At 41.0% G+C, this 72,089-nt stretch overlaps 2 protein-coding genes, 1 long non-coding RNA gene and 1 pseudogene across 4 annotated transcripts; 3 read left to right on the forward strand and 1 right to left on the reverse strand.

Moving 5' to 3' along the window:
* Positions 1 to 18,330: 18,330 nt before the first annotated feature.
* LOC147850038 (protein VASCULAR ASSOCIATED DEATH 1, chloroplastic-like) lies at positions 18,331 to 38,471 on the forward strand. Of its 2 annotated transcripts, none has more exons than XM_087336936.1 (17): positions 18,331 to 18,555; positions 19,121 to 19,186; positions 20,398 to 20,448; positions 20,525 to 20,590; positions 32,644 to 32,739; positions 33,644 to 33,745; positions 33,878 to 33,930; positions 34,016 to 34,233; positions 34,832 to 34,872; positions 34,958 to 35,045; positions 36,097 to 36,186; positions 36,254 to 36,308; positions 36,400 to 36,466; positions 36,546 to 36,645; positions 36,855 to 36,916; positions 37,151 to 37,232; positions 37,363 to 38,471. In XM_087336936.1, the coding sequence occupies exons 1-17, from the start codon at positions 18,346 to 18,348 to the stop codon at positions 37,890 to 37,892; spliced, it is 1,977 nt and encodes a 658-aa protein (XP_087193062.1). In that variant the 5' UTR covers positions 18,331 to 18,345; the 3' UTR covers positions 37,893 to 38,471. The 2 variants fall into 2 exon arrangements, with proteins under 2 accessions (XP_087193062.1, XP_087193063.1); XM_087336937.1 differs by having other exon boundaries at positions 37,169 to 37,232.
* A 25,383-nt stretch (positions 38,472 to 63,854) lies between these two features.
* LOC147850039 (uncharacterized) lies at positions 63,855 to 65,477 on the forward strand. Its single transcript, XR_015531732.1, has 3 exons — positions 63,855 to 64,287; positions 64,481 to 64,893; positions 65,359 to 65,477. It is a non-coding gene; the product is annotated as an uncharacterized LOC147850039 (long non-coding RNA).
* A 1,516-nt stretch (positions 65,478 to 66,993) lies between these two features.
* LOC147850040 (uncharacterized) lies at positions 66,994 to 67,868 on the reverse strand (annotated as a pseudogene).
* Positions 67,869 to 69,089: 1,221 nt separating this feature from the next.
* Positions 69,090 to 71,135, forward strand: LOC147850041 (linoleate 10R-lipoxygenase COP4-like). Its single transcript, XM_087337156.1, is given in 1 exon segment — positions 69,090 to 71,135. A coding segment is annotated over 1 exon segment (1,011 nt). The 5' UTR covers positions 69,090 to 69,623; the 3' UTR covers positions 70,635 to 71,135.
* The last annotated feature ends 954 nt before the right edge of the window (positions 71,136 to 72,089 follow it).

The raw sequence follows: 72,089 nt of genomic DNA on the forward strand, positions 1-72,089 counted from the left end.
ATGTATCACGATGAATCGTGACATCAACTGGGGCACGTGGCTGAAAACCATACATCAACATAAAAGGACTATATCCAGTGGATGTATGTTTAGAGCTATTATAGGCAAATTCTAAGATAGGAAGGTATTGCTCCCACTTAGAAGGGGTTTTTGCTACATAAGCTCGAAGCATGTCCTCAATAATTTGATTAACTCGTTCAGTTTGTCCATCAGACTGAGGATGATCTGCGGAACTCATGCTCAACGTAGTTTCTAGTTTCTTAAAGACCTGAGTCCAAAAGTCACTAGTAAACTTGGAATCTCGATCACTAACAATATCCATCGGTAATCCATAAAAACGAAATAACTCATCAACAAATTGATAAGCCAACTGTTGAGCGGTTACCGTGGTTTTTGTAGGAATAAATCTAGCTAATTTTGTTAGCCTGTCAACGACAACCCATATGGCATCATGACCCCTCTGTGTACGAGGTAAACTAACAATAAAATCCATCGAGATACTTTCCCATTTATTGTTGGGAATATCTAAGGGATGTAAAAGACCAGCAGCTTTAAGTCGTTCCGACTTATTAATCTGACATTGTAAGCATTGAGTTACGTATTTATGCACGTCAGAGCGCATCTTACGCCAGAAAAAAGTACACGAGATGAGAACGAGTGTGCGTTGTATTCCAGGATGACCAGCAGATGGTGCATCATGACATTCATGAAAAAATTTCTGTTTAACATTTGGTAAATCTGGAATACAGACCTTTCCACTACGGTAGAGCAAACCGTTTGTAATGTGAAAGGTCGCCTTCGAGGGTAGGGTGCTAGTATCGGCATCTAAACCAGATTCGGCTTTCGTCCAGTATTTTGAGAAATAACTGTCACCAAGGTATTTCCCTCGAAGGTGATCTAAAAGATCAGATTTTATTTCCGTGAAGCTAAGCATGTTAACTTCTTTAATGCGACTAAGAGCATCAGCAACGGTCTTCATAGAACCCTTGCGATATCGTATGGAAAAATCAAAATCTTGCATAAGGTCAGCCCAACGGCCTTTACGACCAACAAGATCGAGCTGGTCACAAAAATACTTTAATGATTGATGGTCTGTTGTAACCACAAATTTATTTCCATAGAGATAGTGCCTCCATGTTTTAAGTGCGTGTATCACCGCAAACAACTCTTTCTCTTGAACCGAATACCGAGATTGAGCAGCATCAAGCTTCTTACTTTCAAAAGCAATAGGGTGACCACCTTGATAAAGAACGGCACCAATAGCATAATCACTAGCATCGGTTTCAATTGAGAAAGGCTTAGAAGGGTCTGGTAATAGAAGAGTGGGAGCCTGACACACATGCTCCTTGAGTGTCTCAAATGATTTGTCAAGTTGTTCATTCCATGAAATTGGTTTGACAGACTTACGTGGATGACCTTTTAAAAGGTCAGTTAATGGCGTAGTCAATTTGGAATAGTTACGAATTGATTTTCGTAAAAATCCAACAAACCCTAAGAATGATCTAAGTTCACGAATATTACGAGGAATGGGCCAAAGTTTAACCTTTTCAATACGAGAAGGTTCAATTTCAACGCCATTTTCTGTAATTAAATGACCTAGGTACACAATAGATTTTTGGAAGAAGTCACATTTTGAATGTTTTGCATAGAAAGAGTTGTCACGCAACTTTCGCAAAACAAATCGAACATGTTGAACATGATCTTGCAAGGTACGGCTATATATCAAAATATCATCCAAGAAGACGACAACAAAATCACCGAGTTGATCTCGGAAAACATCATTCATCGCTTGTTGGAATGTGGCTGGAGCATTAGTCAACCCAAACGGCATGACTAAAAACTCATAATGGCCATAGCGCGTACGAAAAGCGGTTTTAGGAATATCATCCTCGGCGATGCGAATCTGATGATAACCAGTTCGTAAGTCAATTTTCGTAAAATATCGAGCCCCGTGCAAACGATCAATCAAATCATCGGCACGAGGTAATGGATATGCATTCTTAATTGTCATTTTATTCAAACGGCGATAATTGATACACATTCGCCACGAACCTTCCTTCTTCTTGACTAATAGAACTGGCGCACCCCAAGGTGATTTACTATACCTAATGTGGCCCATACTCAAGTATTCCTTAAGTTGTTTAGCGATCTCATCCTCTTCTAATCGACTAAGTCGGTAAGGTGGAATGCTCACAGGAGCAGCCCCAGGGATGAGTTCAATTTGATGGTCCACATTACGTTTAGGTGGTAAAGTAAGCGGTAATTCAGTAGGAAACGCATCTTGAAAATCCTCTAAAATAGAGTCGAGTAATCGTTGCTCAAAATGTGGTAATTGTGTGGCGTCAATATTAAAATAATAAAATTGAACCGCAGGATCAATTACACACGAATAAATTAATGAACTAGAATACTCACTTAAAGATTTAGAAGACACAAGTGAATGAGAAGGAAGTTTGGAACATTGAATAAAATGTTTACAATTATTAAGTTCAAATGTGATTGAGTGATTAACCCAATCAATGGACAAAGAAGGGTTTTTATTAAAAAACCAAGGATATCCTAAAATGACATCTGCGGATTGTAATTTCATAACATGAAAGTCAAGCTTCTCCAAATAAGTATCTATTTGAATTGGCAGTTGACAAACAATGCCACTGATGTATTGAACGTTTCCATTTGCCATGTGAACTTGATAGATATGATCACTTGCGTTTATGTGGAGCTCCATTTGCTGCACAAAGTGATCATTAAGAAAATTGTGAGAACTACCGGAATCAAACAAGAAATGTGCTTGTGTTCCATTGATATATCCGACTGCTCGGAGTAAATCATTAGGTCCAAGTAAATGTGAAGGAAAAGTGCATTCACATAAACTTAAGTGATTGGTATGAACTTCAACAATATCAAAAGACTCACCTGTGTGACTCGTAGATTTGTCTTGAGGAGGGGTGTTCATTGACTTCCTCTCAAGACGACGACAGGTATCCTTTGTGTGGCCCCGCTTCTTGCAATATGCACAGAAGAGGTTCGGTTTCTTTGAGTCGCGGTCAAGAGTGTCACTGGATTGCTTACGTTTCCCAATGAACTTGACATTCGGAGTTTTGGCGAACTCAGGTTTATTGTGGTCTTTCTTGGAAGTCCTATGGTATCGCAGCACAATGTTGACGGCTTCCTCGAAAGTTGTGGGGTCCTTGTCATGGACAATCCAATGATAATCCCCATTGGGAATACCATTCAAAAAACAAGCGACAAACCATTTCTCACCCGTAAGTCCCGATTTTTGGATCTGGGTCCGTGCGTGATGCACATAATCCTCGAGAGAGGTAAATGGCTTACTAGACAATGTGAGCAAGTGTTGCGCTTGTTCGGTTTGAGAAGGTGGCTGCAAGAATTGTTTCTTAAAAACATCAACGAAACCTTCCCAAGTTGTGGGTAAGTTTTTTGCGGTCCTTAGGCCACGCCACCAAGCAGCAGCTCAGCCACCTAACTCACGACCGACATAACCAATTTTTACTGCATCGGGCTTGGGATGAAGCTCAAAGTGAGACTCCCAACGACCAAGCCAAGTGCTAATGGCCTCCTCGGTTCTTTCTTTCTTATCTCCCTTGAAAGGCGTGACTACGAAGGAAGGTTCACCTTCTTTCTTGGACTCAATAGTTAATTCTTGGAATTTCTTTTCCAATGCCATATTGGCCTGTCTCATTTCGGCCAATTGATTCAAGGTAGTAGTGAGCAATTGCTCAATAGTGATCTCAGCTTGTGTGCGAGATGCGGATTGGGGTTGAGAGGTCTCATTTGGAGAGATCGTTCCAACTGCGTTGAAAACTTGTTCCATGATGCACGCTGTGGGTATGCAATAAAATAAGGAGGTTAAGAAAATACACAAGCAAAATGAATGCTTGAAATTTTGATTGAAAGAACTTTATCCAAGAAAGTATCTCATGTCTTTACCCCTCTAGACATATGAGATGTGATTCGAGATCCGATAACTATGGTAACACTATGGTGTTTTAAAAACCATGGGGGAAACATAGCTAAGATGTATTTCTCGGATCTCTATCTTGAGTAATCATGGCGGCTCCCTGAGGCTCAACCATGGTTCTTACATCAATGAAATTTCCTAGATAGCCTTATATTAATGCCAACCCATCATGTATTATATGGTCGAGAAAGTGTATTACGTGAAAAAACAAGTGCACTCACAAGTAATATTCTAGTCTTGCGAGCAATAAGCAAACGTGATGATAAAATGATAAAATAAGGCACTACTCATAAGAGTTAAGTAGTGACGAAAACAAGGGTAACAAAAAAAAAAAGAACCCATGTGTTACCTACGAAAAAAACAATGTCACAAATAAATGGGAAGTGCAAGGTATGCACATATACATCCCAATATGATTGTTATAACTTGCACAATTGTGACATAAGCCACAAATTGATACAAGTGATGACGGTGTTGTGCGCAAAGATGTAATACTCAAATCCATGAGTAAAACATCAATAAGGGAACTCATGTGGTTTTACTCGTTTTCTAAGGCTTGATGATAAGAGTTAAACCTAGATGACCCGTTGAAAAAAATCGTTCAACAAGCCACTCCATACGAAAAAATAGTCTACACGTAAAGGTTACATTAAAATAAACGATGTAAATACTTTATACATGAAAAGGAAGTGGAAAAAGGAGAGTTAATTGTGGGCGGGTAAATAATAATTACTAGAAAATCATATAAGTGAAACACTACTTATGAAATTAAAATTTAATTAGAATAATCAACAATTAGGTGTATGGAATCAAACATGCCCTAAGATACGAAACCCTAGGGTAGTTGACATGCACCTCCTCAAGACCACCACATATCCCTAGAATCGGCCAAGTAATGGCTAATTAAAGAGGAAAGTGGCATAGGTAAGTGACATATACCTCGTCAAGGCCACATCATCCCTTAGAATCGGCCAAGTGATGGCTCAATAGAGGGGAAGAGTGGTATACTCAACATCATATGCAAAACGGCCATGAGATAAGCGTGTGCGATTAGAGCAAACACGCTCGACCCAATGCACAAGAATAATTATTATCGTAAGAGTTCAAGAGAGGAGAGAGTGGGATATATATCGCAATATGCAAAAGGCCATGAGTTGAGCGTGTGCGATTAGTGCAAACACGCTCGGCCCGATGCATAACAATAAGTAAAATCGTAGCGTAGTAGGAGGTAGAAAGAAAGAGAATAAAACGTAATACCAATTTGATTCGACCATAAAGAACGCATAATAGAAAAAGAGAAGAGATCAAAAAAGAAGAATACCGGGTTTAGAGTGTTGTTTTGATCCTGAGAAGAGCATGACGAGCCTTGTTAGATCCCCCTCGCTCACACGCAAAAAACATCAAAACAACAAAAAAATTGTTAGTAATCGCTCTGATACCACTGTTAAGAGTCTATTACTAATCAATAGACCAAATCAAGTAATAAGGAAGAAAATAGATTGGATAGAAGAACCCGTTCCACCCGACCACCCCCGAGCTATGATCTAGACATAGCCAACCTACCACCGACGTCCCATACCGCCGGATATTAGGATGACTAATACCTTGGAAGAGATAAACACGATCGTCGAGACGAAAGCCTAGCCCGCACCACCGGTGTCTACGACAGCAGCCTTCCGACGTGATTCCCTATGAGGGTAGCTAAGCCTCATATTTATACCTTTTCCTAGGCCCCTTGAATAGATGTGCCTTTCTAAAAGGCTCTCTATTCATTGGTTGTCTAAATCATGATAGTGCATGCACATATCATTCATTCTATCCAATCATTAGTCCCCTTTTTAATAATAGTGAACATACCCTTCACTAATGTAAATATTAGTGACCTACCCTCACCAACGTTATGTGTACATAACAGGAAGGTCAAGAGTAAATCCTTGACATCGTTATGTAGACCATAATGAAATTGCTCTATTAGTGCTTGGTCATCCCAGGGGATATCGGAGGCAAGTGGCGGAAATCTACAGCGTATGCGGAGGTTGGATGATCACCTTGACCTAATCGTCAGATTTTGTTGATTGTTGTCCTTATGCTGTCAATATCTCCAAAACAGGCTTTAAACTCACTTAAAAACTCTTCAAAATTATTTAGTAAAGGAGATTCATTTTCTAAAAATCGAGTGAACCATGCCAAAGTTGAGCCACTTAACAACATGCCTACTAAACCCAGTTGTGATGCATCGGTGGGATATCGGGAAGGATGCATTTGAATGACTAATCGCACCTGATTAAGGAATCCTCTAAATTGCGATCGCATTCCATCGAATTTCATGGGAAGGCCGATCTTGGGTTCTTTATGAATCCCTTGCGTACTAGGTCCTTGTTGTTGCATCGCTACTATGGTTGCTTCAAGCTATTGCACGCGTAACACTAGTTCCCCATGTTGTTGTTGCGTTTGCTGCTTCTCTAAGGAGATTTGTTGAAGCTCCCCCAACAGTCATTGATTTTCTTGTTCCAATGCGAGAAACTTCTCTTTCAACCATTGCAACTCCGAAAAAACGGATCGATATTCTTGAGCGTTAACAGTGGCCATAGTATGAGAGAAAAGAGGAATAAATTTTTTTGATTGGCATGAAGGGAGGGAGAAGGAAGAAGATAAAGGAAGAGAAGGAAGGAGACAAAAATCGGTTCAAACTGTCAGGAACAATACTAACATAGAGAAGTATTGTCAGGAACAGTACTAAGACAGAGAAGGAATTAGTACTAAAAGATGAGGATTAGTACTAAGGGAGGTGTAGAACTCTCGAGGGAAGGAAAGAGTGAGTGAGTGAGTGAGAGAGAGAGAGAGAATGATGATAACAAAAGATATATATTATGTTAAGAGAATATACAATAGTAGCTAGGAGGCTTAAGACTGGCGTTGAATCGATTTGGTTCAAAATAATGCCTTGTGCCTCCTTTTATAGTGTTCTCAAGAGTACTCCTAAAGTTTCTGGAATGTTCCAGAGAAATCTGGAATATACATCAATTTTCCATAGTAAAACTTAAATGAAAATAATATTTTTTATATTACAAAATATAGTCTAATGGTTAAGAGTTCAACCCATGTAACATAAGGTCATAGGTTCGAGTCTTGCTATATCATGACACTAGTTCGTCTATTACTTATATAGTCAAGTTACATGGCGAACATTATTGTAACTGCTCTCTTACTATTCTTGGCCTGATTCGGCTCGACTTGGGACATAGTAGGGTCTTTGGTTTGGTCTTACAACACATCATACACAACATTATATTTATCAATATTATTATTTATTATTTCGGTGTATTTTATTTATTTGTTATTATTATTATTATTTTAATAACTATTATCTTTATTATTATTATCTTGTTTTTGTAACCAATTAACTACCATTATTATTGTTATTGTTAGTCTTTTTTTTTCCTTGAAAGATTTTCTTCAATAGTATTAAAAATATCGAAAAATACAAGTAAAAGTTATTTTCCTGTAGGCTTACAGCGTAATGTATCTACACCTAAACCTGTACATACAAAAACAACTTATACAGGGCTTTTGAACCTTAAACAGTACATTAGCATGTTGGTTTTGTATCAAGAAAGGGTCCATGGAATATGATGATTCCATTGAGGTCTTTGATTTGTCACTACAAAGAGAGGCACCTTCCTCCATAAGTGAATAATCTTCATCCTTCTTTTATAATGAATATTTTTTGGAGAACCGCACATGTTATCATATTGCCCACGAACTATTGTCAACAATGTTTCCCATATCTCAAGCAATACCTCTGGAAGACCAAGCTTTGCGGCATCGTAAAGTTGATTGCATCTACATTTCCATAATACCCATAATGTTATCGTAGTCACAATTTTCCAAATCTGGACAGATCGCACCTGCTTTCAAGGTTGTTGAAACGGACTAACTGATATCAATCTTCTGTTATGTACCATCATGGCCTCTTGTATATCATCTGCCTCATACAACATCAAGCTGGAGTGTAAAATTCCCCACACCATTGCTCCCCATGAGAACAAGCAACCAACATTGACTGTTAGGAATAAAGAAAGAACTTTATTCCATAATTGTTGAGCCAAGGGACAAGACCAAAGGGCATGCTTAGTAGTCTCTGGCGTTGCATAGCAAAATCCACATTGCCTGAGATTATGTGCTACATTCCCTTTTAATGTCTAGCCAATTGGTAATGTTGCATGCACTAGTAGCCATCTAAAAAGAATAAATTTAGTTGAAAGACCAGATCCATCTCCAATATGTTTTCAACTACAACGTTGAAACACCCCAGTTAGTCCAATGTTTTTGTGTTGCTGGCGCCATTACATTCATAGACCTTAGTAATGACCTTCCTAGCTTTATTGAATACTGAAAGAAGGGAACCTTTATGATCTGTTCCCCCAAGGAATATGTCAAAAACCAACCCCCCGGATCCCATAGTAGTCTTGCAACAGATTCTTTTGCATACAACCACATCATATCACACATATCAGTGATAAAAGGATAAGGGTCAAGCATCCACTTCTTTCCCATTTTTGCAAGCACTTTGACTGGTGCATTCTGCACGTGTTGAAAATAGCTGCAGTCAAAGGCATGAGGTTGCATTCTATTGTTATCAAGAACCTCAAAATAAGAGATGCACCCATTAGGTGAGATACCCTTGACAACCAACAATATATCATTTATGAAGCATCCAAACAAAAAATGCTCTTGTATGGGTTTGAAGGTCATCGCTAATGAGGAATATGACGTTGAAATGACAGTCGTCATTATCTTGGCTCCATGAAGAGCTTGTAAATGCGCAAGTCGATCTGCTTGTGGCATCTGTTGGAATTGAATCCAAGTGCTTACAGATGTAGCTAGCCCATTATCCAGTTTACGCCAGACAAGGTGAGTTCTTAGACCCAATGTCGAGACTCGTGGGTAGGAGATAGAGTGAGAGCGAGAGCGATAGCGAACGAGAGAGGGTGTGTGTGTGTGCATGAGAGAGAGTGTGTGAGAGAGAGTGAGAGTGAGAGAGATAAGACTTGAAATAGAAATGAGATTATATTATGATGAAATAAGATTACAATGAGTAGGCTAAGGGCTAAAGACTGGTGTTGAACCGAATGAGTTGAAATGAATGTATGGACAGTTATTTATAGATCCTTATGGAGTATTCTAGAATGTTCTAGAATATTTTAGATTTTTATGATAAGAAATATAATCATGAAATATTAAAGGATGTTCTAGAATATTCTAATATCTCGTAATAACTAAAAATATAATGATTATAATCACACAACATATATATTATTTCAATGGTTAAGGATTCAACACATAGACTAAGAAGTCGTGGGTTCGATTCTTGATAAGCCAAAAATGTTGTCTTGACATTATCCCCCCTTTCGATGAAGAGTTCGACGAGTCGGAAGACAAGAGTTCGGACTTGGTTTATGGGGATATTTGTCGTGAAATGCAACAACCACGTCAGAGGCATTAGCAAGATGCTCTGCAGGCTCCCATGTTCGACCATTAGGTGTATAATCTAACCAATCAACCAAATAATATAGTTTGTTGCGGATGATCTTGGAGTCGAGAATGGCAGCAACCTCATATTCAGAGCCATTAGAAACTTCGATTGGAGGTGGGGGAGGTGTAAGACGACCCGGAATAGAGCTTGTTGTGTAGGGAGGTGAAACATGGAAGACCGGGTGAAGACGCATATGAGGAGGGAGATCAAGACGAAATGTCACATCATTGATCTTACCAGAGATTACATATGGGCCGAAACGTTGATAATCCCATTTGTAGCAAGGTCGGGTGGTTTTAATGCTACCTTGTAAGAGCCATACACGATCTCCTACTTGAAACATAGTCGATGAATCACGTTGATGACGATCAACAATCTTCTTTTGAGTGTTTTGGGCATCACATAAATGATGCAAAAGTATATCCTGAACTTCTTGGAGTTGAGTGAGTTGATCTTCAGCAGCCAGGTTTTGCGGGAGTTCGGGATGTTCAAGCATCGTCCAACGAGGATGGTATCCAATGTTAGCAAAAAATGGGGAATATCCAGTAGAAGAATGTTCTGAGTTGTTGTAAGCAAATTCCGCCAAATGTAAATCCACCCAATCATCTTGTTGATAGTTGACAAAACAACGTAGATATTGTTTGACTGTTTGGTTGGTGCACTCACTCTGCCCATTAGTCTCTGGATGGTAGCCGAAAGAGAGTTTACATGAAGTATGTAAGAATTCTAGAATAATCTAGAATGTTTTAGAATATTCTAATATCTCGTAATAACTAAAAATATAATTATTATAATCACACAACATATATGTTATTTCAATGGTTAAGGGTTCAACACATAGATCAAGAAGTCATGGGTTCGATTCTTGATAAGCCAAAAATGTTATTTTCATGACACCCAACACTTTTCCTGCATTATCCCAAAATAGAGAATTTCCAAGAAGAGGTTGATTAAGCAATGCATCCCAAGTAGAAGGCTTCTCCTTAATTAGAAATGGCTTGATCCCATCCCATGCCCTTATGATTCCTAACAAAAATAAGTTAGAAGCTAGATCCTGCCTTGACGTTTGTACATCATTCAAGAACAACCATTTTAGAGAGGGAGACCAAACTCCCCCCATCCTAGGACTTAACTTCATTAGCTGGTTTAGAAACATTCCTTTCCAGGCTTTTGACCCTGGCAACAATCCTCGAATCACAAACTTAACCAAGAGGGCTCTTGACTGCATCAAAGGATCTATCAAACCCAACCCTCCATGGATTTTAGGTTGAATCAGCACCTTCCAAGCAACTTTGGCTATTCTTTGAGATCCATTTTTTCCTCCCTAGAGGAAATTACGAATCAAGCTTTGTACTTTCATTATTGTTGACCTAGAAAATAACCAAACAGAAGCTATAAACCACATGGAGGCCAAAAGTACTGAATTTGCTACTACAACCCGACCTGCAAAGGACAATTGTTGGGCATCCCAATATAGAAGTTTATGCTTTATTGATAATATCAGCGGGGATAACATAACTTCTGATTTTAACTCTATACCAACTAGGCATCCCAAATACCGAACAGGTTCACCTTGGTTAAGCTAGCGGAAAGTAGAAACTGGATACCAAGCGGGATGAGGCTCTCCACCCACCCATAACCCTACCGACTTATTCCAATTAAGAGAGGCACATGTAGCTTCCGAGAAATTCTGCAAAGCATTCTGTACCTGCCCAAGATTACCAATCTCCCCATCAACATGGAGGGTCGTATCATCTGCAAACTCAACATCCAATATAGTAGATTGTGCAATAGGTAATGATATACCTTTTATACCAGTTGAAGAAGATCTTAAGTATGAGGCTAGAGCTTCCCCATACAAGATAAAAAGAGAAGGGGCAAGAGGACATCCTTGCCTAACCGACCTGGAAATTGGAAATATTGGCCCATAACCTCCAGCGAACAAAATTGAGCTAGAGGCTTGCCTATATAAGGCCGAAACACCATTTATCCATGCATTAGGAAAACCTAATCTTGACAACACTGCCTCAAGAAAGTCCCAATCTACTTTGTCATAGGTTTTTTCAAAGTCCAATAGTAAAATTGCCATTTGTTGTTTATTTTGTTGAGCTAGTGCAACCATTTCCCGGAACAAAAAGATATTATAAAAAATGCTTTTGTCTTGTATAAAACCAGACTACGTATCATGAATAATAGATGGCAACAAAGATCATAATCTAATGGCAATTGTTTTTACCACAATCTTATAAATATCATTGCGCAGTGTTATTGGCTGCCACTTAGAAACTTCATCACATTGCACATTGGACTTAGGAATCATATATATTATTCCTTCCTTCCATTCCGCTGGAATAGTTCCCGTTGAAAAAATTAGATTAGTCGCTCTAGTGAGGATAGGGCCAAGAAAATCCCAATAATGTAAGTAGAAGCCAATTCCTATTCCGTCTTTTCCGGGACAGACATCCTTACCCAAGGATTTAGTTGCAAATAACACATCTTGAAACGTAAATGGTTGTATCAAATGAGATGCCATTTCATTTGTGATATTCTGCTAAATAGTTGCAAGTATATCTTGTTTCTCATAAAGACTATTTGTTGTAAAAGTTGTAGCAGACAACAATTGATGATAGTAATCTAAGATTATACCTCGCATTTCGGAGTCATCTGATGTATATGATTCGTCATGCCATTTCAAGGAGGTAATAGAGACAGGTTTATATTTTCGTTTGAACTGATTAAAGAATTCCTTATTAACTCAATCTTGCTTTTGTGACCAGCGAGCAGTATTACGATAAAAGAAGAACGTCGAATGTGCTTGTTGCTTTTCTTTTAAACTTCTTTTTACCTGTTGCAAATAAGAAAGTAGCATGGATGAAGTTGGATACCTTTCCAATAGTTTTTGTAATGGTACAAGAACACGATGCAAATTGGCAATTTCTGAATTGCAACGATACACCAAAGCAGAGACTATATTCATGAAGAAATTATTTGTATCAAGTATGGCATCAACCATCTTGCGAAGAATCAAACAATCATCCGTGAAGTTGTATTTTGACCATATCTGAACAATTGACATCCGATGGCTATTATCAGATAGTAAGGAAGGAGGAATACCCCACTGCTTAGAGTATCTCTTCTTATAAAATGTAACATTTAGCTTCAGAGGGTCATGGTCAGATATCATTGATCCGGGAATAATGCCAAGGGATCCGCTGGCATCCCAAAAGAAACTGTTGGCATAAAATCTATCCAACGGAGACAAAGTTGCACTAACCACACTCCCATCTGATCTAGAAAAATGTAGGGGCCCTTTGTATATGTGAGAAAGACTGCACCTTCCATAAATCCAAAAGAAAAAGAAAAGGAATCCCAACACTTAGCTTCCCAACCTGAAATTGTAGTAGTTGTACATCCTATTCTATCATAAGCATCTTCAATCATATTAAAATCGCCTCCCACTAACCAACAATATGCTAACCCCGCATATTCCACAAGAGAGCCAAAAACCCGCCCTCGCTGACGTTGAGTTAGGAACATAGATATTCATTAGGCCAACCTTCTGAGACCCTATTTTTATGATAAGAAATTGTGCCCGTTTATTCATAACAGTACCTGCTGATAAGATAATAGATTGCAAGTGTTGTCTAAGAGCTATACATAATCCGGCCTGACAACTATTTGGACCAAAGGTAGGAACCCAAAAATGAGTTCACCATCCTGGTAAAATGGATCCATACTTTTGAATCCTATCCCTGCACAGGTGATGCTCTTGCAAAAAGAGGATATCGATAGTGCCAATATTCTAAGAAGTACCTAAATTTGAACATACGAGTCCTTTAAATCTACGAAAAGCCTGACCACCCAGACCTTGCACATTCCAGGAAAGAAATGTAGGGCATCCATATTACATAGGGTTTAGAGACGTCCTTTTCTCAAGAAGAGCATCCTGGCGTCCTTTCTTGGCACCCTCTTGAGCTCTCATTTTTCTTTTCAAGAACAAATCCTTCCTAGCATACTTATGCATCCTATGTTCCTTGACCAACTTTTTAGAATTTTGGATTATCAAAGGGTTTTGTGTAACTGTAAATTGAAATCCAGCATGAATGTGCTCTTTGTTCATTTCCATATTCCTTGGTTATCCTTTAGACTTGTCTGAATCCACTTGTAGATTAGAGGCAACTTTTTCTTTAAACTTATTGGATAAATCCGAATTAGTAGACATAACCAAAGTTTGTTGTTGATTCTCAGTTATTTTTAATGGTGGTTGTCCTACCACCAACTTTGGAAAGGATGTATCAAACTGAATAGAGTTTTGAACTATCTTCTGTGACGAAGAATCTGACTTGAGTTTTTGAGGAGGGTGGAATGATGAGTGACCCCCATTATTCAACTCTTGTGAACTTTCCTCTTCCATTTGGAGGGCATTATATGTATTCCGCAAGGGAGGGAATTCTTGCATATTGTTGATTAACACTTGTGTAGGTTTATTTAGAGATACACATGGAGGTGTCTTCTTATGCTCCACTGTGGTCCAACCCTCGGTCCTATTCTTATATGGAACTATGGTTGTGTTAGGTGTATGTTTGTTAATCTCTTCCTTAAATTTCGGGCAATATTTTGCCAAATGACCAAACCCAAAACAACGGATACATTGGTTCGGCAAACCCCTATACAAGATTTTCTAAGAATAAGGAGCCTGTAGAGGGTCAAGTATATTGGGCAACAAAATGTTTGAGGGCAAACTTGTAGACTTAGAAATCAAAAGCTTAGCAAATGCAGCCCCTAGATACTTATCTTTAATCTGGCGTGGTCTTTCATAAATTTCTAGAACCGTACCAATAGTGGTAGCAATCACATGCATAGAAGGCAACCATTCTTTTCGTAAGTTAGGAAAAAAAACCACACATGTTTGATATGAATCAAAATCATGATGCACCTGTTTTGCGGAAAATTTGTGACTCCACTTGTGAAAAGAGATCCAACCTCCCTTGACTGCTACTGCTTTCTTCTCCAACAAAATTGGTGAGATGTACGTTCCGACTCGAACACTAATTGGTAGTAATTTCTGCCAAGTATTTGTACATCTATAATGTTGTCAAGATCCTGTTTCAAAGCAGCTTGAAGCAACAAACGGAGATCATCTCGTGTAGGACGAAGACCCAAGACATGCGCAATGATAGTCTTCTTCTCCAAACGTTGAATCTCTTGTACAATCCGTGTTCGATCTTGTTCCGACAACTTGAGCTCTATTGCACTGTCCGAAATGGGTGGAATATCCAGGTTAGTTGCACGGGAGCCCCGGTCAAATTGTTCGCAATGGCGTGGCAATCGCTCCTGATTGGCGGATGTGGCGATGAAGGTTGAAGAGGATTTAGAGGGACTGGCCATAGATGATGCCTTGATTTCAACAACCACTGATCTGTTTTCGGCTATTGTGCCAGGCACAACAACAGAGACTGGACAGCCGAGAGATATGTGGCCAACAATCGAGCCATATCCAATGGGAGATGATCCGGTTGCGGCGGCAATTTGGGCGGTAGAAGATGTGGTTGTAGGTTGCGCGACTGTGTTCATCGCCTTCTTCCTATGTAATGTACTTTGTACTTCCAGATCAAGGAGGTATTCATTGTTATTGTTAGTCTTGGATATTTTTATTTTTGTTATATATAAAAACTGGTTATTATTATTATTATACTTACTTCATTAACTAATTAGTTAAGTTAATATTGTTGTTTTTAATCTTTATTTATTATTTTATTAAATTACTATTACTTAACTATTATTAATTCGTATATCTAGCTAGTTATTATTTATGCTTCTTTTTTTTTTAGATTCTTATATATATATATATATATATATATAGTTTGTCGGTGGAGTGTTGGGTGACGTCGATGATGACATTAATGAAGGTGCCAAATCGGTGGTGGCCATGAAGGGTGAGTGGCGGTTGGTGGTGGTAGCAACATCAGGCGGGCCTGGAGAAGGAGGAGGAGCTAGCAACATACAGGCCTTTGACCCTGAGGATCATATTCGAAAGGTCGAATGTCTAAATTTACGTAACTTTGTGTCCCAAGCTCGAAATTTTGATGTGATCCTTGTGGTGAAGTCTTTGTATCAAATACTCAAACAAGAATATTTTATTATAATTTTTTAAGCAATAGTATGTTTAAAAGAGTATGAAAGTACAACGAGAAAATTCTCGACACCATTAACATGGAGTGAACAAGAGATAGAAGAAGGATAGGAAGAATATAGGGGTAAATAGAGAGGGTAAGATCACGAGTAGAGCTCCAGGGGGAAATCTTCGAGCATTAGTACGACGTCTCAACTAACAACGGCCACGTAGCCTTTTGTCATCATTGATCTTGCATGCCCTCTTGATTCAGTGGCGCTTCCACCTTGTCTCTAACTCCCCGCTTGCTATTTTATAAATATTCTACTATGAACTAGCCCACTAGCTGAAACTTCCAAATGTGATACCATCAAATGTGCTTTAAAGGCTACCTTATGGTTTGAAATCATCCTTGAAAACAATTACACCAAACACAATTTTATTAAGACCAATGGAACCCATCTTGTACTTTATATATGTATTTCATCAACCGGGATTTGTGGTATATTTGAAAACATAAGGAAATCAAAAGGTTAAGTTTTGTGATTCTTTATCTTGAAGAGTAGAAGCTATATATTTTTCTAATGTCATGCATTTCTTGTTGCCATGTTTGTGTAGGCAATTGTACCTTATTCATTAGGAATGCCTTTTTCTAAATTCATGAACTTGTTCGGGAACTATTTCATTCCACACTACTATTCAATATTAGTTCACTCTAAGTTTTCTATGTTCAATTCTCTTCACACATTACATGCGCGATTACTTAAAGGGTTGGTTCACACTTGATTCCCACATGTAATGAATCCTCCCATGCAATACACTTCAGTGTTCACACGTGACAAGGTCAATAATTATTGACATTTAAAAGCGGATGCCCACATGGATTTCTCTTCACGCATGGCACAATCAATTATTTAAAGGTGGATGTATGCTGACATACTCAATGGCCACATGGATTGCTCTTCACACACATGGCACAATCAATATCCAAAGATAGGTGGCCACATGGATTGGTCTCCATACATGGCACAAATTAGTTATTTAATGGTTAGTTCACGCTTGATGGCCACCTGAAATGCGCTTCACATATGCCATGCTTGATGGATGTTTCTTAAGAGAAAACAAACTCATTCATTACATTCACGACCCCAACAAAATATCAAGATTTATGCTAAGTAATATCTACTTATGTGAAGTAGATTACATATATTCACTGTAGGGTAAAAACAGGTAGAGTGAATAGTGAAAGACGAGGTTAATGTTATAAATCCAACAATGAATATTTTGTAAGGGTACATGTTGTCGAGCAAGAAGATTAGGGGTATTGATTGTTTGATGTTGGATTGCATAGCAAACAAGGGGTATTTTTGTGAAGAACATGTGAACTCTTCTAAGCAAAGAGACTTCAAGGTTGGGGCATAAGAGAGTTTCTTTCACTTATGCCTTCTTGAAGGGAAGCAACCAAAGGATACAAAAGACAAATTACAACGTGAGCTAAGACGACGAGCATCATGTACTATGTTTAACTCTTTATGTAACCTCATGTGTTATAGAATGGTCTCTAATAATTTGTAATCTATTGCCTATCGATATGGTGATTGGTTTAGCATGATGTCTCCACGCTACTAATTACCCATCCTCCTCACCATGTACTAGTGACACCAATTTTAGGGCAACCGGTCCATTGAATTAGAAAAAGTTCCAATTAGGGGCCTTCGTTTAAACCGAATCTTGAAGCAAGTGAAGGTCAAAGCTACTCGAGCTTTCAAAGGTTCACGACAGTAGACATAGACACACAAAGAGACTAGGAGTCGGCAATGGCTCGGCTCAAGCCTAAACCATGTACTAGTGACACCAATTGGAGGACAACCGGTCCATCAGATTAGAAGAAGTTCCGATCAGGGGCCTTCGTTTAACCCGAATCTCAAAGCAAGTGAAGATCAAAACTACTCAAGCTTTCAAAGGTTCACGGGAGCAAACGGAGACACACAAAGAGACTAGGAGTCGGCAACGACTTGGCTCAAGCCTAAACTGAGTAGTTAAAACCGTTTCTAAATGGGTTGACAGTTCGGTTTGGTTCCATTCAGGTGTGAGGTTCCCAAATTGGTTCGAGCTCGGTTTGGCAAGGCTCAAACTAAACCGAACTGTTTTGGGGTTGAATTGCCTTGCCAAACCGAGCTCGAACCGTTTTGGGGTTGAATCGATTTAGCCTAACCGGTTTCTAAATTGGTTTGGCCAAACTGGCTAAGCCTAACCGGTTTAAGAACCGGTTCGACTTAAGTTTGAAACCTTCCAAACCCATTGTGTGTGTGTGTGTGTGTGTGTGTGTGTGTGAGAGAGAGAGAGAGAGAGAGAGAGAGAGAGAGAGAGAGAGTTAAAACAAGATGTACTCTTTCTCTTCTCTTACTAATTATTTATGTTGAAATTACAAAACTGTCCCAACAGAAACCAGGTGGTTTTCAGCTGACTTACTATTTCCCTGCACAAAACCAGGAAAATGGTGGCACCACAAAACCAGGTGGTTTTGACAGACAGACAGACCAGGCAGGCATGGTGATGGAACCTTCACAGTTTAGAAGAACAGTTAGAAGATCATCATCATCATCATCATCCTGTCATTCCTCTGTCGTGAAGCTCTCCATCCATGGCTGATTAGAGCTACACCATCACCACCACCACAGAAGAAGAAGAAGAATCGAGAAAGATCCCAAGCTTATGGAAACCGCTGCTGCTGCTGCGTGCATCCCTCCTCTCCTTCAGATTTCTCCTCCCCCTCAGTCTCTCCTTTCTCCACCTCCAGATCAGAAGCAGCAGCAGATCCAGTCCTCCATTCCACCTGTTTTAGATGCGATCTTGGATGATGACGATGATTTTGAACTCACATTCAGCCTTGATATGAAGCAAAGAGCAGCAGCAGAAGCTCTGGTAAGTCTATTCCCTCCTTCCTCCTTCCTTCTTTCTTCTTCTTCTTCTTCTTCTTTCTTCTTATTTAATCTCTGATCATTTTAGCTTGTGCATGGAGCTTCAAGCCATTTTTTCTTCTATCTTCATCTTGTTCTTTGGTCCCTTGTATTTACACCTTCTGTTGGGTTTATGAACGTTTGTTCCTTAGTTTCCATATTTGATCTGTCGCATTAATTCCATTTTATCTCATTCTTTGCTTTCTGACATCACCTTCTGGCATCATTGAATTGTTTCATTTGATCTATGCTACCTTACCTTTTGCTAGCCTTGCAACTGCTTTCGTTCTGTAATCGTTATTACCTTATGTGTGCCTCACTACTGTTTCCCTATTACTTTTCGTTCTTATCGCCTTCTTTGATCACTGATATTACTTCTATAATTTTTAAAGTGTCTCATCATTTTATCTTCTTTGATCTCTGCATTTTACATTCTCTAAGCTTTACATGTATTCATGAGAGTTTTTTCTGGAAGCTTTAAAACAGTTTTTTTCCTAGATCTCACGAACTTTTATTCCTTTTTTTTGTAGGAGAAAACTCGCCATGCTCTTCGGAGTGAAGAATACCGACAACTTTTCCATTTGCCACCAGAAGAGGTAGAACTAATTTTGTGCTTTTATGATGCACTTTTCATTTTTCTTAACTTCAAATTTTTCTTTTGGCTCTGCATTACCTCTTTCATTTCTTGTGCCTCTTGCAAGATGCACATAATCCTGCCGTGTTTTCTCATTATTTGATGATAGAATGAAGGTTGAACTTAATGTATTTACTATTGAAGTGATAGCATGGGAGAGCTTGGAAAAACTTTTTAAACCTGTTATATTACCAAGGTAGAGTTTTTGTGTATTTGAACGAGAGGGATCAGAAAAGTTTGTGAATGCGTTAAAATATCAAGGTACACAAAATATCAAGGTACACAATGTGAATTTGAAAACGTCTGGACAGTAATTTGCTAAACCTTTTAAACGTGTTAAAATATCAATGTAGACCAAAATGGATTTGAATGAATTGATCAGAAATTTTCTTGAAGCATTTAAGCTTGCTGAAAAACCTGAGATACAGCCAGATTTTGTGCTATTGGTCAGGATTGCTGTTGATTTGAGGCTCTCTTAACTGTGTGTAGTATCCCAAACTCCTCTTTGCATTGGCGGTGTTTTCTAATCATGTCATGCACTTGACATCTGTATATGTAGCATCTTTTAAAGAATTATCATCATATATTGCTTCAGTTTCTGTACTTTGTAAAGGTTTTCCTCATTCTATGCCTCCGATGTTGTGTTCAATATTCTTCTTTACAATTAGGAGTTTTTATGATATAGAGCACACATCACAATTGAATGTTTTTATCTTGAATCACTCTCTCTCAGGCCCCAAAGGAGTTCAGGTGAAACATTTGGCCAAAATGTTCATATATACAAACCTATTACATACCATTGTTACATCACACCTGCTTCTGCCTTTTGAGACACTGAGATTTTTTTTTGCGCGATTTGTCTGCATTTTCAGGCATTGTCCTGGCCAAAGGCTCTCTATTTTCTCTGGAAATACAAAATAAAGACAACAAACCAACAAAAAAAATCTGTTTAAGGTCGTCTTTTTCATGGGGTTTTGTAGGTGCTGCTTAATGATTCAGGTGTATTATTACACAGTAATCCCTCATTAGATTCCTATAAGTTATGACAGCAGAAGAGGTTCACTGTATGAGTGTTCATTGCATGCATTAATAGTAGGTCTAAGAGTGGGAAATATTAGAAAGACTTTGATAAATTATAATACCAATACAAAAGGGTGTATCTTGGTGATGCAGGTGCTTATTCAAGATTTTAATTGTGCACTTCAGAAAAAAATTCTTCTTCAGGTGTGCAAAAGCCAAATCTTTTGTATTTGTTGAGAAGTTTCAGTCAATTGACTTGGGAAATGGTTTGAATATGCAGGGCCATATGTACTTATTTGAGCATTATGTCTGCTTCTACTCAAATATTTTTGGATATGAAAAGAAAGTAAGTGTCAGCATTTCTTGAACACCAAATAATGTATACATGTTTTTGATGTTCGTCATTAATATCTAACACACTCAAAATTCTTGGAAAATGGGAAATGATCACATGACATACTGTAAACTGTTCTTGAAATCATCCATTTTCTTTTGTTTTCCCATCTTTCTCTTATTGCACCTTCAATCTCTTTAGGGTTATTTTTTGTAACTTGTTTATTCTTGTTTTAGTACTTTCAGAAAGATCCTTTGCTTTCCACATTGCCAAAGTATCTATATAACAATTCCCGAGGTTCTTATCTTTTGATTGTGGCTTATGGTGCATCAATTCCTTAAGTTTGGAACAATGGCTTATCAAAGTAGGTTCAATGAATTATAAATTGATCTTCTGGAATTCCTTTTTTCATTATTTTGGCATGTAGTATCCCGCCTCTCTTCCCTCATCGTAGACAGTTCTTCAATGTCCATGTGCTCTTGAGGACATTAGAGCCAAGCTTGGAAAAGAGAGAAAGCCTCCTTACCACATGAAAGAAGGCTTGCTTCCATGATTGCACTACTGAAGGAATTCCAAGAAAGTCACCAGGTGTGCTTAGACTGTTATTTTGATGATGATTTTCTCACATGCTCTGTGAGAAAAGCTGTTAATAGCAGCAGCGGAAGACTTAAAACAAAATAGGCACAGCCAAGCTGTGAGAAGGCTGTTAGACAGCAGTAGAAAAAATGGTTGCAAAGAGTAGAGACACAGCCAAGGAATAGAGCTTGTTTTAAGTAGCAAAAAAGAAAATGAAAACTTATACAAAAGAGGCTGGTATAGCCTATTTATACAAAATTGGGGAATGTGGGTGAAATGGCTGTTTGGTAGTTAAGTGACTCTTGTACTACCAAACAGGTACAAAAAACTAGGAATATCTTGGAAAAGGTAGAAGAGAGAAAAGGCATTTAAAGAGTTGCAGATTCTAGAGAGAGAAAAATCTGAGAAAAGAGAGAATGTAGTACAGAGATAATAAATATGAAAGAGAGTGCAGGTCTGGAGCTGCCACCCTCCAACACCTCTCTCAGCTCCAGAACGGCCATCAAACATTGAGTCGACCGAGGAGCTGATTAATGGCATGCCTTGGAAGCGGGAAATATATATATATATATAGAGAGAGAGAGATTGTTGTCAACTTAACAGTTCTGAAACCCAAGAGAGAGAAAGAAGCTATCAATTTTGTCATGCCAAGCTTTGGGAGCTTGCTTTAAGCCATACAAGGCTTTGTGTAACCTGTAGACCATGTTTTTCTGCTCTAAAATCTCGAAACCTGGAGGCTGTTCAACATAAACCTCCTCTTTCAAGTCACCGTTAAGGAAGGCTGACTTGACATCCATTTGAAAAATGGCCCATTTGTTGTGAGCGGCAAGTGCAAGCGCACATCGGATAGATGTGTACCTTGCTGTTGGAGCAAAAGTTTCCTCATAATCCACTCCTTCAACTTGTGAGTAGCCTTTTGCCACTAAACGTGCCTTGTGCTTATCCAAAGTACCATCAGCATGGTATTTGGTCTTGAAAATCCATTTCAATCCAATGACTTGTCGATGTGGAGGTCGTGGGACCAGTTCCCATGTATGATTCCACTCAATGGAATCAAGTTCAACTTCCATTGCTGCTTTCCACTTTGGAAGAACAAGGGCCTCTTTTGCTGTTGTGGGTTCTTTTGATTGCACAACAGTGCACAATAAGGCAAAGTTGCATGAGTGAAGAGGCCGTTGTGACTTACGTGTTCGAGAACCAGATGTATACTCATGAAGTTCAGCATCGGAGAGATGAGAATCACGAATGGTGGCTTGAAGCCACTTGGGAAGTGGTGGAAGCTGGTTTGTAGAGGGAGTGGAAACAAGTGGAGTTGAGGGAGAGGTTTGAATTGTTGGCGAAGTTAGAGATTGAGTAGGAGGAGATGGGGGGCTTGAAGATGAGACATCTTCGTCTAAAATAGGAGATTCCGGAGGAGCTTGGATTTCAACCATGAACTCAGGTAAAATCCTAGAGTCATCTGGCTGAGACTCCACAAAATGAACATCCCTAGATATTGTTGAAATTCCGTGCTCGGCCACAACCGAGGAACAGGATCGATTCGCAGAAAACGGGAAATACAAGAATGCACGAAGAACAACAGAGAGAAGAGCACACAGGATGTTTACGTGGAAAACCCTAAATGGGAAAAAACCACGGGAGTCCTCTAACTCCAACTATCACTATACACAGAGATGTACAATGGTGAGGCTACAAGGCAACAACCTTGAGCTCGCTGTCCTCGCCACAGGCGGCGGTATTACACAGAGGCGTCGACCTCTTCCTTCCTCTTTCTCTCTCTCACTCTCGCTCGGCTGCTCTCACTTCGCTCCCTCTTCTTGGAAAACAGAAAATGAGCAACAACAACAAACTGTTTGCCCTAAGTCATATTTATACACATATGACTTTTGGGCTATTTACAAATATAGCCTCAAGGGCTCTTGGCAAACATATTCACAAATATGTCCCCGCATCCGGATCTCTCTCCGGGTACATTCGTCATCCGGCTCCGTAACCGGGGTCTTCAGCATCCGGCTCCGTAACCGGGGTCTTCATCATCCGGCTCCGTAACCGGGGTCTTCATCATCCGGCTCCGTATCCGGGTACTCTTTATCCTGCTTCATGCCGGGTACTCTTCATCATCCGGTTCCGTAACCGCAACCGGGCTTGCCGTCATTCATCTCCGGACATCCCATCCGGAGGGACCGAAATCCCAACAAACTCCCCCTTCACTTCGGCATGGGATGTCTCTCCAATCCGACTCTCTTCCGGCACGCTCCCAGCTTGTCGGGTGTGAGCACTTTGGTCAGCATATCCGACCCGTTCTCGTCCGTGTGGACCTTCGTCAGCACGAACTCCTTGTCTTCTATCCTTTCCCGGATCCAGTGATATCTTCGCTGGATGTGCTTCGTCCGGGAGTGATAGGCCGCGTTCTTCGCAAGGTGGATGGCACTCTGACTGTCGCAGTAGAGTCGGTACTCCTCCTGCTGGATACCGAGCTCTCTAATGAAGTCCTTCATCCATATTATTTCTTTGCCGGCTTCAACAGCCGCCATGTACTCCGCCTCCGTGGTTGACAACGCAACCGTCTTCTGCAGCCTCGACTGCCACGAAACAGCTCCCCCTGCATACGTCATCACATACCCTGATGTGGACCGGCTGGTATCTGCATCAGCCGACATATCCGAATCGGTGAAACCGTCGAGTTCGGGTTTACCGGAGCCGAATCGGAGGCACACATTCGCTGTGCCCTTCAGGTATCGGAGTATCCACTTGACCGCGTTCCAGTGCTCTTTGCCGGGATTGCTCATGTACCGGCTCACCACTCCGACTGCATATCCGATGTCCGGTCTCGTACATACCATGGCGTACATCAAGCTCCCGACGGCTGAGGCATATGGTACTTTCATCATATCCTCCTTTTCAGCCTTTGTCTTGGGGCTTTGCTTGCTGGACAGCTTGCAGTTTGCCGGGAGGGTCGATCCGACCGGTCTTGCCTCCGACATGTTGAACCGGTGAAGCACCTTCGTCACGTACTTCTCCTGTGACAGCCACAACTGCTTCTTCTTCCGGTCCCGGATGATGTGCATCCCTAGTATTTGCCTCGCCGGACCCAAATCCTTCATTGAGAAGGTTCGGTGAAGAGCCTTCTTCAGCATCCGTATCTTGACCTGGTCCCGTCCGACGATCAACATGTCGTCCACGTACAGGAGGAGTATTAGGAAGTCTCCTCCTTCAAACTTCTTCACAAACACGCAGTGGTCGGACTGCGTTTTGAGGTACCCTTCGTCGGTCATGAAGGAGTCGAACTTCCGGTACCATTGCCGGGGAGCCTGCTTCAGTCCGTAAAGGCTCTTCTTCAACCGGCATACCAGGTGCTCCTTCCCTTTCTTCTCGAATCCTTCCGGTTGCTGCATGTAGATTTCTTCTTCGAGGTCACCGTGAAGGAATGCTGTCTTCACGTCCATCTGTTCTACCTCGAGGTCCATGCTTGCCGCTATGCTCAGCACCGTCCGGATGGAGGTCATCTTCACTACCGGGGCAAATATCTCGTCGAAGTCGACGCCCTTCTTTTGCTGGAACCCCTTCACCACGATCCTGGCTTTGTATCTCGTGGGGTTTCCGGCATCTCCCGGTTTCAGCTTGAACACCCACTTGTTTCGAAGTGCCCGCTTTCCTTTCGGCAACTCCACAAGTTCATATGTGTGGTTCTCATGCAGGGAATCCATCTCGTCCTGCATGGCACTCAACCACCTGCGGCTCTGGGTGTCATGCTTTGCTTCTTCAAAGCTCTCCGGCTCCCCTTCGTCGGTTAGCAGCACGTGCTCTGGTTCCGGAAATCTCCGGGGGGCTCTCCTCTCTCTTAGAGGATATCTCCGTTCGGGAGCTTCGGTAACCGGTTCTTCCGATTCTTCTTCTTCATCCGAATCCATTTCGGGATCGGGGCCGGTTCCGGTATCATTTTCATCTTCTTCGGCCGGTTCTATTTCTTCACCGTCTTCGGCCGGATCCTCGAGTGTTAACCGGTCCCTTGCCGGTCGGGACTGCTCCTCGTAGAGTTGATCCTCACCGATCGACTTGGAGCTCTTCATCTTCTTCTCCGACTCCCAGTCGGCGAGTGTCTTGTCCTCCATGAAGATGATGTCTCGACTCCTGAATATCTTCTTGTCGACCGGGTCCCATACTCGGTAGCCGAACTCGTTGTCGCCGTAACCGAGGAATATGCATGGCCGGGTCTTAGGATCTAGCTTTCCTCTCCGGTCCTTTGCCACATGCACGTATGCGAGACACCCGAACACCTTCAGATGCCGGTAGGACACTTCCTTACCGGTCCACACTCTCTGCGGCGTGTCTCCGTCCAAAGGAACTGAGGGTGATCTGTTTATCACATATGTCGCCGTCGACATTGCCTCAGCCCAAAACCCCTTGGGTAATTTCGCATGCGCCAGCATACTCCGGACCCGCTCCATTATGGTCCGGTTCATCCTCTCGGCCAGCCCGTTCAGTTCCGGCGTCTTCGGCACAGTAAACTCGAGCCGGATTCCCTTCGAGCGACAGTACTCCTGGAACTGCCCCCGGTATTCCCCTCCGTTATCCGCTCGTATCGCTTTCAGCTTCTTGCCGGATTCTCTTTCCACTCTCGCGTGGAGTTCTTTGAAGACGGACAACACTTGGTCCTTTGTCTTCAACGGCGCCGTCCACAGCTTCCGGCTATGATCATCGATGAATGTTACGAAGTACTGGGCTCCGCCATGTGACTTCGTCTCTACCTGACACACGTCAGTGTGCACCAACTCCAATGGTGCGCTACGTCTCGTCGGTGGCCTTGAGTGGAAGGAGGTTCGGTTCTGCTTACCGGCCAGGCAATCGGTGCACTTCTCCAGGTGCACATGCTTCACTGGAATGAGGTTGTCTTCTGCAAGCCTCTTCATCCCCTTCTCACTCATGTGGCACAGTCTTTTGTGCCACAGCTCACCGGCAGTGTCGGCTGCCACATTCAGCTCTTCCAGACATAGCCGGGAATTCATCAGGTACAGTGTGTTGACCTTCCGGGCCCGAGCCACTATCAGGCTCCCCTTGCTGAACTTCATGACACCGTTCCGGATGCTACCCGTGTAGCCTTCATCATCTAGCCTCCCGGCCGAGATCAGGTTCAATCGGACCTCCGGAACGTGTCGCACATCCTTCAACAGCATCTTGCATCCGGTTGATGTCATCAGCCACACGTCTCCTATGCCGGCTATCCGGCACGTACCTTCATTTCCCATCCGGACACAGCCGTGCTCACCGGCTGTGTAGGATGAGAAGTATTTCTTCTCCGGGGTCAGGTGGAACGACGCTCCGGAATCGACCACCCAGGTCATCTCTACACCGGCAAGGTTCAGCTCCCTCTCTTCGGTAATAAGCATTATCTCTTCTTCACTTGCCGCAAGTGCCGTCGTTCCTTTCCGGTCCTGCCCTCGCCGATCCGGACCTCTCCGGTCCGTGGCTCCCCGGTATGCACCGTTTCTCTCCGGTGATTTCTTCGAATCGGTGTCGTCGGCTCCGTTGTCCTTTCGGTAATGCCGACAATTCTTCCGGAAGTGCCCCGGCTTCCCACAGTGGAAGCATGTTGGCCTTCCTCTTGACTGCGACCGGGTCCCCGACTTCTCCCGTCTTTGCGGACTCCGGTTCCACTGTCTTCCCCGATCCGATTCGGTAAGCAGCGCCTTCGAGTCGGAGACCGGTTCTTTATCTCTCCGACGCGCTTCTTCATTCAGAATACTTGTCTTTACCGTTTGTAGGGACAAGTTATCTTCGGTGCAGGAGGTGATGAGAGTCACCACCAAGTTCTCCCAGCTGTCCGGCAATGTACACATCAGGATGATGGCTTGCATTGCATCCTCCAACGGGAACTTGATCGCCGCAAGCTGGTTCACGAATCCCATGAACGTGCTTACGTGTTCCACCATACTCTCGCCGTCCCGGTACTTGAGGTTCACTATCTTCCTCATCAGGGAGGTCCGGTTCAACGCATTCTTCCTCTCATAGAGGCCCGACAGCTTCTTCCACATCTCATAGGCGTTCGTATCGTTCGCCACATGTTGCAGGACACTTACATCGACATATTGCCGGATCGTCGCTACGGCTTTCCGGTTCAGGAGCTTCCACTCCGACTCAAGTACCCCTTTCGGTATTTCCGACCTGTCAATCGGTTCGTACAGGTCCCGAACAATCAGAAGATCCTCCATCTTGATCTTCCAGTCGGCGTAATTCTGTGCATTCAGCACCATCATCATCGGCTGCCCGCTGCCGCCGCCTTCCATTTTCTGTGTTACCGTCGCTCTGATACCAGTTTGTTGAAATTCCGTGCTCGGCCACAACCGAGGAACAGGATCGATTCGCAGAAAACGGGAAATACAAGAATGCACGAAGAACAACAGAGAGAAGAGCACACAGGATGTTTACGTGGAAAACCCTAAATGGGAAAAAACCACGGGAGTCCTCTAACTCCAACTATCACTATACACAGAGATGTACAATGGTGAGGCTACAAGGCAACAACCTTGAGCTCGCTGTCCTCGCCACAGGCGGCGGTATTACACAGAGGCGTCGACCTCTTCCTTCCTCTTTCTCTCTCTCACTCTCGCTCGGCTGCTCTCACTTCGCTCCCTCTTCTTGGAAAACAGAAAATGAGCAACAACAACAAACTGTTTGCCCTAAGTCATATTTATACACATATGACTTTTGGGCTATTTACAAATATAGCCTCAAGGGCTCTTGGCAAACATATTCACAAATATGTCCCCGCATCCGGATCTCTCTCCGGGTACATTCGTCATCCGGCTCCGTAACCGGGGTCTTCAGCATCCGGCTCCGTAACCGGGGTCTTCATCATCCGGCTCCGTAACCGGGGTCTTCATCATCCGGCTCCGTATCCGGGTACTCTTTATCCTGCTTCATGCCGGGTACTCTTCATCATCCGGTTCCGTAACCGCAACCGGGCTTGCCGTCATTCATCTCCGGACATCCCATCCGGAGGGACCGAAATCCCAACAGATATGACTAGGGACTTTGACTCTAAATCCCATAACCTATATGCTTTAGATTGTGTGCTGTAACCAAGAAATTTTGATTTCTTGGTTTTGGACTCAAATTTCGTCCTTTTATGATCTGAAATGTGAACATAAGCATCACAACCAAACACTTTAAAATGAGATACTGAGGGCTTTACACCTGTAAATGCTTCTTCAGGCGTCATTCTAGCAACTGCTTTTGTTGGGCAGCAGTTGATGATGTAGACTGCTGTGTTGACAGCTTCACCCCAAAACGAGAGAGGAAGATCAGATTGAGATAGCATCGTACGAGCCATCTCTTGGACTGTCTGGTTCTTCCTTTCCACGACTCCATTTTGTTGAGGAGTATTGGGTGTACAAAATTGGCGAGCAATGCCTCGTTGAGAGCAGAAATGGTGGAAAGCTTTGGAGATAAACTCTCCACCATTGTCCGACCTGATCTTTCGAACTTTCTTCGATGTCTCGTTCTCCACGAGAGCTACCCATTCTTGAAATTTTGCGAAGGCTTGGGATTTTTCTACAAGAAAATAAACCCAAACCTTGCGGGAGAAGTCATCAATTATAAGCATGAAGTAGCGTGCACCACCAAGAGTAGTGGTTTTCATGGGACCACAAAGATCCATGTGCACTAACTCCAAGATAGATGTTGCTTGGTGAGTGGCTTCATGAGGGAAAGGCTCTCGATGTTGCTTGCCATGAAGACAAGCAACACATGGGGTATTGGGAGATTTGAAAATAGGAAGACCCTCAACTAGTTGGGAGGAGGAGAGCTTTTGAAGAGAATCATAGTTGAGATGACCAAACCTAGCATGCCACAACGTGGGATCTTCTTGTGCCACCAAGGCATGAGAGCCTTGAAGAAGATGAAGAAGATGAGATTTGGAGTTTTCCAAGGGGCTATGGGAGCTTTTTAGGTGATATAAACCCCCTTCTTGTGTGCCACTAGCTACAATTTGTAGGCTGTTGGTGTCAATCACTTCCAAAACTGAGCTATCAAAGTAGACTCCATAACCTTGCTTGGTGATTTTGTAAACCGAAAGTAGGTTGGTAGAGATGCGAGGCACATGTAGCACATCTTGAAGAACGACAGGTTCTTCACTTGAAGAATTGTCAAGAACCACATTACCCACACATGAAGCCTCAATGCTTGAGGCATCTCCTATAGAGATTTGGGAAGAGCTAGGCTTCACATCATGCAAAATGGATTTGTCATAGGTCATGTGTGAAGTGGCACCACTATCTACTAACCACTCATCGATGGTTGAAGTAGTTGGTCCAGCCAAATGTGAAGTATGTTCCTCAATGCCAAGGAAAACTGTTTCTTTGGCTGAGTGGGCCGAGTTGGATTTCGATGTAGGTTGATTTCTGGTAGAAGAAGAGTTCTTAGCATTGTCCCTTTTCTTTTTCCGACAATCTGGCTGAATGTGACCTTTGTAGCCACAATAATGACAAGTGAGCTCCTTGTAAGCTGGGTTGTTTGGCGGTCTTGGATTGGGTTTGTTGTAGGAGTTACCATTTTGCTTCCACTTGCCTTTACTTGTCGCATGTAGAAGCGTCTCATTGGAAGTTTGAGCACTTTTCTTCCTTGTTGCCCTATCTTGTAGCATACCAAGAAATGTATTCATGTCAGGTGTGTTGGGAAGAAGAGAAATGGTGTCACAAAAGGCTGAGAATGACTCAGGCAACTTTATCATTAGACGATGCACAAACTCAACTTCAGTGGACTTGCTTCCCAAAGAAACTAGTTCCTTTTGGAGAGTGACACATTCCGTTATTTGATCCATGATGTTGGGAGTGTCATGAATCTTGAGATTTGCTAGTTGGCTTTCAATAGCTATCATTTGAGCATGATTAGCTCGATGATACCTCCTTTTGATGGCTGTCCATAGTTCATTGGCTGTCTCGTCATCTTTATCTTGAAATTGACGAGCGATGCTCGGTTTAATATTAAACATGAGGAAAGCATGAGCACGAGAATCCTTATCTAGCCAAGCTTCAATCTCAGCGTTAGATGAGCCAGCAACTGATTTGGTTGAAGAGGATGAAGTTACTGGTGGTTTCTTGTCACTACCATTGACTACATTCCATAAACGATGGTATTGTAGCAAGGTCTTTATTTGTAGCTCCCAATCCAAGTAATTGTTCCCATCTAAGATGGATTCTTTGGGAAGTTGGGGAATGGTTGATGAAACAATGGTGGCATGTGAGGCCATGGATATCCTCCTCTTGAGCTACAGCTGGACAATTTACAGCAGTTGTAAGTAGATACTCAGGGTCTTTCTACTTCTCCCTAGATGCTAGGTGAGGCTCAGATAAGGGGAAAAGAAAACAGAAGAGCCTCCTCTGTAGGGTTGGGAGGGAGGGATAAAAGAAGATAGGTCTGTGTGCTCTTTGGCAAAAATAAAAATCAGGCCGAGGATATGGAGACCTCACTGCTCTGATACCATGTGAGAAAAGCTGTTAATAGCAGCAGCGGAAGACTTAAAACAAAATAGGCACAGCCAAGCTGTGAGAAGGCTGTTAGACAGCAGTAGAAAAAATGGTTGCAAAGAGTAGAGACACAGCCAAGGAATAGAGCTTGTTTTAAGTAGCAAAAAAGAAAATGAAAACTTATACAAAAGAGGCTGGTATAGCCTATTTATACAAAATTGGGGAATGTGGGTGAAATGGCTGTTTGGTAGTTAAGTGACTCTTGTACTACCAAACAGGTACAAAAAACTAGGAATATCTTGGAAAAGGTAGAAGAGAGAAAAGGCATTTAAAGAGTTGCAGATTCTAGAGAGAGAAGAATCTGAGAAAAGAGAGAATGTAGTACAGAGATAATAAATATAAAAGAGAGTGCAGGTCTGGAGCTGCCACCCTCCAACATGCTCATCCTTCATATAATACCAGTCTAAGCAAGTTGGTATGTGGCACATATATGATGTTAAAGAAATGCATTGCTCTAATCATTGAGTCTTTGCAATTCACCAGGTGGTTATAAGAAATCAGGACATTGGTGATTTCCTCATTGTCTCATTGTATTCCCTGTCTCTTCTCTCATCATAAATCTTTCCTCATTGTCCATGTGATCACAATGACATAAAAGTCAAGGATGTAGATGCAAGTTATATGGAGCAGATCTCAGAGAGCTAATATCACACCATTTGCTATTTTCCACCTGCTTGCGTGAGGTTTGCACTCCGACTTCAATGCACATATGAAGGATGAGTCAACAACAAAGTTTGGCACAATCGAGGCCATGCATGGAGAAGTTATGGCAGAAGAATTTGACCTAAAGCAACAAGCCCAAGATACAAGTTACACACAATCTGTTTGATTGCTTATGCCATGCACTCAGTTTAGTATATTGTTCACATCATATATTCCTTATGCCCTTACGCTCAGTTAAACCAAGGCATAGAAAGGAAATAATATACAATGAAATACACACAGCAGATAGAATAGATTTGTATATAATAGTTTATGCTTGATTGCACATTTACAACTCAAAGAGAAGCTCAAAGTCTAAGTACTCTCCCTGTTACATTGGCTGAAATATGTAGTGGTTTGGTGGGTTGCCAGCAGATGAAATAGATTTGGCACAAATAGTTTATGCTTAATTGCACATATACAACTTGAAGAGAAGCTCAACAATGAACTACTTTGTGTTATATTGGCAGATACTTATAGTAGTTTGGTGGGTTGCCTTCCCACCATTTGCTTCAGAGTCAGAAGTGTTGGTACAACGTACAATGATCACCTTCAGCATTAAAACAACATCCTTCCATTATTAAGGGTCCTTTATTTCCTATTTTGTAAAGAAAACGACAATATCCGCCTCAATGCTATGTCCATGTCCTGCACTAACATGCTAGATGTATAGTAGCATGTTTAGAAGGCCAAATTTAGCATGACGACATCATGGCATATGAAACAATCTAGAGTCTTATGTTTACTGTAATTGTTATCATGAAAAACACTTTTATATATGAGAAATGACATGCTCATCATTGATGGATTACGATAATGATTTATTGTATTTTATATAAGATCTCAAAGTAGAATAATTACCTCTCGATATTCAGTCCATGCCCTTTAAAGCATTATCAATGTACTGTACCCTGATATCCTATGTACTGTGTCCATATGATGTGTTATCTCTTCATATTTGCTCTACTTAGTAAAGATATGGCTGGAAAGATGACATTCTAGAGACTATGTTATTATAAGTTTTAATTGTATGAGGATGTTGAAGTCTATTGGAGTCACCGAGTCTCACATTCAGCATTGTTCCTCTTTTCAACCGAGTTAATATAATTTTTGATTGTGTGAGGATGTTCAAAGCTATTAGAATCACTCTATCTCACATGGGCCTTGTTCCTCTTTTCAACTTGTCATTTATACTTTCAGAAACCAGATACAACTCGTTTTTCAGATATACTTATGAAATAACTAAATGTGGTTCCTTTACAGAAAGTGATCGTTCTGAAGGATGTGACAAGTGTCCATAAAGCTAAGACTGCAGGACTTTTCCCAAATGCTATTGAAATTGTGGCATGGGGTAAAAAGGTACAGTATAACATGCATTAAATCTTGAAATTATGACAGTTTATCTAAGATTTTGGTATATTTATGCTACATAATGGGTAAGTTTCTAGTTCAAATCCACCTTGTGGTGCATGTATAAGGTCAAATAGTCTGATATCCACCTGATGAGGTGAAAAAAGTTAGCGAATCCATACTGCTGTAGCTACTGAGTGACATGCACCTTCAATAGTACCTTTCCTCGAAAAGCATTCCTTTGATTAGTGAGCATAAACTGGTTTTAAATTGCAGCCTGTAGCATAATATACTGTATATCACTTTGATGAATCAAGGATTTAAGAGATCATCACTTTTAAAAATGCTTTTGATATATATTATCCACTTGACTGAGTTGGGGCCTCCATACTAGAATACAAATGTTTCCTTACTCTTGACTGTTAATTCTGCATATGGGCTCAAGATGGCAAAGATATTTTCATGATGAATGTATTTTTGAGCAAGAGGGCTCTAGATCTCATAATTGGATTCATCACTTTACCAAACCTTACTGAATGACCTGCTAACAAATTTTGTTTTGAGGGGAAGGCATATGAACTCCATACGATACATGTATTGCTCTGTCGACTTCAGCAATGACTATATCTTCTTGGTTCATGACCTATGTTATGCATGGGGCATAAGTGTTCTTTATGCATAAACCATTGAGTCAAGGTACTCTTGGTGCACACGTGGGAGTCTAGTGTATGAAATGCACAAGACTCAAACCCTAATCGTGGTGAAATATATATTTACATCTTAAAGAGACTATGATCTCTTATGAGAAGGAAATCCTTAGTTATGTCTTTTGGCATTTATTAAAACAGAACTCACATGAACACTTCTGCTCATAAATCAGTATTTCTTAACTAGAAGGTTGATATGGTTGCAGAGTTTTTTTGCCTCTTTTCTATCTAGAGATGAAGCTTATCGATTAATACAAGAAAGATGGGCTCGCCACAGCAAGAACGCAATATTGGATTCTGATTCACAGGTACTATCAGGTTCTCATACCTGCCCACATAGCCATTTATCTTTTTGGAAGTGCACATTTGGAGTCAGATAGTCACTTCCATATGCAGAATAATATACCTGTACTTATGTACTTATAAGTCATCCTGTGCAGACAAGTTCAGAGCAGCATGATATATCTGTTTCGGAATCGAGCTCAGGAAGCAGGTATTCTCAATTGCACAGTCAGGGTTCTGATCACACATGAACTGGTCATGCTGACAGATTAGGGGATGCACTTTTGTTGAATCAGTGGAATGGTAGAAGCCTCTACTAGATGCAATGCTGAAACTGAACATGCAATTGAGGATGCAGCAGAAGGGATAAATGAGGAAGTTGTGATTATGGAAGAGTTGCCATCAATAGAGGATTCAAGCAGCAGTGAGGAAATTAAAGATGCGCAAATTACTGATGATGATGTTTCTAAGCATAGCAGTGTTTGGGAAATTGAAGACGAGGATGCCCCAACAGGTATAACATTTATTACTCGAAGTCATAGCTACTGGATAAAAGAAAGGAGAAACCTATTCATGCTGACCATAGTGGTCTTTTATACTAGTGAAAAAATAAACTTGAAAACATTAAAGATATTACAATATTTGGACAGGAAAGACAGCCAGTCATGAAATGTACAGTTATTCTAGATAACATGTTTCCTATAAATGGATGACTAATTATGAATAATCAACCATTAAGGCAGAAGCTAAGCAACTGAGGATAAACATAGAATAGCTGATGAGATTAATGCAGAGTCATTTATGTAGAAGCTAAGCAAACTTTAACCCAGATATTAAGGAGACATTAACATAGAGAATAAGTTGACAGAAAAGTAGGGATTAAGTAGACATTAATGTAGAGATTTAGGAAAGAGAGAGAAATATAAAGAACATGATACACAAACATGACGAGATTAGCTCTTGTAATGTCCTGATTTTATTTATTAACAGTCTATAAAATTTCTATCATCATTGTTGTTTACACAACACTTGTGCTATATCAAAACTTCTTATTAAAGTTTCTTTACATATTATTGTCCCGCTAACATGACAATAACATTTCCTGGTTGCAGTGACGGATTCATATAAAACGGTTTTGGAATGTGAGCTGCCTGTGAGTGATAATATGGCTGGATTCTTATTTTCTAGAGTTTGTATATGGTATTTCTTGTTCTTTACCATGGTAAATGTTGATGCAGATCAACGTGAAAGATTTCTTTATGATGTTCTTCTCGAATGATTCACTGAAGTTCTTTGAATCATTTCACAAAAAATGTGGAGATCAAGGCAAGAAGACTGTAAATTCTACATCTTTAATATGAATATAATTCATTTGCTGTATTCGTATTGAATTATGCGGATATACCCATTAATTTTATAGGTTGATAATGCAACTTTTGAAACATGAATCTGATATGCTCAAATCAAAACTAATCCCTATGAACTTTAAATTTGTTGAAAGGTTTTGGAAAGCTCATTCTATCCCTTGCCTTTTGGCTCTTTTCCACCCATTACATGCAACTGGCTAACATTTTGGGCAGGGCTAGGAATCTCTAATGTGTTAAGCCTACATTTGTGTCTGCTAGATCCATCAAATGCATGGTTTCTCAATTGGTGCCAATCCTACGTTTGGCTCTCCTAGATCCATCAAATGCACCTTAATTATTTTATCATGCGGATAGTACATTTATCACCTACAGTTAACATATCAATTGAGGTGCAGTTTTCATCTACTACAATTAAAAGAGTTAAGTTTCAATGAAAACATGATGATGGCCAAATGCAGCACTGTACCTGCTGAAGAAGGCAAGCTTCACTATCCACTAATATTTTTCAGTGTGGAAATTCTTTTTGAAGAGGCAAAATTTGGCCGCTTGGGCTTCATTCATTCATCAATTTGTTTACTACCTTATTCTAGCCAGGCCAAAGAAGTATGTCTTACATTAGTTTCAAGCTTAAAGTGACCTGAGCTCTTATAATTGTTATTCTTTTATCCTCTTATATTTTACTTAAATTCTAAGTGTGTGGTCTATTAAGCTCATTTGATCTCCTCTAGCAGTACTATATGTTTTGAAAGTCAGTAAGCACATTCTGTTTCAGCATTCCCTCTCTTGTCATTTGCCTGATTTAAAAGATATTGAAAAAAAGAAACTTCTGTTTATAACTGCTTCCATGGAATGGAGGGTTCTGTATTGAAATAATGGTTGAAACATATTTCATTGATTTATGTGTGCAAGAGAAAAAATTAGATGCACAAAAATTGGATTCTGGACATATTGATTACACAGTATTTTATTGTGGCACGATGATTTTATTGGTGTTTTTCTTGATTTTGAAGATTTTCGGTGCACAAATTGGGCAAAAGGTCAACATTTTGGTGGTCATGTGCGAGACGTTTCTTTTCGGCATCCTGTCAAGGTCTATTTTGGTAAGGTACCCCTACAAAATTCTATTTTGTACAATTTCGTGATTTCAAACTCATATGCTTCTGTCAGGCCCCAAAGCTAGTAACTGTCAAGAGGTTCAAAGATATCGTGTATACCGGGATAGGTATATACTATCCTTCCCATGTGTCACCCAAGTAGGTTTCATGTTTTTTAGATAGAAGGTAACATTGTCACAAAATTTAATTTTCATGCAGTCACCTAGTTGTAGAGACTTCACAACAAATGAATGACATACCTTACGGTGATTATTTTCATGTGGAGGCAAGGGTTCTTGCTGAATTTCTTGTTTTATATTTAACTGGCGCAGCAACCTGGTTAATTGAAATTTATCATTCTACAGGGGCATTGGGATGTTTATCCATTGGTTGGCAAAGAAACACCCAGTTGTGTGGTTCGGGTTTTTGTTAATGTTTCCTTCTCCAAGAAAACAGTCTGGAAAGGTAAAATATTGACGATTTTGTCAATACACAGTGGTAAAGCATTGACTTTTTTGTTATGAAAAGAATCTGTATTTACCTCTGTAGTTTGAGTGGCATATGTTTCTTGTATAAGTCATCTTGCGTGTAAAGCTACATGACACTATCCATTATTATGGACGAAGTGATGAAATTTCGATGATTGTAGTGCATTGACTTCAATTATTTAACAGGTAAGATCGAGCAGGGCACTTTTGAAGAATGTAAGGAGGTTTATGGCACTTGGTTGGGTGAGGTAATGATCTTATATAAGGGCAGGAACCACTTGTCTGCATGTCTTGGAGCTAGTTATTTGATGCAGAACCTATATTGCTACATATGTTTTTGCTCTTTTTTTTACCTGGCACATGTTTTTTTCCTTTTTTTACCTGGCCTTGGCTCCTGCATATCATGCACCATTTACTCACCATGTTCATTGTGTTCTAATTGAAAGTTGATGAACAATAAACTGATGGATCCCATGGTTCAGGCATTTAAATGTTTGCAGGAGAAAGGTTTGATTGATAGTAAACCAATAAAAGTTGACAATGTCAGCCAGACTAATGCGATAGGTAATTGCTCTTTATGTTCGTTCTCTTGTAAATCTTATGGTAATTACATTTTTTCTTGTCCAAACTCCCAACTGGAATGCCAAACAGATGCCATTTTCTGATGCATATCATGCATGTTATATTGTTTTAGGATCTCCAAGAACAAAATCAAAAGTGAAACGGAAGTCTGAACTTGGAAATGGGCAAATTCAAGGCCAAGAGAAAGTTTCAACACCAGCATCCCAGGAAACTAAACAAATGCTCATAACTTTGGCTTCACAGCCAAGTAAAGAATCAGACGTTCTGCAGCAGCATGATGATTTTGTAACTCGTCTTGGCTTTACCGACTCAAAAAAGCTTATTGTTGTTATCTGCATATTGGCAGTATTGGTACTCATACAGACAGGGATTATTATAACTCTATCAAGTTCATCAAAGGTGCAATATGTACCCATTAGCCTACAAAAGCGTGCCACAGTTTACTATGAGTCATTTGCTGGGAATTCTCAACGACGTGATTTAACATGGCTGGAAGATTCTGCAAGGCTATTGGAAGAAGAAATAAACATAGCAGAGGCACGAATAGAGAGTTTGCAGAATTCCTTGGGTATCTTGAAAAGCAATTTCAAGTTGGTTGAGAAGTCGGTTTATAATTCAGGATTAGCTCCTGAGATCACTTGAAATCCTAGCTAAAAATGCAGAAGCATTTATACAAAATCCACTAATCACTGTCCATGGCACATATCTTCCCTCTGTTGATCGAAGCATTTATACAAAATCTCTGAATCAGTATCCACATCAATCTGTCTCTTTGCTGAGAAAATATTCGAGATTGACGGAAGGGGTTTTCAAGGATTGCTATCCAAATGATGATGTTTTTTCTTCTGATAGTCTTAATACAACCATCACTGTACAAAGTCAATAAGCATGACTCAAATATCATTGTGCATTGTATCCATGACATCTCTAAATACCTTGTTCATTGTTTTTCAAATGCTTCTCCTTTGAACATCAGAAGACATTCGATGCAACAGCTTTCTTGACAAAGAGATAAAGGGGAAACTTCATGCATCTGTTTTTATAGAGTAAATGTTTTGCATTTTGGGCACTGCGAGCAATCACCACAATTGTACCAAGAGCTTTTTAATTCAACAAAAGCTTAAAACCTCATCATCAATTTTTTTGTGGTGACATTCTCATCATGGTCTATGTAGTATAATAATAATAATAATATTTGTACGTAACCACCCGATTCTCATTTTCGAAAAACTAAGCCTCGACTTCTGTCATGGCACTGAAGCTTCACTACCTGGACGTTTTGTTTGATTATATTCTTGGTCTTTTATACCTGATTGTGTGATTGAACGTTCCGGAAATTTTCAAACTTCTCATGTTTGTGAAGATGCACGATGAGCTGATTCATGCTTTGTGGTGTTTAGGTTCAAGTGATTTCCTAACTATCGCAAATGCATGGGCATGGTTTACTTGATAAAAGACTTTATTTATTTATTTGACATTTGTAACCTCTCCATTAATATCACAGAGCAACATGAGATATTGGTCTTTTCACATGGGATATCGATGATGAGAAGGAGTTTCCATACCCACAATTATGGCATCATGTAATAATTTGCATCTTGTATATAATTCTTTGTTCATCATGTGATAATTTGCATCCTGTATATAATTCTTTGTTCATCATGTGATAATTTGCATCCTGTATATAATTCTTTGTTCATCATGTCATACATGCAAGTATTATATTGGAAATTACTCCTAAATTAAAGCATGATGTCTTGCTTTTCACAATGTAGGTGTATGAAGATGAGTTGACACAACATGCACACACTCTCACACGAAACTATGATTTCACAAATTATAACTAGGTGTTCTAGGTTTTCCAAAATATTATAAAGAACAAGGGAAAATTATATAAGTAAGTGAACTTTTATAAAAGTGGGAACATTATATAATATATATGTGCATACATACATCTGTTTGTTTTGGGTTTTGTCTTTTTATTGTTCATGAATACTTTATAACATAGTTTCATGATGGTACAACACGATACTTTCTGATCGGGAATTATGTAGTTCCAAAAATCATGGAGCACTTTGAAATTGTTACTTTCTCAAATTTGCATGCTCGTGATTGGGAAAAGGGTTAAAATATGGAAGATGATCGAGATATGCCAAATATGCAATGACCACGTGCAAATATCGAGGTTTTTTTGGACACTAATACAAGTATTATTGAACTGTGGCTTAGATACGATGAAGAGAACACAATTAGTTTGAAATCATAATTGAAATCATAAGCCTACAAAGAAGTGTGGACTCATTCACTTAACAATCGATGTCGGTTGCCTATTTTCATGGGGATTAACAATGTGGGGAGCATTACATTCCAGTTTGATGTTGTATGAGGCAAACGATGTTCAAGAGGCAATGATGGTACATAATAGAATATTGATATTGGTCAGCCCCTTTCAACAACCTCGAAAGCAGGTGTGATCTGTCCAGATATGGAAAACAATGACTACAATAACGTTATGGGCATTATGGAAATGTCGATGCAACCGACGTTATGATGCAACATATCAGTGTCTCTCAGATGTCTTGCGTGAGATATGGGAGAACTTGGTGGCAGTAGTCCGCAGCCAGTATGACAACATGCAGGGTTCACCAGAGATTGTGAATAAGAGAAAGAAGAAGCTCCTTCACTTACGGAAAAAGTTACCCCTATTTTTTGAGTCAACTGAAGGGCCTCAATGGAACTATCAACTTCCATGGACCCTTTCTTGAATATCAGTGAAGCATGGCAAAGTGCAACAATAAATTTTTATACCTTTTATAAAGTTCTAGCTTTGGTCTTAGGATTATTGTATATCATTTTACATGAAAATTGTAAGCTTTTGGGCACATAAGCTTAAGTTATAGCATTCACATGTTTTTCTTAATACTAATGAGGAAAATCTTTGAAGAAAAAAGAAGAAGTGTGGACTCATTAAAAGGGTAAAGACACATGAGAGAAATATAGACATGGGTACCACATTGGGCATCATTATAAAGCCTCTTGTCAATACACATCTAAACACCACCAACACAACCATTGGAAAAACTTTCACACTCAATACTAACCCAAAACACAGTAGCCTATTTTCCGTTACTTAATTGCAAGATAAAATTCAATGGCAAGGAATTCTAACTCAAGTTACCTCCTTTTGTCCCCTTTCGTGAAATCAAGGCTCGTTTGTGATTTGAGCACCTCGGTAGCTTTGATTTTGGCCTCTTCACTCCAAAAACCTCAATCTCACTATGTCCACACACACACATTGATGTAAATGTCTTCTCAAACCCCTAGGTTAATTACAATATCAGTTGACAATTAAGCTTGTTTGCAACAACAAAAAGCTTCAAAAACAAAGAATGATATTATTCATGCAAAGGGGATCTTGTCAAATAGGATGGTTAAAAACTAACGGAATAATAATTAGTAAACAATGTTGGGGAGGCGAGGTTCTGGACAAGTCAAAAACATACATGCAAAAAAATGAAGATCGTGTGTTCTTAAATCAACAAGATATCGTATGTTTGCGATGCCCATTGTCGTGATTGAGTCCGTAACGACATGTTTTGAAGGACCACTGAAGCGTGCCGGACATACACGACACCATCGTCGCCAAGTACGCATTGAGCTTCGGCTCCCTTTGTATCAACTCCTCCTTCCGTTGTATGGCATCAACTACTTGTGCACAATGAGCATCTACACAATCCATCATATCCACCACAACTTCCACCGCATTCTGGAAGGACCCGAATGCACCGCTCTCGTACATGACCCACGGAAGGTTGAAATTGTAACCGAGGGACGCCTCCATGTGGCACGACACGATGTCGTTGCACATACATATGTAGTCTAAAACAAGGTCTCGGAACTCCTCGACGAGCTGGTGGAGATGGATGGGATCCTCATCTAGGCTTAACATGTAGAGGACTAGCTCGAAACCCACAAGGAAGCCCGAGGAATGCCGGCGAATAGCCATATATTCCTCCATGTTCTTGTTCATATCGCCTCCCTCCTCGTGCCGCCAAAATGCTCGATTGCTTGTGGGCTGAAGGCAGACGGCATGAAGATGATCTTGCATGACCAATATGAAGCGTGACCGCACTTGTGGGACAAGCCGAGATTACATCTTGCCCCATAGTTCCCCCAATGCATCTAACATGATTAAGCTCTGGGCATGGCAGTCACTCAAATTGTCGAAAAGTACGACATTGCTAGGAGATTGTGGGTCGCGGAGTTTAGAAAGAACCAATTGTGCCCAAACATTGGTGGTAGATGGAGGACCATGATCATGAGACCCCATGAAACCATGATCTTCGGTACCGAGTAACAAGGGGCCATTGTCTTCTATGTCGTCTGACAAGAACAACCAAGCAATGAACTTGATGATGGTTTCAAGATCTCGGAGGTCGGTTGCTTCCGCAAAAAGGATGAGACAATAGAGGAGACAATAGAGGATGAGACAATAGAGGAGGAGCTGCTCAGAACCGGGGCGAGCCAAGTTAAGGATCCATGACTCACACACCATCCTCACACTCTCATATTGTGGGTGCAATTTGGCGGGGAACGAGCATCGGATTGGCGGCAATGTGAAACTGGTACTGCAAGTTGGGATGACCATTGAGGAGGATACTCTAAAGGTTGATGCCAAAATGTCTATATATTATTGATAGGTATATGTTGAAAATATGGTTGTGTTGGTGCTTTTGAGATGTACTATGTCGATTTATGTATAGATCACATTTTGAGAGTCCATTTATAATAATACCAAATGAGGTACCTATGTCTATATTGTCTCATGTGTCTTTCCCTTTTCTAATGAGTCCAAAGAGTTCCATATGACTTTTGTAGCCTTAAATTCCAATTATGACATGATTAATAGATTTCACAATTCTCGTGGTCCGTAATGCCATGTTTCCACTTGCTTGTAGTATTGCGGGTGCAATTTCATGGGGAATGAGCATCTAATGTGAAACCGGTACCGCAAGTTGGGATCCATGAGTCGCATTAGGTCCTCATGGTGCTCTCGGCATTAAGTTGGGCCGCTCAAACGAGTGCTTGATGGGCGGGAGTGTGTCACCAGGAGCTTGTATCCAAGGATCGCGCTCCGTCTGGTGCAATCCAGAGGAGGCTTGGGCAATTTTAAGTTGAGACCGGTAGCTTGGATCTGCCGCCATGGCTAAGATTCGACTACGGCCAACCTCACCCCAACATTCATGAGATTATTACCATTGAGGATATGTACTCTCAAATTGATCCCAAATTTACTAATAGATATGGTGAGAGCTTTTGATGGATATGATTGTGTTGGTGTTGGTGTACGGTTATGGAGGTAGAGCTTCTTGCTTTGTGTAAGGAATAGACCCTTCTATTCACCTTCTTCACTCGGCCACAACCGAGTAAGCGCGAATCGATGGAGCAGAAAATAGGAACCACACGGAGAAACAAAACGCGAGTACACAGGGATTAACGTGGAAAACCCTAGACGGGAAAAACCACGGGAGTACAAGACTCCAAACCAACACTATACAGAGAAGTATACAATGGCGAGCTGCAAGGCGACGACCTTGAGCTCGCTGTCCTCGCCACAGGCGGCGGAAATACACAGAGGCGTCTACCTCTTCCTCTCTCCGCTCTATCTCTCTCACGGCTGCTCTCTCTTCACTCCTCTAAAGTGGAAAAACAGAAAAAAATGAGAAGCAACAGTAAAACTGTTTGCCCTAAGTCATATTTATACTTATATGACTTTGGGCTATTTACAACTGTAGCCTCAGGGGCCCATAGCGAACATATTCACGGATATGTCCCTGCATCCGGATCGCTCTCCGGGTACATTCGTCATCCGGTACCGAAACCGGGGTCTTCGTCATCCGGATCCGAAACCGAAACCGGGCTTGTCGGCATTCATCTCCGATATCCGACCATCCCATCCGAAGGGACCGTAATCCCAACAAACTCCCCCTTCACTTCGGCATGGGATGTCTCTCCAATCCGATCCTCTTCCGGCATGCTTCCAGCTTGTCGGGTGTGAGCACCTTGGTCAGCATATCCGACCCGTTCTCGTCCGTGTGGATCTTTGTCAGCACGAACTCCTTGTCTTCTATCCTTTCCCGGATCCAGTGATATCTTCGCTGGATGTGCTTCGTCCGGGAGTGATAGGCCGCGTTCTTCGCAAGGTGGATTGCACTCTGACTGTCGCAGTAGAGTCGGTACTCCTCCTGTTGGATACCGAGCTCTCTAATGAAGTCCTTCATCCATATTATTTCCTTGCCGGCTTCAACAGCCGCCATGTACTCCGCCTCCGTGGTTGACAACGCAACCGTCTTCTGCAGCCTCGACTGCCATGAAACAGCTCCCCCTGCATACGTCATCACATACCCTGATGTGGACCGGCTGGTATCTGCATCAGCCGACATATCCGAATCGGTAAAGCCGTCGAGTTCGGGCTTTCCGGAGCCGAATCGGAGGCACACGTTTGCCGTGCCCTTCAGGTATCGGAGTATCCACTTGGCCGCGTTCCAATGCTCTTTGCCGGGATTGCTCATGTACCGGCTCACCACTCCGACTGCATATCTGATGTCCGGTCTCGTACACACCATGGCGTACATCAAGCTCCCGACGGCTGAGGCATACGGTACTTTCATCATATCCTCCTTTTCAGCCTTTGTCTTGGGACTTTGCTTGCTGGACAGCTTGCAGTTTGTCGGGAGGGTCGATCCGACCGGTCTTGCTTCCGACATGTTGAACCGGTGAAGCACCTTCGTCACGTACTTCTCCTGTGACAGCCACAACTGCTTCTTCTTCCGGTCCCGGATGATGTGCATCCCTAGTATTTGCCTCGCCGGACCCAGGTCCTTCATTGAGAAGGTTCGGTGAAGAGCCTTCTTCAGCATCCGTATCTTGACCTGATCCCGTCCGACGATCAACATGTCGTCCACGTACAGGAGGAGTATTAGAGAGTCTCCTTCTTCGAACTTCTTCACAAACACGCAGTGGTCGGACTGCGTTTTGAGGTACCCTTCGTCGGTCATGAAGGAGTCGAACTTCCGGTACCATTGCCGGGGAGCCTGCTTCAGTCCGTAAAGGCTCTTCTTCAACCGGCATACCAGGTGCTCCTTCCCTTTCTTCTCGAATCCTTCCGGTTGCTGCATGTAGATCTCTTCTTCGAGGTCACCGTGAAGGAATGCCGTCTTCACGTCCATCTGTTCTACCTCGAGGTCCATGCTTGCCGCTATGCTCAGCACCGTTCGGATGGAGGTCATCTTCACTACCGGAGCAAATATCTCGTCGAAGTCGACGCCCTTCTTCTGCTGAAACCCCTTCACCACGATCCTGGCTTTGTATCTCGGGGGGTTTCCGGCATCTCCCGGTTTCAGCTTGAACACCCACTTGTTTCGAAGTGCCCGCTTTCCTTTCGGCAACTCCACAAGTTCATATGTGTGGTTCTCATGCAGGGAATCCATCTCGTCCTGCATGGCACTCAACCACCTGCGGCTCTGGGTGTCATGCTTTGCTTCTTCAAAGCTCTCCGGCTCCCCCTCGTCGGTTAGCAGCACGTGCTCTGGTTCCGGAAATCTCCGGGGGGCCCTTCTCTCTCTTAGAGGATATCTCCGTTCCGGAGCTTCGGTAACCGGTTCTTCCGATTCTTCTTCATCCGAATCCATTTCGGGATCGGGGCCGGTTCCGGTATCATTTTCGTCTTCTTCGGCCGGTTCGGTTTCTTCACCGTCTTCGGCCGGATCCTCGAGTGCTAACCGGTCCCTTGCCGGTCGGGACTGCTCCTCGTAGAGTTTATCCTCACCGGTTGACTTGGAGCTCTTCATCTTCTTCTCCGACTCCCAGTCGGCGAGTGTCTTGTCCTCCATGAAGATGATGTCTCGACTCCTGAATATCTTCTTGTCAACCGGGTCCCATACTCGGTAGCCGAACTCGTCGTCGCCGTATCCGAGGAATATGCATGGCCGGGTCTTTGGATCTAGCTTTCCTCTCCGGTCCTTTGCCACATGCACGTATGCGAGACACCCGAACACCTTCAGATGCCGGTAGGATACTTCCCTACCGGTCCACACTCTCTGCGGCGTGTCTCCGTCCAAAGGTACTGAGGGTGATCTGTTTATCACGTATGTCGCCGTCGACATCGCCTCAGCCCAAAAACCCTTGGGTAATTCCGCATGCGCCAGCATACTCCGGACCCTCTCCATTATGGTCCGGTTCATCCTCTCAGCCAGCCCGTTCAGTTCCGGCGTCTTCGGCACAGTAAACTCGAGTCGGATTCCCTTCGAGCGACAGTACTCCTGGAACTGCCCCCGGTATTCCCCTCCATTATCCGCTCGTATCGCTTTCAGCTTCTTGCCGGATTCCCTTTCCACTCTCGCGTGGAGTTCTTTGAAGACGCACAACACTTGGTCCTTTGTCTTCATCGGTGCCGTCCACAGCTTCCGGCTGTGGTCATCAATGAATGTCACGAAGTACTGGGCTCCGCCATGTGACTTCGTTTCTACTTGACACACATCAGTGTGTACCAACTCCAATGGTACACTACGTCTCTTCGGTGGCCTTGAGTGGAAGGAGGCTCGGTTCTGCTTACCGGCCAGGCAATCGGTGCACTTCTCCAGGTGCACGTGCTTCACTGGAATAAGGTTGTCTTCTGCAAGCCTCTTCATCCCCTTCTCACTCATGTGGCACAGTCTTTTGTGCCACAGCTCACCGGCAGTGTCGGCTGCCACATTCAGCTCTTCCGGACATAACCAGGCATTCATCAAGTACAGTGTGTTGACCTTCCGGGCCCGAGCCACTATCAAGCTCCCCTTGCTGAACTTCATGACACCGTTCCGGATGCTACCCGTGTAGCCTTCATCATCTAGCCTCCCGGCCGAAATCAGGTTCAGTCGGACCTCCGGAACGTGTCGGACATTCTTCAGCAGCATTTTGCATCCGGTCGGGGTTGTCAACCACACGTCTCCTATGCCGGCAATCCGGCACGTACCTTCGTTTCCCATCCGAACACAGCCATGCTCGCCGGCTGTGTAGGATGAGAAGTATCTTCTCTCCGGGGTCAGGTGGAACGATGCTCCGGAATCGACCACCCAGGTCGTCTCATCGCCGGCAATGTTTAGTTCACCTTCTTCGGTGATGAGCATGATCTCCTCTTCACTTGCCGCGAGTGCCGTCGTTCCTTTCCGGTCCTGTCCTCGCCGATCCGAACCATTTCGGTCCGTGGCTCCCCGGTATGCACCGTTTCTCTCCGGTGACTTCTTCGAATCGGTGTTGTCGGTTCCATTGTCCTTTCGGTAATGCCGACAATTCTTTCGGAAGTGCCCGGGCTTCCCACAGTGGAAGCATGTGGGCCTTCCTCTTGACTGCGACCGGGTCCCCGACTTCTCCCGTCTTTGCGGACTCCGGTTCCATTGTCTTCCCCGATCCGATTCGGTAAACAACATCTTCGGGTCGGAGGCCGGTTCCTTATCTCTCCGACGCGCTTCTTCATTCAAAATACTTGTCTTTACCGTTTGTAAGGACAAGTTATCTTCGGCGCAGGAGGTGCTGAGAGTTACCACCAAGTTCTCCCAGCTTTCCGGCAATGTACACATCAGGATGATGGCTTGCATTGCATCCTCCAACGGGAACTTGATCGCCGCAAGCTGATTCACGAGTCCCATGAACGTGCTTACGTGTTCCACCATACTCTCGCCATCCCGGTACTTGAGATTCACTATCTTCCTCATCAGGGAGGTTCGGTTCAACGCATTCTTCCTCTCATAGAGGCCCGACAGCTTCCGCCACATCTCATATGCGTTGGTGTCGTTCGCCACATGTTGTAGAACGCTCACGTCGACGTATTGCCGAATGGTTGCAACGGCTTTCCGGTTCAGAAGCCTCCATTCCGACTCAAGTACCCCCTTCGGTATTTCCGACCTGTCAATCGGTTCGTACAGGTCCCGAACAATCAGAAGATCCTCCATCTTGATCTTCCAGTCGGCGTAATTCTGTGCATTCAGCACCATCATCCCCGGCTGCCCGCTGCCGCCGCCTTCCATTTTCTGCAGCAGTTCGCTCTGATACCAGTTTGTAAGGAATAGACCCTTCTATTCACCTTCTTCACTCGGCCACAACCGAGTAAGCGCGAATCGATGGAGCAGAAAATAGGAACCACACGGAGAAACAAAACGCGAGTACACAGGGATTAACGTGGAAAACCCTAGACGGGAAAAACCACGGGAGTACAAGACTCCAAACCAACACTATACAGAGAAGTATACAATGGCGAGCTGCAAGGCGACGACCTTGAGCTCGCTGTCCTCGCCACAGGCGGCGGAAATACACAGAGGCGTCTACCTCTTCCTCTCTCCGCTCTATCTCTCTCACGGCTGCTCTCTCTTCACTCCTCTAAAGTGGAAAAACAGAAAAAAATGAGAAGCAACAGTAAAATTGTTTGCCCTAAGTCATATTTATACTTATATGACTTTGGGCTATTTACAACTGTAGCCTCAGGGGCCCATAGCGAACATATTCACGGATATGTCCTTGCATCCGGATCGCTCTCCGGGTACATTCGTCATCCGGTACCGAAACCGGGGTCTTCGTCATCCGGATCCGAAACCGAAACCGGGCTTGTCGGCATTCATCTCCGATATCCGACCATCCCATCCGAAGGGACCGTAATCCCAACACTTTGATGGATATGGTTGTTTAGGGATTATATGGAATCAAAGGACTCCATACTTTTTTTTTTGTATAGTCTTTAATTCCAATCTGTAAGAAATCAAGCAATAACACAAGAGATAGGAAGAAGATAACAAGGAGAGAGAGAGAGAGAGATCAAGATCCAACAGTTGTATTTCTCACATCATATGAATAGTGGTTACAATGTGTATATATGAGAGAAAGGGTGGTTACAAAACGTTTTTATAAATGAGGGGTATTTTGGGAAATATTATTTATTACTTTATTTATCATAATATGTTTTATTTTTATTCCTAATATTATACTTTATTTTATATTCTAACACCCCCCCATAAAATAAAGTGTTTATTTTTCTTTATTGATATTGCTAATACTAAGACCAATTTTATTACAACAATTCCAATGTTTTTGTTGTGGTACTGGCTTCATCAAAAAATCCGCCCACATTGTTGTAGTAGATGTATAATGTAAAGACATTTCTTTTGCTTCTACCAACTCTCGAATAAAATGATGTCGCGCTCTTATATGTTTATTTTAATCCGTGATCTTTGGGTTGATAGCTAGCTTAATACATGACTGATTGTCGCAAAATACTTTGACTTCATTAAGCTTTATGATGTCGAGCTCTTCAATGATCGTCTTTATCCACAATCCTTCTTTTGCCGTTAATGCCGCCGCAACATATTCCACTTCGGTGCTAGAAAGAGCCACGGATACTTGACGTTTGGTTCTCCATGCAATTGCCCCATCGGCAAATGTGAAAACCATACCAGATGTTGAGCGGGAGGTATCAAGATCCCCCCCCCCCCAATCCGAATCCGTCCAACCGACTAATGGTGTTTGGAGCCAACCATTAATTTGGGACGAATTCCTAGATTGGAAAGACTTGTATGTGAGACCGATGTCTTTAGTGTATTGTAGATAGCGAAGAACTCGCTTTAAAACATTCCAATGAACTACTCTGGGATTCTGCATAAATCTAGAAAGAAAACCAGCTGAGTAAGACAAATCTGGACGTGTACAACTCACAAGATACCTTATACTTCCAAGGATTTGTCGATAAGGAAGTGTTTTCATGAGTTGCTCTTCTTCCACGGTCTTTGGACTATCATTGGATGATAGTTTGCACGGTACGATCATTGGTGTTGCAGTAGGTTTGCAATCAGACATCTCGAACTTGTGAAGAATTTCTTCGACCAACTTTCGTTGCGACATAGTAAGTGTGCCTTCCGTCCTATTCCTTGTTACCTTGATACCAAGGCAATACTCTAGTGGTCCTAGGTCTTTGACGGGAAACTTCTCCTTGAGTTGATTTATAGCCTTTCGCATTGAAGTAGTAGAGTTTGAGGCAATTGGCAAATCATCAACATACACACCAATGATTACATAGTCACTTCCTTCTTTACGAATGTAAAGATTTGGCTCGGCTTGAAGACGCCGAAAATTAATAGACATAAGAAATGTATGGAGCTTGTGGTGCCACATTCGTGGAGATTGTTTCAAACCATACAATGACTTATGAAGCTTACACACATACTTTGGGAATTTTGAATCTTCAAAAAATGGCGGTTGTTGCATGAATATTTCTTCATTTAAGTCGTGACCATGTAAAAATGCGGTTTCGATATCTAAGTGGTGAAGTTCGAGATTAAAACCGGCCGAAAAAGCAAGCATGACTCGTAATGGAACCATTTTTAGTGTCGGCGCAAATGTTTCTTTAAAATCCACACCAGGAATTTGTGAAAAACCACGAGCGACGACACGTCGAGCTTTATATCTCGTCACTACACCATGTGCATCCTTCTTCTTCGTAAGTACCCACTTACTAGATATGACATTGCGATTCTTTGGTTGTGGCACTAAAGTCCATGTTCCATTGCGCATGAGTGCCTCCATCTCCGTTTGCATCGCCGACTTCCACATTTCACTCTCGGGACCATTAAGGGCTGCTTTTGGAGTGAGATTTATGTCCTCAAGTGGAATATCACCTTCGTTATCTTCAATCTCGTCAATAGTCTCCGGTCCGAAGTCGGCCATGAGTGCTTCGAATGGATGTGTGGCTTCCATGATTTCGTAAATATTACGAAATTTTTGCTTGATTGGTTGCGGCTGATCATCAAAATTCTCATTTGTTGGGTAAGTGCCGGGTAGAGAAGGAAATATATTGACATTAGGTGATGCTTCTGGTGTGAAACCTATATGTATGTGGATGACTTAAGTTCACATGAGATTTATTAGTTACACTCATAGTTCTAGCCATACGTCCCATTCGTGTCATACTCAAACGCCAATATTCGTATCATACTCATACGTGAAAAGGCTCCAAGTATGATTGAAATCCATACGCGGTACATAGATATATTATATATACATATGGTGTATATGGTGTACATAGTGTGTGTGTGTGTGTGTGAGGGGGAGAGAGAGAGAGAGAGAGCGTGTGTGGTCTAGAGAGAGAAGCCCTGTTTTGCATGTGTGAGGAGACAGTGATTGAGTGTATATCTAGACTCTAGAGAGAGAGAGAGAGAGGAGCTATGGGTTTTGTCTGTGTGAGGGAGTATGTAATATGTATATTAGATATCTAGATTTTGTAGAGAGAGAAAATCTGTCAGTTCTCGTGTGAGAGAGAGAGAGTGTGTGTGTATGTGTGTCAGATGTCACTTCTATTCACAAAATATTATGAATATCAAAAATTAAAAAAACCAAAATAAAGTAAAAAAAAAAAAAAAAAGCCAAACGAATATCGCGTATCATACGCGTACGTTTGCAAACGTTCGCGTACGTCCAGTAAATTGGACGTACGCGAATATTAGGAACTATGGTTACACTTTTTCTTGTGTAAATCGGTGTGAATAGGTTATTATTTGGTGAAGAGTAACTGTTTTGGAGAAGCGGGAAGAGTTGGCGCGCTCCAAAACAGTGTCTGCACCTATAAAAGAACCCGCTCCACCTCCCAAGTCCTTACTTCTTCTCTGTGATGGCGTTTCCTTCTGTTCCAATGCTTTGCCGCCACCGCCATCTTGCTGCAAATCGAGCTTCTCCTGTTGTTGGCCGCGCTTCTCCTGCTGTCTATGGCCGCGATGCAGCTGCATATTCTCCCGTTTATCAGAAGGTTGCTGATCCTCTTGCTGATTATACTTCTGATCATAAAGATGTTGTTTAATTTGCTGATTATTTGGTTGATTATTTTGATGATTGTGCTGCTGATTATGTTGCTGATCAGGAGGTCGTTGATCATGTTGCTGATCGGGAGGTTGTTGATTCTGTTGTTGATGGCCGTGTTGATGGTGGCTGAGTTGAGGCTCCTGATGGCTGAGCGGATGGTGGCCGATTTGATGCTGCTGGTGGCCAAGCTGAGGCTGTTGGTGGCCGAGCTTATGATGCTCGTGTTGATTGTTGCCGCGCTTCTGATGGCCGTGTTGATGGGGGTCGAGCTTCTGCAGGTCGTTCTGGTCATGACTGAGCCGATTTTGAGGGTGGCCCACCTGCTCATCATGAAGTTGATCGTCACTCTGATTTTGTGGGGAATGTTGAATTTGTGGAGAATCATCATGCCTATCATGTTGAAAATGACCACTTTCATGTGGATTCATCAGAAATGTTGATGTAGGGGAGCAATGAATGAATTCGACTTCTTCATTCTGTCTGCTTTCAGGATTCTTTCTTCGCCATCGACTACCAGCTTTGTTAGGCACCTTTTCTAAATCTTTCACCAATATATCTTTATAAGTTTAGGGTTTAGGGTTTAGGGTTTATGATCTTTCTTTTCATCATCTGTAGCCTGCATGCATGTCGTGTATGTCTTCATTTCTTATGTGATTGTGTAAATCTTCTTTGTATGATGATCTTAATCCTTTCTTGTTAGGGTAGGTCGGATTAGTGTACAAGTAATGCGTTACTCCTTCCTCCTCATCTTCTGCTCGAACATCTGCATGTTTCTGATTTTGAAACTGCTTCCCGAAACTCCTTGTGATCAGACCACCGTAATTTTCTATTTGTGAAACATTTATAGTAATTAGATCATTAATCCTTAAATTGTGTTTAAAATCGCGTACCTCATGTTGTTTTTGTTGTTGAAGTAAACTAATCTCATCGAAGATAACTGATCGACTATAGAAACACTTTTGTTTATGAGGATCAAATAGCTTGTATGCTTTAACTCCGGAAGCTTCACCATATCCAATAAAAAAGCATTTTCTAGTGTGTGGATCTAACTTCTTCCGTTTATCTGCAGGTATATGACTCTAGGCGATCGAACCGAACACTCGGAGGTGACCAAGGTTAGGTTTATGCTTAAACCAGAGTGAATGTGGTGTTTGAAGACCCAATATCTTATGTGGAGATCTATTTTGCAAGTAACAAGCAGTCGCAACTGCTTCTTGCCAAAATCGAAGAGGCAATCCAGCTACTTGAAGCATACTTCGACTAGCATCTAGGAGCGTCCGATTCTTGCGCTCAGCTACACCATTTTGTTGCGGGTTGTATGGTACAGTATGTTCATGTCTTATTCCATTTTCTTTACAAAAACTGTTCCATTCATCACTAAGATATTCCCCTCCATTGTCAGTACGAATAGTCGAAATCTTATGTTGACACTGGTTTTCTACATATGCTTTATAATTTGTAAATGCATTGTATGCTCCAAATTTCTTCTTCAGAAAGTACAAGATTGTGAATCTTGTGTAGTCATCTATGAATGTAATAAAATACCTGTTACCGTTTATTGATACGTCCACATAAGTCTGAATGAATGAGTTGTAGTGGTCTTTCCGTCCTTTTCTGTTTGCTTATTGGAAACTTTTCTCGACACTGCTTGCCATAGATGCATCCCTCGCATATAGATATATAGCTGAATGACTTTGTTGGAATTCCTTCGAATAATTTATGAACTTGACCAGTCTTTATCGCCTTTGGGTTGAGATGCCCGAGTCGATGATGCCAAAGCATTGTAGGGTCAATAGGTGACGCGCTTGATGCAAAGAGGGCTTGTATAGGAGTTTTATCCATCATTTGTAAAGGGTAGAGTCTTCCAGATTTGGGGCAAGTCACTCTTAACATCTCACCAGTAGGTAATTCATGAGAAATAACCGCAAAATCATTATTGAATTGTATACTTGTTCCATTTTTTGTTGCTTCACTTACAGATATTAGGTTTCTCATTACACCTGGAACATAATAAACATTTGGAATGCTTACCGTCTTTGATTTGTTTAGAGACAGGTGTACTTCCCTTTTGCCAATCGCGACTTTTGTGCCATGGTCGCCGAATTTAACTTGGAGACCTTGTGGAAGGGAGCAGTAGTTATGTAGAAGATTTCTATTATTTGTTAAGTGATGTGTCGCCCCAGTGTCGAAGAACCAAAGGTTGTCATTGCCTTTCTTTTGGTTCACTTGATTTTCATTTGCATCACTTGTAAAAGCTTGTATAAAATTATTCTCTTCATCTTCTTCACAATAGTTCACATTATCATTTTGAATTGATGCACTATGAATTTGAGGGTAAGACTTCTTTCCTTTCCTTTTAAGATCAAATTGCTTCTTTCTACAATCTTTTTCAATATGACCTTGTTTATTACAATACCTCCATGTGATTTGTTCTTATGTTGAAACTTTTAGTTGCTTGAAAACTGTTGAAATTTCATCTTCCCAAAGTTGCCTCGATTATTTCTCATTGAGGCTGCCATGGCCATGTGGCTAGCCTCATGTTGTGAACTCGTTCTTTTCCTTCGTAGTTCATCCTACTTTAACTTTGCTACTAAATTTTGTAAATTTAGATTTTTATCTTCACTATGAATACTTACAAAAGTCATCCATGATTCTGGTAGCGCTCCCATTAAAATCTCACATTTGGACATTTCATCGATATTATTGCCTGAAGAGATGGTTGTATCTAATTGCTTTTGCCACTTCATTATAAATGTGTCGATTTGTTCACCTTCTTTCATCTGTAAATTCATTAATGATCTGAATGAAAAAATTTTAGTCATTCCGTCAGATGGTTGATGAATCTTTTGCAAAAACTCCCACATTTCATTTGTTGTGTGTAAGTTTCGAACATAATCGACTTGCTCGTCACTTAAGTGCATTATTATCTCCATTCTAGCGTCGAGGTCTCTGCTTTTCCACATGCTCATCCCAGGTTCTTGTTCAGGCATTTTCATGGAGCCATCTATTATATCCTTTAGATTATTACGCTCCATTATCAACTCCATCCGTGTCTTCCACATCCTGTAATTGTGAGTAGTTAGTTTCTCAACTACATATTTTCTTACCATATTTGATGGATTTGCAGGATGATGATTGTTTGATGTGGATGTGGTTAGGTTTTCTGATTCTTCTTCGAACTCCATCTTGCTTAGATCGTCCGGATCAATCCAAGAACAAAATGTTTTGTGTTTTGATTGATGTCTCTAATTTTGCTCTGATACCATGTAAGAAATCAAGCAATAACATAAGAGATAGGAAGAAGATAACAAGGAGAGAGAGAGAGAGAGATCAAGATCCAACAGTTGTATTTCTCACATCATATGAATAGTGGTTACAATGTGTATATATGAGAAAAAGGGTGGTTACAAAACGTTTTTATAAATGAGGGGTATTTTGGGAAATATTATTTATTACTTTATTTATCATAATATGTTTTATTTTTATTCCTAATATTATACTTTATTTTATATTCTAACACAATCAATGTGCCTTTTTTTTTGGATATTAACCTTTTTTGTAGAGCCTTCATAAACAATGTACCAATGAATGTATGTGCCATCAAACCATGTCATCAAGTATTCACGAGACATCATGCATATTGAAACTCATACATGATGCAAATAATGATTATAGATGTAATGCCATATTCTTGGCTATGGAGTCCTCTCTTCATTATAGATATCCCATGTGCAATGACCAATATCTCATGCTTGTGCCACGGCCCACCATATTGATGGAGAAGCTACTAATGTCACATGATCAAGCATAAAAAATCGAGAATATAATTGGGCAAAACAATAAGATCATCTATGTAGTGAAGATTAGCAATGGGCCCGGTTTCGGCTCAAACTGAACTGAACCATTAAACCATGGCTTAACGGTTTATTGGTTCAAAGATAAATAAACCGTTTGGTTTAGTTTACATGTTATGATCCGGTTCAGTTCGGTTCTGAATTTCATGGTTTGGCAGTTTATTGGCTTATCGGTTCGGTTTTAAATTTCATGGTTTAGCGGCTTATCGGTTTCGGTTTAAAGGTTTAAAGGTTTATAGGTTAAAATTTATTCCTAAATTTTCACCTCTAGGCTCTAACTTTCAACTATAGTATGAACCATACGTACCATACTTTTGGATTAACTATTTATTATGAGGTAAATAAGCCTAAAAAATAGAAAAAAAAACAAAAACAAACATTAAAAAATGGGGAAAAACAAAAAAAAACACAAGAATGTTTGAATAACATTCGCATTTGTTCTCCAACGTAGGAAAACAAATGTTATGCTAGACGAACACGAATTTTACGTACTATACTTTCAATTGTTAATTTTAAACCTCTAGGCTCTAACTTATTAAATTTTATATGCATTAATAATTATATGTAGAGTCTCCTTTTGATTTATGATTATCAAATTTATGACCAAATTTATAATATGTATGATGACCAAATTTATAATAAGTGTAATAACTAAGTTTATGATAAGTATGATGACCAAATTTATGATGATTTTCTCACAAAAATTCATAATATGTATGATAATAAATATCTCTAAAAATTGGTTTTGTTTGGTTTTGATTTATGATAAACCGGTTTGGTTTGGTTCTAAATTTTCCGTAAATGGTTCAGTTTAAATGGCTTCATAAATTTTAAACAGTTCCGTTTGGTTTTTATTATAACCAAATGTTTTGGTTTGGTTTCAAGGCCAAGAAACCAAACCAAATTGGCCCAATGCTAGTGAAAATGCAATTTTGTGATAGTAGAAGTTGATGGCAAGCCTTTCCTAAACCAAGAATTGGGAACTCATATACAAGCATGCAACACAGAACCATAGCACTAGTGACACTAAAAATTACGTCTAGTTGTACAATAGAGCATGGAGCCAAATTTGTGTAGAACATACAAACAATGATATTACAAAACATTCAAGCCAATTCCCATTTTTATGTTTATTGTTGTCAATATCATTTCCCATCTCATGCTTGAATGCTCCATAGAGCGTTGTAGTAATGTGAGGAGAGCATATGTTGAAATGGGTTAAACTAAATTTTCATCTCCTTAATCTTTATCAAACTTCCTTTTATTAAGCCACTCCAAGTAATAGAGTAGAGAATTATCTCACATGTATCTTAATTTCCCTTTCATTACTTGAAACTAAGTTTCCTTTCCATTATTCATTTCAAGTTGTTTGCAGTTATTAATGATCTTACTCACAATCAAACAGGGATCACAACTTATTTTTTTGGCTCTAAAATCTGAGCTTGGAGCACAAAATTACACAATTTTAGAGCAAATTCGCCGAACAACTAGTTGTGGGTAAATATGGAAAGAAACTCATTGCATCAACATAAAGATTTCATCTCAAGGAAGACAATGAGATTTTCGAAGCTTGATTTTGACCTCTGAGCGAAAAGTTGTGAGATCATATGTTAATTTTGAACAACTGGAATTGAACATGCTACATTGACTAGAGGACATCCCGAAGGGGGGAGGTTATAAACATAAATCTCCGAAATTTCAACCCCCCTCAAGGAGGCATGGATACTTGTAAAATTTCAAAAACTGGAATCCCATTGAAGGAAAACTCCACCCATGACTAGTGTTGGGCAAAGTTTTTAATCCCTACCACAAATTTTCCTACTAATTAACCTAACTGGATTATAACCATTTTAATTGGCCATTTTTGTATCAATGTTTATGTCATTTAGAAATTCTTGATTATTATTTTTTAAATCATAACATACCAAATCGTATAGCATGAACATTCGGTAGAAATTTTACAATTGGTAAAATATTGAGAACATTGGCAACTAAGTAATCCATTGAGAAAAAAATTACTCTACAATATTGAAATATCAAATGCTATATTGAAACCATAGTACATAATATTCATGTTTGTTAGCCCAAACATTTGTTTTCATATGTATGCAAACGAATGCGTATGTTATGAAAACATTTTTGTGTTTTCTTTTACACTTTTTGCCTTAACTTACCTTAACTTTCTTACCCTAAAAAAATTTACCTTATAATAAATAGTGAGTGCAAAAGTATATGGTATTTACCATAATTCGAGGGTGTTTTTCTTACGCGAATGATAAGAATGTTCACGAATGCGCATGTACGAATGCTATGTATGCTTCATACTATGATTGAAACATCACATACCATATTAAAACAAAAATACTAGATTGACCACTAGATATGATAAACATTAAATGCCATATTGAAACACAAATACCATGTTAAAAAATGGCATGTCATATTGAAACATCACATACCAAAATCATAGAACATTTATATCTAAGTCTCTTACCAAGAGAGAGAAACAAGTCATTCATTGCATGGAGAAATTTTGATTTGTATCTTTTATGAAGTTCTCAATATCATTATCACAATGAGAAGTTCTTGTGAAAATATAACGATATGCCTTGCTTCGCCACAACAAGATTTACGTATTGAAGTCATGCTCTTCAAGATTAGGTCCTTCAATAGATATTTATATCAATGTATCTACCACATTGCTTTTTAGTCTATTTTGTAAACCTATTCTTTGCTAGATTTAAGCCACTAAATCCTCTCTCACATGGTAATATAGAAGAGTATCAAATTGACCCTATCAATGAAAGCTTTAAAACCGTGGATAACTTTTCTTTTCACACATAATTACAATTTATCATATACCCAAACATCTAAAAAATCTCTTCCTAACCATTTGTGGTAGCTTTCTTTCCTTCGTCGTGTTCGTCAAAATTTTCATTCTTCACCATCTTTGTGGAAATTTTTGTTGTCTTCTCTTCCCAATTTCAGAATTTGAAGCCAAAAAAATCTTTGTTTTCCTTGTTTGTCCACGGAAATTTTTAACATGGATTTGCAAGAGATATTTAAAAGTATGTATATTAAAAATTATAAATGATAGTAAATTCTTGAGAATGAGTATTGGTGTAGGGTCATGGAGATAGAGAGAACAAAAGCATTTTGCTTTGATGGATATGGTTTTGTTGGTGTCAGTTTAGGGTTATGGAGATAGAGAGAACAAGCGCTTCTTGCTTTGATGGATATAGTTGTTTAGGGTTTATATGATTATGGATATGTATAGATCTCAAGACTAGAGCCTTTAATTATTAGACTAGAACCCTTAATGATTACCCTCTTTCCAATTATTTAAAAGACTCCATACCCTTTTTTTGGATTGCCTTTAATTCCAATCAATGTGTGCCTTTCTTGTATAACATGTGCCAATGAATGTATGTACCGTTGTCGTAGTGTATTTCGTACACTACGTGAAAATAATATAAAATAACCGATTGAATAAATATGAAGAAAAAAGAAGAAAATATCAAAATAAGCATTACATGCATAGGGCAAGATTTAAACCTTGCACCTCCATGTTAATAATATAATGTCTTACCATTGCACTAGCATTTCATCAATATTAAAAAGTAGATGTTCCTCATAGAAAGTTTAGTTAACCTAGGATAAACTTTGGTTAAAAGAAAATGCATGCTAAAAGAAAAAGCTACGCATGCACATCTAGCATGCATGAATGTTATATTTGATAAAAAACGCACAAGTTAGAAAAAGCATGATCACTTTAGATAAAGCATAGAGTCTATAGTTAGAGAAATCGCACGGGTTGGAAAAAACTCTCTCATCTCTATATAAGGATGAGGAGCACAATGTAATGGGTGTAGAATAGTTGGAAATTGGATATATTTCCTAAAACACCAATTAATAAACTATACTCATGGGATTCACGAGGATTCTATATCATTCTCTTTCAACCCAAATTTATATTCTTATATTCATATTGATTAATCTAATACAATACACTCGTAGGATTCACGAGTTTGCTATAACTCTTTCTTACAACATATTTATATTCTTATTAGCCTTAAAACTCTCATCTTCCTAGTCCAAAACCCCAGCAGTTCCCACCCGACTCACGCAACGATCCGGCGCCGAAAGGCACGACACCGTCAAACCATGTGATCTAGTATTCATCGAGTATATAATATAGAATCTTCCCACTTTATATAATTGGAAACTTATCCCGCACCTATATATTAATTAATGCCATAGTTTTAGAGAGTAACATGCCTAATGTCACACATAGACAAATATGACATAAAACGAAAATCCGAAATTGAAGCACGATGACTCCTTTTCCACATGTGGGTCCGCAAATATGAGTCGCTCACATCATGAAACATTTGGTATCATTATAAAATGACTATCAAAGTGGGATCTATAAATCAATATACATCTCAAAACCATCAACACAACCATCTCAAAGCATGACGCCTCCTTTTCCACATGTGGGTCGGCAAATACGAGTTGCTCACATCATGAAACATTTGGTCTCATTATAAAAGGACTCTCAAAGTGTGATCTATAAATCAATATACATCTCAAAACCACCAAAATAACAATGGAGATCAGAAATGAGATGGACTATGAAATCGGAAATCATTAACGCTCTATTGATTAGGGAATCTGCTACTCAAAGGATGACAATGGAGAAATGGATAGGCCATGAGGAGAAGGGTTCTCTAATCCTGAGAAGTAGGGGATCACTAGACAAACTCGAAGGCCCTGAATTATGAGACACTGAGACACCAACACAGAATAACGGCATTCGAGTACTCGCGTACACTGGTCATAAATGGGTTGTAGATCCTGATCCAACCAAAGTACAACCCGATTGGCATATATGTACTCATGAAAACACATGGCTACGTAAGGTCAGTTGGGACCCTTTGTAATGGACATGGCGTGATCCCTATGCGGAGCAAGGAAGCAAACCCATCCCTTTCTTCCAATTCACAACTAGATTGGGTCGCCACATTCTAGCTACTCAAGCTGCCCGAGAACCGGCTGTTGCGAAGGTCTGGCACACATTTCAAGTTCCCTTCGCAATAATCACCAAGTTTTGGCAGAAAATCTGGAAGCAACAACACGTGAGGCGAATTACCACTTTCCAATGGCTGTTAATACATAAGTCCCTACCGGTGGGAGCATGGCAACGTGGGAACCTTAGCTCTCCTAATTGTGTAGAGTGCCCACATGTAGTAGAATCCATACGACACGCTCTATGGGACTGCCTAACGTCCCATCGAATATGGCGGGGGGTTGGCCGCTTGTTGCAATTATGCCAGGTGCAAGGTTCAATCAAGTGGGGAAATATATGTTGGCTATCATGGCAAGCTGCAATTGGCCGATACGAGCATCAGGAGGAGGGGATGACTTTGGTGATAAAAGCACAAGAGGTCCTTTTCTCCTCTAGCAGCAATGTCCACTCTATTCCTCTTAATGACAAATCTCAAGAGGTGTTGGAATTGGTCAGCCCAATAACCCTTTGGATTCTATGTAGGCGAGTCTTCTCCAACCAAACCGCCCATCCAACAAGGTTACTACAAGAGATATGGAGTGAAATTGTAGCCACTCTAAAGAGTCAATATGATGGCCTTAAGGGCGGCTCCGAGGGAGTTGAAAGACAACGTATAGCCTTCATCCAACAATGGTCATCCTCTCCCTTTCTTGAGTCAATGGGCATCCACATAAGATGGAACTATCGCGTCCCTTTAGGGATTTGTACATAATCGTCTCATTTGTAAAATTTTATAACTAATGGAAGGAGTTTTTTTTGGGAAAAAAAAAAACACCAAAATAACAAACATATAATCAAACCTCTCACCCTACTATACATATCAATAATAATATAGGCATTTTGGCATCAACTTAGGGTATCTTCAATGGTGATCCTTAGGAGGCTTCCCTTGGTTACAATTTCAACCTTTCGTACCTCGTGTATGAGAATGGTGCATTCGGGTCCTTCTAGGACGTTGTGGAAGTTGCGGTGGATATGATCAATTGTGTCGATGCTCGTTCTGCAAATTCTAAAGTAGTTGATGCCATCCAACACAATGAGTTGATACGAAGGGAGCCGAAGCTCAATGCTTACTTGGCTACGATGGTGTCGTGTATGTCTGCCAACATTCGTTGGTCCTTCGAAACATGTCATTACGAACTTAATCACGACAATGGTCACAAGCATATAATATCTTGTTGATATAAGAATACATGATCTTGATTTTCTGCATGTATGTTTTTGACCTGTCGAGAACGTAGCCTCCCCTGCATTGTTTATAAATTATTATTCTGTTGGTTTTGAACCATCCTATGTGACAATATGTCATTTGTATTAATCATATTATTCTTTATTTTTGAAGCTCTTTAGCATTGCAAACAAGGTTCATTGTCAATTGATATTGTAATTGACCTAGGGTTTTGAGAAGAAATTTGTGCTCGTGTGTGTGTGTGTGTGTGTGTGTGTGTGTGTGGACATAGTGAGATTTGAGGTTTTTGGAGTAAGTGCATGAAGAGGCTAGAATCAATGCTACGAGGGTGCTCAAAGCATGAACAAAAGGGGGCGAAAGGGGGTTGAGTTAGAATTCCTTACCATTGAAATTTTCCTTGCAATTGGGTAATGGGAAATATGTTATAGTGTATTGGGCTAAATTGAGTGTGGAGGTTTTTCCACTCAAGTGGAAGTATAGTACGTAAAATTCGTGTTCGTCTAGTATAACATTTGTTTTCCTACATTGGAAAACGAATGTGAATGTTATTTAAACATTCTTGTGTTTTTTTTTTGCTTTTTCCCATTTTTTTAATGTTTTTTATTTATTTTTAGGCTTATCTACCTCATAATAAATAGTTAATCCAAAAGTATGGTATTTATCATTCTTTGAGGGTGTTTATGGTACGTATGGTTCATACTATGAGTGGAACCCACAACTAAAGGGCAATAAGCAAAAGGTAGGGCAATTTTTTGTAATTTCAACGCAACTATTTTTTTATTCTTTATATGCTTATGCCGAGGATGTCAGAGTCTAACTAATTAATTAAGCAAACAATAAAAGAATTATAGACCAAAGAAAGGAGAGTGTGATTTTCTCATTGTGACGTTCAAGCTTGGATATGATTTTCTCAATGAGAAATTAGAAGCCAAATGTTGTTTTTTCTTGCTTTTTTCTGAATCTGGAAGCAAGGCAAGCTTGGATGCGAGATTAGGAAAGAAAATTTTCCAAAGCACTCATCCAAAGCTTCAAAATAGAGCCATAATAAACTGTACAACCTCCCTCCACATAACAAATGCTATGAGGTCCTCTTATAAAGCATGAGACTTAGCTGATTAGGAGAGAAAATTTTCCCAAGCACTCATCCAAAGCTTCAAAATAGAGCCATAATATGTTTTTAGATAGAAAAAGGCTTTCACATTAATGAAAAGTTTCTTACACATGCTTTGAAGACCAGAAAGCTAAAAAACACCATATTCAATAAGTTTCTGTGATTCCAATTTGATATAATGTTCAAGTATGAATATATATAGAAGTTGAAATTTGAAATGTTGACTGGCGTACATATCTTAGATAAAATTCAAATAAATAAACCCATCACTCATATACATAAATAGTTGCATGAAAAATCTGGAACATCCTCTTTTCATGTACATGGTCCCTACAAAAAGCACCAAGAGCTGACCCTGCACAAGGTTAATAGAGAACATTAGACTAAGTGAACAAGATGCTTAAAAAATGGAACAAAAACAACATGTCTTGGGATACAAACATATAAAAGTGGCACAAGATAAACATGGCGATAAATAAATAAAAGACGGCTCCGATCGTCTACGATTTCCGAGACGAGTTCAGGGCCGTCCAAGCCCTAGATTCACGGGCTTCACCTATTTAATGTTTCGCCCCCTAATAGTGACGAGAGGGTTAGGGCCTAAATTTGACGGGTTAATATTAAAGTTTTTTGACGGGCATTTTTTAAAGATGTATGTCATATGACATAAGATTGCAAAAACTAACATGTCCTTTGACATACAAATTAAAAAAATGAAAAGCATAGTAATATGACCTAGTACTCACCTTTTCTACACTAACCTAAATTTTTTTAACAAAGCATAGTAACAAGTATGAAAAAAACAAGTTAGTAAAATAAAATAAAAATTAACTTAAAAAAAGTAGGTTAATAAAAAAGTTAGTTGCATCTTAAAACTTAACATTAAAAACTAACCTAGAGCCTACACTCTTAGAGTATTTATAAAGGTTATTGTTTAAAATTTAAATCAAATTTTAACTAATATTATTAGTAAAAAATAAATATTTGAGAATATATATTATAATTACATGATATTGTAAAATGCCTCAAACTCTCTCCCCTTTTTCTATTACATTTGAATGCTTTTATACACCTTGGTAATACATTCCAAGATACATTCGGTTATCTTGGCACACTTACCTCTAACTAACCTCTTACTAACTTTAGTGTAACTAACTAACCCAAGGTCTAACTCCCCTAACCCTGGTTATAGCTACTTGGGTTAGGGGAAGGGTTTTGGCCTGTGGTTTTACCACGCGATCCCACAACTCTCCCCTTCAAAAAATCTGAGTATGTCGACTGTGTCTGATGGTGCCACTTCGCCTCCGTCACTGTGGGAGCGACATCCGCCACGTTGCTATGGCAGAGGGCATCTCGATTGCTCGTGTGCGGTGGTGGCTCTGCTTCGTCCTGCTGGCTGGCTGCGACTGAAGGGTTTTCTGATTCATCCTCGCAGGGGACGTCATGGTGAGTTTCTTCCTCTTGTGCTTCTTGAGTTGTGGATTGCTGATTATATGGCTTCATCCGTATCACGTGCGCATAAGTAATCCGCCCATTAGCATCGCGGCGGAGGGAATACGTGTTGGCTCTCATTGAACGGATGACCGTAAAAGGGCCGATCCATCGATGCATCATTGATTCACTGAGTCCTTGTCGGCGGATCGGGAAATAGACTAGGACCTTTGTTCCGGCTGTGTACTCGACCGCCCGACGACCCTTATCATAGCACCGCTTTTGGCGCGACTGAGCCAATTGTAGATTCTTGTGTATGCTCAACCGTAAGATAGGTTGAACCTGTTGCAAGTGCAGCCACCAATCCATCGCATCGGTTCGAGTATTTTTTTTGGGTAGATCCACCTTGATGTCGGGGGGTAAACGGGGATCTCTTCCATATAGTGCTCTGAAAGGGCTGATTCGAGTCGAGGCCTGCACCGAAGTGTTATACGCATGCGTGATGAAGGGTAGGATCAAATCCCACGTTGTGTGTAGTGGGTCGATGAATGCGGTAAGTTGTTGTTTAATCATCTTGTTCATACGTTCATTCAATCCGTTCGTCTGGGGATGGTATGGGGAGGTGAATATCTGTTGAATCCCTAATTGTGTGGCTAATGCTTGCAGTACCTCTCCGCTAAATTGCGGTCCTTGATATGAGAGGATGCGAGTTGGGCAGCCATGTGGGAAAATGATCCGCTCCATCAGCTTTGTTGCTATGGTGACGGCTCGTGCATCCGGAATTGCGGCGGTTTCGGTCCATCGTGTCAAGTATTCTGAGATGACTAAGATATACTTGTTTCCTGCCTGGGATTCAGGAAAAGGGCCGATGATATCCCATCCTATTAATTCAAAGGGTTCAGAAACAGTAATAGGTTGGAGTAGGCCGTCATTGGAATGGGGAGGCTTAATTTGTTGACATGAGTGACATTGTTTGATGTAGGCCGCAATCGTTGTACGCATTTGCGGCCAATAATATCGGAGACGGATCTTGTCCAATACCTTGTGGAATCCGAGGTGGCCAGACATCGGGTGATCGTGAAAAAATTGCATATATAAATTCCGCAAGCTTTGTGGTATGTAGATTCGTGGCTCTTTCCCTGTTTGTATAAAGTATAAGACATTGTTTTGCAATTGGAAATGGGTGTGTACCTTTTTGCTTGTTGTCAATTGGATGTCATGGGTGATTTGTCGTATTTGCTCATCGGCTTGTTGTAGGGCTGCTATCTGGGCCATCGTTGTGGGTAATTCGACTAGTGTAGGATTGAATTGAACACATTGTGTTTCTACTCTTGACAAACCATCGATGATCACATTTTGGACTCCTTTTTTGTAAGTTAAGGTGTACCGATATTCCTGTGAAGCCATTGCCCATCTTAATAGGCGACCTGGCGGGTGTGGCTTGTTAATCAGATGGATTAGGGGTTGGTGATCCGTTTCGACGTTGACGTGGGTGCCATGTAAATAGGGATGGAACTTTGTGAAAGCCCATACGATTGCTAACCATTCCTTTTCTGTTGTGGAGTAATTCTTTTCTGCAGGAGTAAGGGATCGACTTATATAGGTAATTGGGCGCTCTGCTCCTGTTGCATCCGTTTGTTGTAGGACGGCTCCCAATCCATGATTGGATGCGTCTGTCTGCAAAAGGAAGGGGCGTGAGAAATCAGGGTGAGCTAACTGACCTGCTTGGTGTAGTGTATTTTTTAATTGGATGAAGTTGTTCTCGCATACTGTTGTCCACTCAAACTTGGAGCCTTTTCGCAATAAGTGTCGTAGGGGTGTTGTCATGGTGGCCATATTGGGAATGAATCGGAACGAAAAAGTCGCCATGCCTAAGAAACGATGCAGGGACTTGATTGTGGTTGGTCGGGGAAAATTGGTCACGGCCTCGGTCTTCTTTGGGTCCATCTGTAGGCCTTCGGCAGAAATTATGTAGCCCAAAAACTTGAGCTGGGTGCTACCCCATCTGCATTTTTTCCATTGTAATTTCAAATTGTGTTGTTGTATTCGTTGTAGAACTGATTGTAATACCTTAACATGTTGTGGCCATGTGGAAGTATGAATTAGAATGTCATCCAGGTATACGAGCACTGTACCGTTAGCGATAAGGTCAGCGAATATTGAATTTGCCATCCGTTGAAATGTGTTGCCTGCATCGGACAAGCCAAATGGCATCCTATTGAACTGGAATAGCCCTCTGCGTGTTCTGAAAGCTGTCTTATGTGCATCTCTTGGGTCCATTGGAATCTGCCAATATCCAGCCGCAAGATCGATAGAGGTGAAGTACTTTGAGCATCCCAGCTGGTCCAAGAGATCATCTATTCGCGGCAGAGGGTAAAGGTCATGGATGGTAACTTGATTGAGATTGCGAAAGTCAACACAAAATCGGTATGTGCCATCATCCTTTTTGACCATGTGTGGCTCCGATACCCAATCACTATGTGAGGGTGAGATGATCCCCTTTTTAAGCATCTCATTAACTGCTTGGTCAATGCGTGCATGATCTAAAGGAGAACGTCGTCTTGCTGCTGTCCGGACAGGTGTTGCGCTTCCTGTGTTGATGACATGTTGGACCGGGAATGAGACTGTAGTGGGCTTGTCAGATGAGTTGATTAGTTCGGGGTATTGAGCTAAAACCTTGTGGACATCACTTAGGCAAACCTCCTTGCTTAATGTTACCTGTGCATTGCTGATTTGTTGGTTGCATTTGCTTGTGAACAGGGGAACTGGCCTTGCTTGTGGTAATGTGAGGTGACGCGTATGGAAATCGAGTTGGGCCCTGCTCTTGATGAACCAATCACATCCGAGTCTGAGTGGGAACAATTGATGTGGAAGGACGTAAAAGGTGTGTGTGATCGTGGTGGAGCCTAGCTTGAGTGTGCAAACGATTGTGGTGTTGGACTTATATAGGCATTGGTGATCGCCGAATAACACCTTGATGGGGGAGGCTTTGGAGGTTGAAAGATTGAGGCGATCAACCAGATCTTGACTGATGGAAGATATGCTACTACCGGAATCAAAGAGAACTTCTTGTGGGCTATGGAGAATTGTCGCCATGGCCGTGCACACGGGAGAACTTGAGGATGTGGATGCTTGTATGTGCGGGGGTTGTGCTCCCTTCAACACCCCGCGACTTAGTTTTCCGACAGGTCGGTCCGATAACTATTGTCAACCAACTATACTTGCACATTTTGCTTCTGTGTTTGGTTGTTCCATTTCCGACAGTGTTTCTTCACGTGCCCATAATTGTTGCAAAAAAAACACTTAGGTCTTCCTTGTGTATCGCGTGTTGGCAGGTTCCTTCTTGCTTGTAGTTGAGCGTTCTGGATATCGATTTCCATTGGCGTGGCGTTGCTATTGTATTGTTTCTCGGAATTGACATTGGATGACCAACTCATTTGGAGTTCTGTTTGTGTTGCTGCTTCAATGCGTTGTGCAATGAGGATGGCTTCTTGAAATGTTTTGGGGCCTTGATCGCGCACTCGACGATATATTTCTGGGCATAGCCGTGGCCATAAGAAGAATAGCTTCATCGATTCTGGCATTGTTGGATTTGCGCAAGTAATTGTTGTAATCGGATTGCAAATTGTGTCACTGGCTCATGTTGTTGTTTGATTGTCTCTAGTTGCTGCAAAGCCGTCTGAGTTGAGTCATGGTGAGCGAAATTCCCGATCATGAGGGATTTAAGTATCGACCAATCGTTCTTGGACTCCTCTGTTTGCTGTATGAACCATGTGGCCGCGATGCCCTCCAATAAAGTTCACATCTCTAGTGCTTTCCGTGCTTCGGGCCACTGATGATAGCTCGCCACCATTTCAAAATGATCGAGCCAAGAAAGGATGTCCTCAGACGGCAGACCTGAGAAGGATTTAGGTCGTACTCGTGGGTCTGGCCGATTACCGTGCCTATCTGTCTGCGAAGAGAAAAAAGATAGCATGGCCTGATTAGTCAAATTTGATTGTATTGCGATGTTAGATACCGCTTGTATTAGTTGATCCAGCTGGAAAGCTTGACGGTTTTCTTGGTGTTGTTGCAGAAATTCTTGATTCATGTCGGTGCATTCTGTTACTGATACATGTTTAGGGTTTATATGATTATGGATATGTATAGATCTCAAGACTAGAGCCGTTACTGATTACTCTCTTTCCAATTATTTAAAAGACTCCAGAGTCCATACCCTTTTTTTGTATAGCCTTTAATTCCAATCAATGTGTGACTTTCTTGTATAACACGTGCCAATGAATGTATGTACCATCAAACCATGTCATCTAGTATTCACCAAGTATATGAATCTTCCCACTTTATATAATTGGAATCTCATTCCACACCTATATATTAATTAATGCCATAATTGTATATTGTAATGTTTGATGTCATATTTCCTGTGGGTGTGAGTGCATTGGTTGTCGTATGCGAGCAACTCGTATTTAGCATACACCCACATGTGAAAAACGAGACATAATGCCTATTGAAACTCATATATGATTAATGATCATAGATGTGATGCCATATTCGTGGGCCATGGCTATGGAGTCCTCTTTTCATTATAGATATCCCATGTGAAAAGACCAATATCTCATGTTGTGCCACCAAATTGATGGAGAAGCTACTAATGTCAAATAAATAAATAGATAAAAGTATGCTCAACGTAAACCATTCACACCCATCCGCGATGTGAATTAATATGTTACTTGAAAATAAATCTGAGAGAGGTGGTGCACATTTTGAACCTTCACAATGATGGAGAAACATGAAATCGCATGATGAAGTATAAAAAATTACTATACAATATTGAAACATCACATTCCATATTGAAACAAAAATACTTGATGGAACATTACAAGGAAAAATTATACATGTGTTGTATATAAAAGTGGCAAGATTATATAGATATATATCTATACATACTGGCATACATGTGCTTGTTTAGGAATTCGTATTTTAATTATTCATGAAATACTTTGTAACATGGTTTCATATGATACTTTCTAATGGAGAATCGTGTTTCAAAAATCATTAAGCACTTTAAAGTTGTTAACTTATCAAATTTGTATGTTTACGATTGTGGGAAATGGGCCAAATACATAAGACATGAGGTATGCAAATATACAACGTGCAAGTGGAAATATGTACATATTATGGAGGCATTTCCAAGCACGAGACTTGAAAGCTACAAAGACGTGTGGAACTTTTTGGACATGAGTACCTTATTTGGTATCATTATAAAAGGACTCTTGAAGTGTGATCTATGCATAACTCAATATATATCTCAAAACCACCAACACAACCATATCATCAAACCTCTCACCATATACATATCAATAATATAGCCATTTGACATCAACCTTACTATAGATACTCAATGGTGATCCTCAATGGGAATAATAATCTTGCGAATCTCGAGTCCGTGAGGCCGGGCTCCGTGATGTCACTACAAGGGTTAAATATAGGCTTTGTGAAACTGGCCTCCAAGTGGGCCCAAGATTCCCATTTCACATTATCATCGCGCTCGATGCATACCTCCTCTCGAATCAACTCTCGGCCATGCCCACACCGAGCTACAAGCCTAAATTTGTTGCCATTGCGGTGCTCAATGGGGGCAGCCTCTGAATTGCACGCAGACCATGCCCATGTGAGTGTGGAGCACGATACTTGGACACAAGTTTCCAGTTTCACATCGCCGTGTATCAAGTTCTTGCAAACCGGATGTGACTCACGGATCCCAACTTGTGGTTCCGGTTTCATCTTGCCACCAATCCGATGCTCGTTCCCCACCAAATTGCACCCGCAATGCGAGACTATAAGGATGGTGTGCGAGCCATGGATCCTTAACTTGGCTCGCCCCGGTTCCGAGCAGCTCATCCTCGATTGTCTCATCCCCCGCTATGTGTGCCGCCTTTTCCCGGAAGCAACCGACCTCCGAGATCTTGAAACCATCACCAATTTCATTGCTTGGTTGTTCTTGTCGGACGACATAGAAGACACTGGCCCTTTGTTACTCGGTACCGAAGGTCATGGTTTCATGGGGTCTCATGATCATGGTCCTCCATCTACCACCAATGTTTGGGCACAATCGGTTCTTTCTAAACTCCGCGACCCACAATCTCCTATCAATGTCATCCTTTTCAACAATTCGAGTGACTGCCGTGCCCAGAGCTTAATCATGTTAGATGCATTGGGGGAACTATGGGGGAAGATGTCATCTCGGCTCGTCCCACAAGCGCGGTCGCGCTTCATTTCGGTCATGCAAGATCATCTTCATGCCGTCTGCCTTCAGCCCACAAGCAAATGAGCATTTTGGCGGCCCGAGGAGGGAGGCGATATGAACAAGAACGTAGAGGAATATAGGGCTATTCGCCGGCATTCCTCGGGCTTCCTTGTCGGTTTCGAGCTAGTCCTCTACGTGTTAGGCCTAGATGAGGATCCCATCCATCTCCACCCACTCGTAGAGGAGTTCCGGGACCTCGTCTTAGACTACATATGGATGTGCAACGACATCGTGTCGTGCCACATGGAGGCTTCCCTCGGTTACAATTTCAACCTTCCGTGGGTCGTGTATGAGAGTGGTGCATTCGGGTCCTTCCAGGACTCGGTGGAAGTTGTGGTGGGTATGATGAATAGTGTGGATGCTCGGTGTGCACAAGTAGTTGATGCCATCCAACGGAATGAGGAGTTGATACGAAAGGAGCCGAAGCTCAATGCTTACTTGGCGACCATGGCGTCGTGGATGTCCGGCACGCTTTGTTGGTCCTTTGAAACCTATCGTTATGGACTCAAACACGACAATGAGCATCACAAGCATACAATATCTTGTTGATCTACGAATACATCATCTTGATTTTTTTGCATGTATGTTTTTGGATTGTCGAGAACCTAGTCTCCCCAACATTGTCTACTAATTATTATTCCATTAGCTTTTTACCATCCTATTTGACAACCTAGGGTTTTGACTCTTGAGAATCTAAATTTGCATAAATGTGCGTGTGTATGGACCTAGTGAGATTGAGGTTTTTGGAGTGAGCGGTGCCGTGGTGTGGTGTGTCCTGTGTGAGAAAAAGTTAGGTTCCACGCGCATCTCGTGAAGTGATGTATAAATGAAGATAATAATAACAAAAAATAAAACTTAAAGTAGCCTAGTGGTCCTAGCCATTTTTGAATAATCATGAAACAATTTCTATGTAAAAAACCACCAAAATCGTGGTATCTAACCTAATTGTTGTACAAACCATCAATTTTGCAACATTTTTCCCTAACCTTGTGTGTATTCTCCTTAAGCATTTGCTAATCGTGGTGGTGAATCCCCAACTTCCTCACCCCTTGTGTCTCCCCGGTCCAAGGCCCCGACGGTCTCGTTCGAGCAACACACGCACGCGAAACTTTGCGACAACGGTGAAGAGGCCAAAATCGAAGCTACGAGGGCACTGAAACAAGCCTTTATTCCACGAAAGGAGGTCGAGTTAGAATTCCTTACCATTGAATTCTTCCTTGCTATTAGGCAATCAAAAAGAGGCTCTAATGTTTTGGATTGGTTTTAAGTGTGATTGTGTTTCCACTCAAGTGGAAACCACAAATAAAAGACATATAAGCAAAAGATAGGGGCTGCTAGTGTAATTTCAGCGCTACTTTTTGTTTACTTATTCTTTATATGTGAAGGCCAAGGGTGTTGGAGTCTAACTAATTACTTAAGCAAAACATAAAGAATTATATACCAAAGAAAGGAAACAAGGGTGCCAAACCACTCAAGCATCCCCTAGCCAACGCCGTGAGACGGAACGAAAATTTCATCTCCTTAATCCTTACCAACATTCCTTTTAAACCACTCCAAGTAACGGAGTAGAGAATTATCTCACATGTATCTGAATTGCCCTTTCATTACTTGAAACTAATTCTCCTTTCCGCCATTCATTAACAATTGTTTTCAATTATTGACTATCTTACTCGCAATCAAACATGGATCACTTAAAGTTAGGTGGGGTGGTGTGTGTGAGAAAAAGTTAGGTTCCACGCACATCTCATGAAGTGATGTATAAATGAAAATAATAATAACAAAAAATAAAACTTAAAGTAGCCTAGTGGTCCTAGCCATTTTTGAATAATCATGAAACAATTTCTATGTAAAAAACCACCAAAATCGTGGTATCTAACCTAATTGTTGTACAAACCATCAATTTTGCAACATAACTCTTCTATATTTTTGTCTACATTTTTCCCTAACCTCGTGTGTATTCTCCTTAAGCATTTGCTAATCGTGGTGGTGAATCCCCAACTTCCT

Source organism: Azolla caroliniana, unplaced genomic scaffold (assembly GCF_043228905.1).
Source record: "Azolla caroliniana isolate FFs.n. ecotype wild unplaced genomic scaffold, voAzoCaro1.0.p SCAF_22, whole genome shotgun sequence".
In the NCBI taxonomy this organism is placed as follows: Eukaryota; Viridiplantae; Streptophyta; class Polypodiopsida; order Salviniales; family Salviniaceae; genus Azolla; species Azolla caroliniana.

Excerpts from the sequence above, each read along its gene's own strand:
- LOC147850038 (XM_087336936.1), top strand. The coding sequence starts at position 18,346 with ATGGAAACCGCTGCTGCTGCTGCGTGCATCCCTCCTCTCCTTCAGATT. Across the intron at positions 20,449-20,524 it reads AGAAAAAAATTCTTCTTCAG|GGCCATATGTACTTATTTGA; the intron begins GTGTGCAAAAGC and ends TTGAATATGCAG. Across the intron at positions 34,234-34,831 it reads AGACGAGGATGCCCCAACAG|TGACGGATTCATATAAAACG; the intron begins GTATAACATTTA and ends TCCTGGTTGCAG.